General features: G+C 36.5%; 1 protein-coding gene across 1 annotated transcript; it reads right to left on the bottom strand.

The window, feature by feature from the left end:
* Positions 1 to 4,859: 4,859 nt before the first annotated feature.
* RTF1 (RTF1 homolog, Paf1/RNA polymerase II complex component) lies at positions 4,860 to 52,554 on the bottom strand. The gene is made up of 18 exons (XM_051977117.1): positions 52,354 to 52,554; positions 38,564 to 38,674; positions 27,971 to 28,118; positions 27,054 to 27,258; positions 23,738 to 23,852; positions 20,253 to 20,364; positions 19,679 to 19,814; positions 18,583 to 18,760; positions 17,366 to 17,448; positions 10,108 to 10,195; positions 9,886 to 9,993; positions 9,299 to 9,376; positions 8,311 to 8,432; positions 8,096 to 8,153; positions 7,804 to 7,881; positions 7,120 to 7,215; positions 6,428 to 6,539; positions 4,860 to 5,787 (listed from the first exon to the last, which is right to left on the bottom strand). The coding sequence occupies exons 1-18, from the start codon at positions 52,549 to 52,551 to the stop codon at positions 5,681 to 5,683; spliced, it is 2,133 nt and encodes a 710-aa protein (XP_051833077.1). The 5' UTR covers positions 52,552 to 52,554; the 3' UTR covers positions 4,860 to 5,680.
* Positions 52,555 to 60,948: the final 8,394 nt, after the last annotated feature.

The raw sequence follows: 60,948 nt of genomic DNA, 5'->3' as shown, positions 1-60,948 counted from the left end.
CAGGAGAGGGCAAAGGAGATTTTGGACCCGAGGGGGATGAAGATTTGGGAGGAGGGAGAACAGGAAGCCTTTCTCCCAGCTTAGATACACAAGTTGAAGACTTTGTACTCTGAGTCCTTCCCCATCCCTCTCTCCCAACTGTTTTTGCTCCAGGTGGAATAAAAAAATCGAAGTCACAGTTCTAGGTTCGGGTATCCTCAGGTTTTCAAGTTTGTAGAGCTTTCCGAGTCTCACCTGGAACGAAGTCAGAGTAGCCCCGGAAAGCTCTCAAGGGAAGAGCGGAGAAAGCTCACCAGCCGGTGAGTGGAAGGGACCGGGGCATCAGAAAGGAAGCTTGGCCTGGGAGTGCGGAGGAAGGGCCGGGCGGGGTCCGCGGACAGCCGCGCCCTCAGCCCCAAGCTCCCCCCTCCTCCCACGCGGGGTCTCTGCCAGCGCCCAGCAGGGACGCTGCTCTGCCCTCGAGCAAAATGCTCAGGCTTGCGGGTCCAAGCCGCCTGAGTGGGAACGGCCCCGTCTTTATTTCTAGCCTCCTAGAGCTTCCCCGCCCCCGCTCCCTCCCGGATAGAACTGCTCCAGCCGCTCCTTAGAGACTACCTGGCCTATTTCTTTAATAGAAGTAGCGAAAAGGGGTAGCCTGAGGTACTGGCGGAGGGAGACCTGCTTTCGACGCCCTCCTCTGCCACCGGGCTGCTCTGCCACTTCGGTTAATTTCTCGGCCTCCGTTCCCCTCGGGCGTGGGTTTGTTAGTTAGCCTGAAAGGTCTATTCCAGCTGCAAATCCGCGGGCCTGTAGCTCTGGGAGGTCGGGATTCTGCCCCCGTCACAGGGAGGGGCAGAAGTGGGGTGTGACCGCATGGCGCGTCTGAATCCAACTCCCGCGTTTTCCACTATCCTCGCGCCGGCCGGACGCCTTTGGATTCCCAGCACCCCCTGCCGGTGGGGATGTGGGAGTAAAAATGAAACCGCCCGAGGTGTAGAGGTTGTGACCAGCGATCTGTGACTGGGCAAGCCACTTCTCCAGAACTCAGTGTATATTTATTTTCAGATAAGTGTTAACAGCAAAAACAAAACAAAACAAAACCCAAACCTGGAAGGGGTGGACAAGTCCTTCCGACTCTTAGCCTATTCCGCGGTGTTCAGTCCAACATCTCCTCCTCCTCCCCCGACCACTTTTGGCTCCCTCCAGGTCCTCAGAATGTGTACTCGGCTGCTCCGCCAGAGGACTTTCCTCAGCTTTTGGTACCTTTCTGCCTGCCCATCTTTATCAGGGAATTTCCTTTTGTGGGAGTAGAGAATTTCTCATTTTTAACTTTGTTTTTGCTACTTCTTTCTTCCTTTCTCACTTAGCCATTCCTTAGGACCTTAAAACTTTGGTCCCTTGGATTTGACTGCTGGGTTACTTTCCCAGGGGGGACTGCAACAGAGGCTGTATCTTGTCTATCCAGAAGGCCCCATGGAGAACCAGTGTTAGCCCTTTTCATCCAGGTTGCATGTTGTTTATACCTGGTCCAAATCTTGGGGTCCTGCCTGGCTCCCCCATGATGCTAAGGAGCTTCCTCTTTACCCTCCTGCCCCCTACCCCCAACCCAGCCTCAGATCAGTCAGATCCGGTCCCACCTGACCTTGGGAACATCTAGATTCCCAGCTACAAACAATGCTTGGGAAAAGCATGCTGCTGTTCCCAGCTCTGCCAGCTTCCTCCCCCTCCAACGGGGCAGTGCTCGTTTCTGAGCCAAGCCCTTCCAGGAGAGGGATGGACCTAGATCTCCTTAACCCATTTGGGCTGAGAGAACGAAAATCAAGTGGGAAGAGGGTAGGGATGAACTAGTGCAAGGACCAACATATTCTTAAGCCTATTTGGGCTGTACTGGGGATGGATGTTAGCAAGCAGGAAGGGAGAGAGTCCTCCAAAGAGGGAGTTTCAGGACTTCAGAAAAATATTTTACCTCTTTTTGAAGCAAGGTGATAAAGAATAAGATAGGTCTCCTACTTAACATGTGTCAGGCCAGAATAAGGATTGCTCTCTGGAATTTTTTTTTTCTGCACAAAACCAGATACTAAGAAATGTAATCAATTAAACTTGTGTAGCTTAAGGCCATAGGAACAATACTAAGTAATATGATCCTACCTGCCACTGTGATCATAACCATCTCTTCTCATCAAATTTTCCTTTTCTCTTCTTCTCTGGATAAATTCTAAATGAATTCTGTAGAATTGTGCGATGATTATGAACCTATAACAATGGGGTTGGGCCTCAGAAGTACTGACAAGCCCTTCCCTCTAAGAGCTTTGGAACAAGTTAACAATCTACACACACCTCTCTCCTAATCCCACTGGGCCTTCTCTGTGCTTAGTTCAAATTAGAGGGCTGGTAGAGCTGGAGAGAGGAATGAAGTCAATTTACCAGTACAGAAGGCAGACAGTAAATTTTACTTGAGAGCAATCTGCTACAAGGCATCAACTTTCTGCACCATGAGAGGACTGGGGGGGAAGGGGTTATCATTTCCATTAAATATAAGTGGGAAAGAAAATAGCAATTTTATATTCTCTCCTATTATCCTGAGCAGAGCCTTGGAAGACTATCTGAGGTGGGATATTACCACTTTTAAAGTCAACTAGTTTTAGTGTCTTGAGGGTAACAAAGGGGTGTGGGAAATAGGTCTTGGGGAGCCAGGTTAAAGGTTAAAAAACAAAGTTTCTGAGTCCCTCATCTTTGGCTCAAGAGCAAAGTAATACAAGGTAATGGGAGAAAAGGGAGATGAATTCTTAGGCTTTTAGGACACAATTCCATGGCAGACTTTGCCACTTGGGATGCAATCATCGCATTAAATGTGATCCCCCTTTTTAAAACAGGGCATAAAGTTTATTTACAGATATCTGTACAGTTTGAGTGACAAGTCAGGACTCCACACAAACAAAAGCAAAATAAACCATCCCTTCTGAAGGGAAACGAGGCTTTACCCCACACCTGTCAGAAGAGGAAAAGCAAGACCGACAGACATTCAGATCTGTACATCATGAGCTCATCATATGGACAGAAGGGAAGGCGTTACCTTTCCTAGAAGAAACAGAAAATCTGTGTAAAGCAGCCCCTCAGCCAATGTTCTCATCATCTCGGAAGCACCACAGTACAAGGCGAGCTGAGCTCCTGCACATGGCCTTGGAGACCCGGCTTTGTGACAAGGCCAGTTTTTGGGGCCCAGCGTTACGCCTGCTTCGCGTGATCCTGGAGAATTAGCAGTCTTGGAGAGAGGCCAGACCACAGGTGGGCTATTCAGGTGATGAGTGAAGGTCACCCTTGAGTCTTCTTTGGTTGATTTTTTTCCTAACTACATTGCAGTCAGTCCAACTGAGAGCCCCTCTGTGCTTCAGGGTCTCAGGCTGAAGGTTTCATCTGTTGTATGTGGGGAGATGGTGGCAAACCAGCTATACTGTGATGCAAATAGCGACTATTTTTAAATACAAATTTTATTACACAGCTGTAACATCATCGGCGCGCTTCTCCAAATCCAAATGTTGCTAAATACAGATCTACATGGTGGATCAAAACGACTCCAGCAATTCTGGTTGATTCTGTAAATTCACTTTTAAAAATAAAAACAAAAAGTCCAAGTACATAGTTATATGCGAGGCCGTGATAGCCTCAGTGACTCAGGCACAGAGTCCAGAAAATGTTTAACAGTCTGTGATTCCATATTTACACAATAGTCCACAAAGGGTTTCAGTCAATGGACTATTCAAGTAAATAAGTTTTTTTTTTTTTTTAATATATGCCCATCAATTCTCCTTCACACAATGGAGCAGAGCTGTGGCTGCTGCAGCCCTGCTTTACATTGTATACAATCGCAATGGACTCTAAAATTATCCTCTGCTTATTTTTTTTAAAGGAAAAATGTAAACTAAGTTAAAACAACACTGAGGATCTGACAAACTCAGGAAAGCTATCCATTTCATTTCTGAGATTAAATACAACTTAACCCTGATCTTTTCTTCATCCTCCCCTCCTCAACTCCCTATTATCAGGGGCTAGAAAGGTGCAAAGCATAAGTCCATTTCCCCTTCCCTCCAATGAAATCATCAAGCCCTCAGCCATTCCTTTAGCTTAGTTCTTGGTTTAGTATATTTAGCTGTACCTTGTTCTGAAAAGATTTGTTAAATGCCATTTTTATTTACATTTGGAGCTTTACACCTGAGAATGATTATCAAGCAGTCAGCTTATCTCTTTTCAAACATTCCATAAAGACACACACACACACCTTTGTGCTGGCATCACATTAGCTGCACCAACTATATAAAGATTATATACACACACACACACGTGATATATATATATATCCCAGACACACATATATGTGCACATATATATGAATGTGTGTATATATATATATATAGTGTATATATATATATATATATATATATATACATACCCACACACATATAATGGTATATCTGATATACATCATTCATGTATATCTCTATATGCATACATACAACTGCACATGCTTGTAACATTTTCTTTTTGCCTTTTTGTGTCCTCTCTTTCCACTCATGTTAAACAATCTCTTTTCAAAAAGCTAACTTTAGAATTGCTCAAAAAGCAAAACAGTTTCTAGGAGCTTAGGATTACAGGGTGTAGAGAGAGCAGCCATGTGCATGGGGCTGAGGGCAGACATACACCACAGCAGGGAAACGTTCCTGCCTTCCATGGATCAGTGAGGAGTTAGGTCTCACTGCCTTCCCTTGAACCTGGCTCTGAACTGTGCCCCCCCAAACCCCTCCCATCCACTGGGTAGGGACTTTACTAGGGAGTTTTTCAGAGTTCATAGAGGTGACAGGGAATCAGGGAGGGAGTCACACAGCTATAGTAGCCAGGCCTGTTTAATAAGAATCACATTTAATAAGTTTCTTTCTTGTGGTTTCAGATGCTCAAATACAGCTGATAGAAATTTGAAACAGCCGTAGAGAACCATAACAGACTGATACAAAGAGTACTGCATCTTAAAAATGATAAAAAAAACACCTGGAAAAAAATCCACACACACACACACATACATACATACACACACATACATATGTACGCACACACACATACACAGACAGACACACACACACCTCCCTCTTAAAATGTACACTTTTTGGAAACTAAACCAGTTTTCAAAAACTCCCTTCTGCAGAGGTGGAGAAAGAGAAGAAAGATGGAGAGGAGAGCAGGAAGACTGCAGGTGACCAGTGCCCATCCCTGCCAACACAGGCCAGGTGCTGAAGCTGGAGGGCCATGCCCAAGGTGGTGCAGGGAGAAGCTTGCCCGGGGCTGCTGCCGCCCCCACAGGCTGTGGCAGGAAGCCTGACTCTGCCATAATACTAAACACAGGCAGAGTGGTCCAACCAACTGTGGTGATGACAAAATAAAAAAAAGCAAAATGCAAACTGAAATAGACATGGATAAAACCCAAGAGAGCTAGACTCCACACAGGTGTGGGGCAGCAGGAGGGGAGGGAGAGTGGGCGGATGAGGGAGATCTATACAGTAAATGGTTTTATGTTACAGATGACTGGCAGTTTAAAGAGTCTCTTCCCAGCACCCCTGCTGCTCCAGCCCAAAGAGGGCAAACCAAGGGAGAAGAGGAGAAGAGGAACATCATCGTGGTGCATGCAGGGTCCGAAGCAGCAGGCTGGGCTTGCTCAAATAAGTCCTCGTCGTTTCTTATAATCTTCTAAATTCAGAGACCTTCTTGGAGCACCATCCTTGGCTGGGGGAGCCTTTGAGGTGATGGCCAGTGTCTTTGATTCTGTGTGGAGAGAACACCATGGGAATGTTCAGTAACTGGAAAGTTTTCCTATTTATTAAATATTTCCCAATATTTAAATTTTGGCCAAATTTTTAAAATCTTTTTTTTTTTTTTTAATATTGTTGAGTTGCATATTTTCCCCTTCTCCCTCCCCCCCCTTCCCTCTTGTGAAAAGTCAAGCACTTTGATTTTGATTATATATGTGAGGTCATGTAAAACATCCATTTTGTAAAAGTACACACACACAAAGAACAAAATTTAAAGTTTTTAAAAATCGCTTCAATCTGGACTTAAAAATTCATCAGTTCCCACTCTGGAGGTGGATGGCATTTTTCACCATGGATCCTTTAGAACTGTGTTGAGCCACTGTCTTGATTAGAGTAGCTAAGTCTTTCCCAATTGGTTATTGCTAACCAATGTGTAGTATTCTCCGGGTTTTGCTCTCTTCACTTTGTATGAGATCATAAAAATCTTCCCACATTCAGAAACAGTTTTAAGATGAGAAAAGTATGGCAGGTCCATCCATCCAAAACATCTCATCCATTTGGGTCCTTTAGCATTGTCCCAGATCATTAGGCCATCAGGGACCCCTGCAGAGATTGTTCTAGAGACTGTCTCCAGGCCCATCCCCCTGGCCTACCTGAACTGGGAACTTGCAAGTCGATCTTCACATCAAAATCATGCACTTTGAACAGGTCCTCTGAGAGGTCACTGGCTGACTTAGAGTTGATGTCTTTGTCCTTTCCTTGACCCTGTAAGGCAGATAGAAGTATGAAGACTGAACCGGGCTAAAGAAACTAAGAGCCCCAGGCAACAGCTTCCGGTAACAGCTCTCCCCTCTAACTCAACTATTATAGAAAACTTGCTTCATCACATCTTCCCATATAGTTTCCCATTCTCAAAGGAGAGCTTATGGAATCAGGGACAAGAAAGTCACTTCTCTGAAGCCCAAAAGGAGTGGAATATAAGTGAACTCCAGACACAAGTGCTATAAGTATCTTCCTCTCAACATTCAGAGTTTCAGTTGTTCTAAGAGAGGACAGAGCCCTTCAGTGTGGATGACTACACCCAGAATGGGAGAGAAAGGAAGATTTTATGGACTCAAATCTTACTGGTGCTCAAGCAGAAAGGATGCTTCTAATTAGACAGTTTCTTCCCAATGAGGAGATATAAAGGTTACTTATTAACTTCATAACGATGGTGGTAGGGCAAATTGGAGTTTCAACAAGAGTGACTTCTCCTCCAGGTAGTGACTGAAATGGTGAATGGGAGGTAACATGTTTTCCTATAAGCTAGCTGCTTGGCCCAAAAAGGCTACTGGATAGTACTTGCCTTGTTCATCTCCTTTGGAGCATCTGGTAATGCCCCAGAGCCATATTTTGCATTCAGCTGAGCAAGGATGGCAGCTTGAACAGCAGGGTCTCTGGACTGAGAACAAAAATAAATCACATTGAAGACTCTTCAGCACTACACTGACTACGAGAAAGATTGTTCCCTTCTAACCCCTTTCCCCTGAACTTAAATGTTTTTTATATGATCTCAGGAATAGAGGTATGTAAATAGGTATACAAGTAAAAAAATTTACTGGTAATAAATCATAATTTCACAACTCCCACATTCAGTTCCAAGACCCCATATGGGTCATGACCCACAATTTAGGCAGCTGGGCCCTAAATGACTCACTACCAACACCCTAGAATCTTCATCAATGGAAAAAGGGAGTGGGAATGAATGGTTTTTGTCAAAGTCACATTTTGTAAGGTTTTAAATAATTGAATCTATAGGATTTCCAGAACTTAGGCTGTCATTTTAGTTCTGTGATGGGATGAATCCATACTAATTCCTATTGGAGTTATCCCTTTTGCTTTTATGACAGACTTTCAGAAGCCTTGCCTTAAAAGATATCAGAAAGTGTGCATCTTTACGCAAGCCAAATGCTAGCCATTTCTCCCTTAATCTCCAAGGTGTACTCAAGCCCTAAAGAAAACTTTCTTTTCCTCTGATTTGAACACTTACATTGGAGACAATAGTTGGTTTGCACTGCCGCCTAGTGAAGGGGTCCATCTGTTGATTTTTCATGTTGTGACTTTCAGCCTGAAAAGAGAGAACAATGAATTACAGAAACAGAATTCCTTGTTACCCACAATAAGTTCATTTAGGTTTGAGACAAGTCAGAAATATCAGTTATGTTCCCTAATGTCCAAAGGTTTCCATTTTCCTGAACTTCAGAATTCAGTTTAGTAACAGAGAGGTGACAAAAATAATCTGTATTGTAAAAAAGGAAATCCATCATCTTATCTTCACTCACCACAAGGGCTTTCTCAGACTCAACAATGTTCCATTCCCGATTTCGTTGGTTGATGTAACTGTGAAGAAAGTAGCATATGATGAGCAAGAAGCAAGTGTCAGATTCAAAAAAGGAACCAAAAAGTAGTAGTCCAGAGGGTATGCAGGAGGAGCACATCATTATCTCAGTGATTCTGTTCTGGGCTCAAAGACCAGAGGAACATGTCATTAACTTACCTGATGGCAGAAATATTCTTTGTTCGTTGCCGATCTAGGGCCTCTGCCCTTTCCTCCAACTCATTCAGTTGATCTTGGATTTGTTTAGCCTTGTCTTGGTCTCCCAAATCTTCTGCCATGGCCTGCAAACACAAAGTTATCTGTCTGACATTCTCATTTATTGTATTTATAAATTACATTCTCTGACTCTAAACAGAAGAGTCAAGACAATGATCCCTATTGGAAGATAGGTGTTTGCAAGACAAAATTCAGAAATGGGAGTACTCTGAAAAAGTCTGTTAAAAATGCAAGGCATTTCTTTTATTATAATATGATGAACCTCCCTACCCACTTGTTTGGCTCCTCAGGGCCACCTAGTGATTAAGACAGTTAATATCCCTATAGCTAATTCTTTTTTTTTTTTTTTTTAATTTAATTTTATTTAATAATAACTTGGTATTGACAGAATCCATGCCAGGATAATTTTTACACAGCATTATCCCTTGCAATCACTTATGTTTCGCTTTTCCCCCTCCCTCCCTCCTTCCCCCCCCCCCCCCCCCCCCCCCCCCCCCCGCAAGATGGCAAGCAGTCCCTATAGCTAATTCTTAAGGAGAATGAAATGTCACCAAGAAGACTAGAATGCTACCACTGGGAAATATGGGGAAAATACCATCTATCCCTGCTTGCCAACACCACTTATGTTGCCAGGTCCAATGATCAGTATTATTTCCTGCTGATTCAGGGATTGGCTTTATAGGCATAAAACTTGAGACTACAGAATTTCAAGAGACAGTAAAACAGAAGGAACACATAACATTTATAAAAAGAAAATTATCCTGATTAGTTTGTAGAAGTGAAAAGCGCTAAGTTGAACCTACATTTGCAGTCAATGCTAAATGCTTAGTGAAGGAGCCTTTCTCAGGTTCTTCACTCCACAAAACAATTTGTCTCCATATCATCTTAGCACATCATCACTAGGCCTCAGGCCCAGCCTAAGAACCCTTACCTTCTCCTTCAGAAGCTGCGTTTTTTTCATGGCATAGTTGGGGGGAGCTTTTCTGAATCTCTCTTTTTCTTTTACAATCTGTACCGGAGAGGAGGAGACATCAGGAATGAGGTAAGAGTCTTGTTATTTTAAAAATATCTTTGCAGATGAGATTAACAAAGTCCTTCCTGGAAGCAGCTTCTCTTCCTAGGGCTGAGTCAGGCCCCACAGAAAGAGTTCATTCCAAGGTATAGGCTGGTGCTGACTGAACTATGGAGAAGTTTCAGGGACAGTCTGAAAAAGGAGTATATACCAGTAAGCTCTGCAGCAGCCTGTGGGTCTAGGATTATAATGCTAGCTGCTGCCTAGGAGAAAACTATAGAATCTGAAGAATACAAAGAGAAGATCTGGAGAACTACAGAAAGCAGAAGATGGAGGATGAATTTCAGGCAAAATGCTTTAGAGAAGGAAAATCGATGAAGCACCAAGTCATGGCAGAATAGTCAGGCACTCAGACCCCTAACCCCTGGGCTTATTTCCTTCAACTTGACCCTCATTAGACATTGGTCCCTGATAAACTGACAGTCCCTGGGTTATCAGCTTCTCACCTCTTCAATATCCTGATCATTGAATTTATAATTCAAAGCTTCTTTAATGGATACTTCTTTCTTGTTGATTTCATCCAAGGTAGGTAGCTGCATGCCAGCAGAAAACATCTGAATATCCGCCCCACCCCAGGGGAAAAAAAAAAAAGATCAAATGTCAAGAAGAGCTCTAAATATGACTGTGTTATTTTCTTCAGTTGCTTAAACTAAAGTCCATCAACTTACCGCTTCTTTCCATTTCATAAATTCACTTTCTGTGAACTCTTGGTTTGAGACAAACTCCAAGCGGAATACTCGCTGGTCATTGCCATGCCTAAAACAAAAGAATTGAGCACTATTCAAACTACAAATGGTGACTGTGGAAAGCACCATACAGTTTTATCAGAGTTACATATTATTCTGATCAATGCTAATGTAATTTTCAATAAATTCCATCAATCAATTCAGAACAATCATTCCAAATACCTTTCTGCCTTCTAAATGGCATTAAACAATGGAGAGGACAGAGGTTTTATCTCCTGTGGATGCCCAGAAAACGAGGCAATTGGGGGCTTAAAACTTTTAAAAAAATGTTTAACATAAATGACAATCTCAACAAATAAAAATAGAAGTAAAAAAGCTCAATAGCAAACCCAAATAAGAACTACTTACATTAAAGAAATACCTTGAACAAGAACTTATTTACTCTGTATTTTCTTTCAATTTCTTATCTTTATACACAGTTTTGTTGTAATTTAGCCATTGTCATTATTCTAGTTCTGCTTTCTTTGCTTTGCATTATTTCAACATTTTATAAGGTCTTCGTATTTGTCAGTCTGAGAAAGGAAGGGCCAAAAAAAGGAGGTAGGCTGATCATGCAGTTATAATGAAGAATAACTTATGGATAGTTGATATACTCCACTGGCATTCATAATGTCAAGATATATAGAGGAAGTACCTCAGCACACTGGATGGATCCCTCCATTGGAAGATTTATAAAAGGACATGGATAAAGAGTTGTACAGGATAAAAAAATGTATGGATTGCGATTTGCATATATGAAGGGAGCACTTCTCTTGATGAAATCACAGATCTATCAAAAGTAATCAATTGTGTATTTTCAATTGTGTAGTAATGCTCTACTACATTAATGAGTTATAATTTATTTATTCATTCTAAAACCAATGTCAAATGATTATATATGTATATGTTTCTGAGTAGAGAGAGCGATATAGACAGAAACTTGGAAGTAGATAGAGGATAAAAAGACTAGGCTGTTATTGATAGTCTTTTTTCACTAAAGTCCTAACCCAATGCTTCATGCCGAGGAGATGATCCTGATTTCCTGAAGGCTACAGACTATGCCACTGGGGAAAGTTCTAGCAATCTGAAAAAGAAAGTATAAACCTGTGATGACCGCGTTAGCACCCAGACACCCCAGAATCAGCCGGAGTCAGGATAAGCAAAAGTCCTTAATCTTTATTCTCGGCCTATAGACGCAGGATTGAACAGGATGGAAGCAGAATCTCCGCTACCACCTTCTTCCTCCTCTACCGCAAAGAGTGACTCTGGCCATTCTTACTCCACCCCCTAGTCCCTCCTACAACCCTCTGTATGCACCAATCTTTGAGCCAGCACAGGATACTGGGAAGGACCATTTTCCAAGCATGTGCCCATAGATTATCGTCCAATCGGTAGTTAGCCTCAAGTGCTCGGCAGTCCTGACATCAGTGCATTGACTCAATAGTTTCAGCCCTCTACATAAAACAAGTGAATAAATGTGTTTTGTGTCCAAAGACCAAGTTAGCTAAGTATAAGGAGGCTTTATCATTAGACTGATGGCAAGATATTCCTAGACACAAAGACTCAAGATTATGGATGACTCAAAAGAAAATGGAGGCATATGGTTGATATAAGTAGGTTTCAGCATGTTACTAATGATAAACTTTTCTGTAATTCAAAGCTCTATAGCATCACTAGATTTATAGATGTTAAAAAGATGTATTTACAAAAGAAGAATCAAAATTATGGATGACTCAAAAGACAATGGCAAGACATGGTGTATATAAATAGGTTTCAGCATGTTACCAATAACTTTTGTATTTGACATATAGCAAAAAAATTTAGTGCTAGAAGGGTCACTCACTAGTGCTCTATTTTACTTTTTATTATCCCTCCTTTTTTGGATAAGGAAACTATGGACCAGAGATCGACTTGCCAACATGTGACAAGTTGTCAGTTACAAGATTACAAGCCAGGTTCTATGACTCCAATCCCAGGCCTGTTTCCGTTATATCAAACCAGAAGCAGCAGCATGCAATGTTAGTATGCCACAGAATGGAGAAGCCCTGCCTGCATAGGAATTACCAGGGCAGAATTCCAGACTAAAGGGAAACCTACATTTCTGCCACTATGAATCAACACAATCATTAAACCAATGGAACACCATAACCAAAAAAAAGTTTAGGCATTCTATTTCAAGAAGTCTTAAAAAAAAACTATATGGATTTCTTAGAACCAAAGGGAAAAGCAGAAATAGAAATAATCCCCTGGTTAGGTCCTGAAAAAAACCTTCAAATGAAAACTTCCAAGAACATCCTAACAAAAATCTGGAGCTTCCAGGTCAAAGGAAAAGTACTACAATCAATTAGAAAGAAAGAATTCAAGTACCACAGAGCTACAGTCAAGATCATACAGAGTAAGCAGTCACTGTTATAAAGGAATGGAGAACCTGACAATGATATTCCAGAAGGCAAAGAATACGGATTTATAGTCAAAAACTTACCCATCTGAGTTTAACACTATGTGGATAATAAAAATGCATCTTGGGGCAGCTAGGTGACATAGTGGATATATATAGAGCACCAGCCCTGATATCAGGAGGACCTGAGTTCAATTCTGACCTCAAACACTTAACACTTCCTAGTTGTGTGATCTTGGGCAACTCATTTAACTCCAACTGCCTCAGCAAAAAAAAAAAAAAAAAAAAAATCTTTAACAAAATAGAAGACTTCTAACATTTCTGATGAAAAGATCAGAGCAGCAAAGAAACTCTGAATTTCAAACACAAGAGCAAAAAGAAACAAAAGGATAAAGGTGAATGAACAATGATAAGAAACTAAACAAGGATTAACTGCTCATATTGAAATGTGGTTGTGTTATATCTTGATGATCCTAAAAATGGAAAAAGAGGATAAGAGGAATATACTGAAGGGGAAGGAAAGAAAGGTTAGAGAAAAAATATATAAATGAAGAGGAGATAGCAGCTGATGATATGTGAATTTAATTCTCATAAGAATTGGTCAAAAGAAAGCAATAATAAGGGGGGGGAGGGAGATCTTTCTACGTGCAGAAATACATTTTACTCAACAGGAGAATAAAAGAGAATGAGGGGAGCAGAGGATGGAATTAGGAGAGTAGAGGAAGGAAGGGATTAGTCCCTAAAGAAAACATGTTTTAAGGATGTACAAAAATATTTCAGAACTTTTTTTAAGATAGCCTCTGAGGGGCAGTCATAAGCTGGGGAATGGATATACAAGTTATCATAGATAATGCAATGCAATATTATTATGCTGAACTCTTAGCAATATAATGATCAGAGAACTAATGGTGAAACATCTACATACCTTTTGATAGAAAAGTGAAGAACTCAGTGTAAAGAATAATACAAATATTTTTTAGGAAAGGGTCAATGTAGAAATTTGTTTCAATTAGCTACAATGTTTGTGATATGTTTTGCTTATTCTTGAGTTCTCAATGAGGATTAAAGGGGAGAAAATTGGGAAGGAAAGAAAGCTGATATTTGTTTTTAAAGACCTTTAGCCAATCGAGTAGATCCCCTATTGGAGAATTATGTAAAGACAGGGACAAGAACTTCACAAAATAAAAAAATTAAGCATTTAATGTGTACTGATCGATGTTTGTTCTAAAAAATGATAATTAAAAATTGCCTCATAAGCATAAGTAGCATCTAAATCTTATGAAATATAGGGTTTATTCTTTGAATGTACAGAAAAATTTGTGAATCTGTATAATCTTGGTGACTTGTTACATGGGAGTTCAGTGATCACATTCCTAACCTAATCTCTGCTGTTTAAATTGGTCTATTCAGGTTATTCTGGTCTATTTAAATTATCTATATCCTAGTTTTGTACAAAAAATATTGCTAAGGAGAACTACCTATAATAGCAAAAAACTTAAAACAACTAAGTGCCCAATAATTGGGATTAAAACAATTGTGACTTGTGACTGTGAGAATATAAATGAATCATAAAAATCAATGAATATGAAGAATTCAGAAAATATAAAGTTTATGAAAAAAGCAGAACTACACTGACCAAAATAATATTTAAAAAAGCAACAATGCAATTAAGCAGGAAAAAAGTTCAAAAGGAATCACAGAAACAGACAGAATGACTTGGCTATCACTATGTTAATGTCAGTATATAAATCTTTTGGGGGGGAGGAGAGAAGAGATAGGATTGGGCTGAATGTCAACTGGTAAATAATCAAGAGTTTGTGGGCACATATAGTGCCCATCTGAATATAACTGAATGTACTGTATCTTCAATGCACAGAAATGGTGTATATCAGATAGTATAGGATAAGTATAGCATATCAGAGATATTTAAAACTGGATGATAATGTTGGCTGTTGAAATGAATAAACGGATACTTTGCTTTCTCCACTGATAGCTAAGTTATATCCCTAGACTCTCTTCCCTAGTAACCACTATCCCATTAAGTGTTATTTCAGTCTATTAGAATGTAAACTCCTTGAAGATAAAATAGGGTCTCTTTTTATCTATACCCAAGCCTTTACTTAGTATAGAATCTGGCACAAATTGAGTCCTTAATAAGTGCCTTTTATTTCATACATATATTCATTCATCCATCATGTGATATAGAAGTTCCCCTACTTGTTGTGTGCACCCTCCCAAATGGAAGATTTATGGTAAGACATATCCAAAAATCACAAAAGATGAAAAGTCATGGACTGTGATCTATATTTAGTGTGTGTGTTGGAAAGGGAGGCAGTCATCAGGGCACTCTCTCTACAGAAACAAAAACCTAGATTAATTCAAGTGTTGAAATACTACTTTGGATATATATTACAGAAGAAGAATACTAATTTTTCTGGTTTTTAAAAAATCTAATGCAATAGGAATAACATCCTAACACTGTACCCATTTCCATCCCTCATCCAAATTAGACCTTTCTGAGACCACCATGGAGTCTTGGCTGGCTTTAAGAATTAGAGATTCAGGCCAAGTGCTGATGGCTGAGTACAAAGAAGCTCCAGAAATTCTTTGATGGGCTATGTTCTGATGAACCAGCTGAGTTATCCTTAATACCACCTATCCATTCTGTTGTTAGGACCAAGTAGCCTTTCATTGTGTTGCAATGCTGAATCTAAAATACCCAGCAACTGGCTTAAGGATGGCCCAGCCTAGAATACCGAGTTACAAAATCCCTGGGTTAAATATGTAATATAAAATTCTTAAGCAAAACTGTATATACATTTTATATTATTGTTTACCCATTTATATTATGATGGTAAAACTTTAATCATTTCCTACTATAAATTTTAATATTTTTCTATTTCTATAACCAAATCAAACTTGATAAAAAATTAATTACTTTATTTGGTGCTCTCTTCAAAATTAAACCTGACTATTTTATCAAAAATAGGATTTACACCTGAGGATTACCAATTTACTATTTCCTTTTTTCCATCCTTTCTTCCTGCCCTTTCCCTTCATATGAAACATACTTCTAATTATATTCTCACATATTTCATTCCCTTTAGCTTTTCTGTAAATTTTTCTCCTTTCAAAGTCCAACTGTAATTTAGAAAACAAAATATTATTATTAATTTCCCCCCAAGGAAATACTTACATTTTGACTTTTAAATATGATTACTCAATATTAAGGACCAACAGTTCCAAGTACTTATTTCAAGTCTCTGAATCAGACCTTTCAGAGTAAGAATTTTGTTCATGAATTCTTTGTAGTCCTTTTGGGTTACCTGTATATCTTTTACCTTTAAAAAGGATAATCACTAAGTTTTCTTGGGAAGGTGATATCAGGACCACATCCCACAATTTTTGATTTTAAGAATGCTTCAGGGGCAGCTAGGTGATGCAGTGGATAGAGCACCAGCTCTGAAGTCAGGAGGACCTGAGTTCAAATCTAGCCTCAAGACACTTAACACTTCCAAGCTGTGTGACCCTGGGCAAATTAACCCCAATTGCTTCAGAGGAAAAAAAAAAGCTTCAATATTTTCTGCTTTTTGAGGAAAACTTTGATGAGATCTTGATGGAGCCTTTCTGATATGTAATACATATATTTTTTATTTCTGGCAGTCTCCATTTTCAAGTCTCAGGATAATACAATTTGAACAAGTTCAATTTAATTTCTCCTTTTGAGATTTGGAAAGTCTTTATATTTACCCAGCATAATTTGTTTTTAATAATTCTAAGGAACTTTTCCTAATATAACAATTACAACATTCATTTAAAAAAAATAATTCTGTAACACCAAGAATTCTGAGGTTCCCTTTTCTGGATTTGTCCATTTCTCAAAGATTAACTTCTTTCTGCATTGCTTCTAAATCTCTGCTACAATTGTTTTTGGAGTATGTTTTCTTCTTCCATTTCATAATTTCCTGTGCTTTTTAGTTTTATCAAATGAAAATGTTAATTCTCTCTTCCAAGATTCATAACTGGATCTATTTCTTTTAATTACTTTTAGCATTTACTTTGGCAAAGTTGGATTCTTCTTTTAATTCTTTCATTGAATTATCCATTTGAGCATTTCTCTCAGGATGTCCTTTCTGCTGAAACTATTCTGACACTGATAGGTGTTAACTTCTTTTGACAAATTTTTATACTCTCTTAAACAATAATTTAAAAATATCAAAGCTTCCTTTTGATTTGCTAAATATATTTTTGGTGAACTTTACTTTTCTTATAAAAATTTCTAACAATCATTTCTTTCTTTCTTTCTTTTCTTTTCTTTTTTTTTTTTCTTTTTTTTTTTTTTTAGCACTTCTGTTGTTGTTTTAAAAGGAGGACTGTGCATGAAGAGCTTGACTCTCGAGATAGATTAGTGCAACATTTTCCTTGAAGTCTCTATATTTCCTTCCCTCCTATCCCACATTAGGTTTTTTTTTTTTAAATGAAGACTGGGAAATAAGACAAGAATACACTGAGACTTTGAGATAAGCAACAGAAAAGTCATTTCTATTCTTTACTGACTTGCTATGCCATCATAGTTTTTCTCTAAGCTTCAGTTTCCCAACCTGTGAATAAGGGCCTTCTCATGTAAATCTAAAAATAGAAGTTGTCTATCACACTCATATATGAATATGTGTCTATATGAACATCATCCATTACCCTCTCTTAAATTCTAACCCCCAACATTAAACAAGAATAATATAATAAATGACAAAAGGTACTTACTACATGGTGGAGAAGAAAAATCCTTAAACCTATTTCTCTTACCTCAACTGCAATCCTTTATTTGTCCTAGTGCCACCCAACTGATAAACCTTGGCTGTTTCCACTACACCAGTGATTTCAGCAACCTAAATGAAAGAAATCAGTCAAAAACATATCCATAAAAGCCTAAATATCCCATTTGCCTAAAGTATACAAATGGATACTTGATTTCATTCTGACAGAAACACAACAGAGTCGGACCTCTTAATTATTATAAATAGAAAACAAACTTATGGGAAAGGCATCTAATTATGCCATGTATCAAATTCTAGAGACTTGAATATTTCAGATCTAATGTGATTGTTATATTACTGAAGATTCACCTGGGGCCTCAGATACCTAATCTATATCACATGGAAATTTTTCTTAACTTTTATTTTTTAATGGGGTCTAATTTATATTTTTATAGGAAGGTCCCTGTATAGAAACTTTTTCTAATGCAGATTAGCAATTCATTGAAATTTAGTCTTAAGAGGGACAACTTAGTGATAGGTCAGTACATGTTAAGGGTCAGACTTGAAGCCAGGTCTTGGTTCTAAAGTCAGACCTTTAGACATGGCATAATGCTCTCCCAGGTGTTTTTGTGTAAGGAAAAAAAACAAAACAAAACAATTTCTAGATGGCCAGTCCTCATTGCCCATTTCTGACACACCTCCTCCTTGCCTGAAGACAAAAAAGAAACACTTCTAAAGAAATTATCCCTGAGTTCTAAGAGTCATATATGGTTGTAGGCCAGCAGAAAAGTATTTCCTCAAGAACTGCATGGCTTAAGCAAGAAAGAGTCTTTAGGCAAATTTTCTTCTTATATTATTATAGTTTAAGGACAAATCTAAAGTCAATTTCTTCTTTTGTGGTCACATGTAAAGCCAAGCAATATAAGGAAATATAAGGCATTTCAGCCTAGGGCAACTCTGAAATCTACTTTATGATTACAATGACCTAACCCAATTAAGACACAAACACAGCACCAGATTCTGATTCAGTAGTTTTTGAGAACAAAAAAAAGCAGTCACTGGGATAATGCTGCACAGCTCTTCACTTTGGTCTATAAGGAAATAAAAGCCATTGTGTGATGTGGATGCCACTTGTTAGAAACCTACTCAAGCCAACATCTTAATCCACTGCACATATCCCAACTTTCTTCTGGAAAAAAAAAAAAAAATTATCCTTTTCCAAAGTCAAAAGATGCTTCTTGACCCCATGAAGCCAAGAATGCTTACCCGATAGACAGGTTTACTGTTGTGGTTCCCGATGCCAATTCGTACAAAACATCCTGTAACTGTCTTAGCAAAGAAAGGCATGTGACACCACCGTTCCAGCTTGTGCCGAGATAACCGCACTCGGTTCAACTCTTCAGGCAGAGAAACTGGCTGTGATTTTGGAGGAACCTCTTCCTTTCTGGGTTGGATAAAAGAGTATTAGATAAAAGCATTCATTATGATCACACATTTTAGGAAATGAGGTATACAAATTAAACAAAAAAGTGCCTATTATGTTTAAAGCACTGTTAATAATGATAGCTAGCCAGTATTGAGATAATTGATAACTTTAAGTTTTGAAATGTGCTTTACAAATATTATCTTATTTGATTCTTACAACACTATGAGGCAGGTTTTATTATTATCCTCGTTTTACAGATGAGGAAAATGAGGCAGGCACAGGTTAAGTGACTTGCACAGGGTCATGCAACTCATGAATATTTGAGAATGGAACTGAAATCAGGTTTTCCTGCCTCCAGGTCCAGTGCTCTATCCATTGAGTTATCCAGCTGGACACCAGAGATATCAAGACTGAACTAGGCAAAGTCCTTACCCTCAAAGAATTTATCTTTGAATAAGGGAGATAAGATAGTCCAAATATATACATTAAATTTACTAGAACATACACTCAAAACTGGCCTTATCATCCCTCCCACGCAAGGCCCAGCAATTCTTTACAAAAATGCAAATTTCAGTAAAAGGATCACTGGCTAGGAGATGTAAAGAAAATACAGATTGTCACACCTTGCACCAGTAAGGTGTCCCTCCTAAGAAAAAGCAAGTTGTTCTTAGATAGCTGATGATCTAATAGTCAGGAAAGTACAGAAATTTGTTGAAATGATTTAGAATCTCTTAATCTTATCTACTAGCAGTCAGATGGCAAAGTAGTTTTGGTGTTTCTGCCAGTACCAGAGGCAGACCTCAGCTCCGATGGACTAATATAAGGAAGCTCAAATAGGAGGTACACAGGTGAAACAGAAGGATTTTTCACAATAGTTTTCCTCATGATTGTACACACTTGACTAGAGCCCATCAAATTAAGATACTGCCCACTTACTCCTCCTCTTCATCAGATGATGTCGTCCTAGATGAACGATCTGTCTTCTCACTGGACTTATCGTCCTCCTCTTCCTCTTCATCGTCAGAGTAAACTTCACTTGTTTTTAATGGTTGTTTTTTGGCAAGCAGCTCAGCTGAAAAGAAAAGGAGAATCTCTGGCTTCATTCTCAATGACACTCGAGGCAAAATATCATTCAATTTTACAAGAAAATCATGTGGGGAAGGTAATGGAGATATGTGTTTTGGTAAGCATGTCACAATTAAAGTAAGAGAGAGACTTTCAAAACTGTCCTGATTCTGTTATCACAGGATATGATACATGAATACCAAGGTACTGTGCTAAGGACTATCTACCTTAATGACTGTCTAGAAAATAAGTCTCCATTGTACCATAGTTATCTCATACTGGTATATACTTTATTTATTGATTGAAAAATCTCATTTGGAATCTGAGGTCCGAAAGTATGGAAATTAACTAGACTCTTGGAAGTGATGACCTGATGGAATAGTCATAAAGATGCCATTTCCACACAGTCAAATCAGATTCAAAGTCATTACTAACTCTGTCTCACCTGTTCTATTCTTCCGTTTTTCTCTTTCTGCTTTCAGTTCTTCCATGGCCTGAGATTTTTTGTCTAGTTTTTCATCCCGCTTGGAACGCCGCTCCTTATTATGGGACATGACCTAAGAGAGTAATGTGATGAATATATGTAAAAATGTTTTTTGCTATTAAATTAGTAGTTCATTGCATAATTTCCACATATATAGTATCAATCCCATTCCTTAACTTTAAATTGAGTTTGTTATTATTTTTAAATTTAAGATTTATCTTAAGTACACCTCCAAGTAGGCAAACAGGGTATAAAAATTTCTGTTGTTTCACAAACTATTTTTGTGTTCTCAATTTCTAAATAGCTTCTAGAATGAAACAGAAACTTGAATCAGAAAGCTAGCTTAGTTGTGACTTGCCGAGTGCTGATAATGTTAAATACATACTTTTGTAATGAATGGGAAAATGCATTTATGTCATGGGTCAATGTATAAAGAGCCTGGGTAAATATTAAAGGCTTTGCAAGCCAAAATGCAAAACTGAATATCTCACACAGGTGCCTGTGTAGTGAGAGAAGACATTTCCAGAATTTTTATTAACAAAATTAAATAATAATAATTTTTATAATGAAAAATTTTTGTAATACAGGTATACTATTGAGAAGGAAAAAATTCTTTATTTGGGGATAACCTTTCACTTAACTGTGGTTCAAAGTTTGTGTTTCTTGTAATCAAAATTGATTGCAAAAGTTCATCTGCCAATGCTAATCTATAATAAGATTTTACATATTTCAATTTTGAAAAAAAAATTTTCAGAGGCAGACACTGCCCAATATTGATATCAACCCATAAGACATATGACTTTAACTGATCATATTGGGGTTTGAAAGGCATTTATAGAATGCTATTACATTATTTTCCTGAAATTTGCCTTTTATCAAATCATTACATTTCAGATTAATAACTTCCAACTGATTAGGTAAATGATCCTTAAGTACACAGTTAAAGGATTTTGAAATTCTTTTGAAAATTTCTTTGGCATTTGAACTGAGGTCCAAAAATTGCTGCTAGAACTGAAGTTGAGCTCAGAAAATATATTCGTTGAAAATTTGTGTGGGAATGGAGAGATTATTCTTATTTTAACTTTTGGTAGCAGGGGAAATAAAACAGTTTGACACTGCTTTTGATTCAAATATTAGTTCTCAATTGAACTGGTCCAATAGTCTTACTACTAGATCTGTATCCCAAAGATATGATAAAAGAGGGGAAAAGATCTACATGCGCAAACTTTTTTGTAGCAAAAATATTTATAGCAGCTCATTTCTAAGGGCAAAGAACTGGAAAATGAGGGAATGCCCAACATCAATTGAAGGAATGGCTCAATAAACTGTGGTATATGATTATGATGAAATACTATTGTTCTATAAGAAATGATGAGCAGGATGCTTTAGAAAAATTGGAGAGTCCTTTATGAACTCATGTAAGATGAAATGGACTGTGCATAAAAGAATAGCAATATTGTGGGATGATCAGCTGTGAATGACTTTGCTCTTCTCAGCAATACAGTGATCCAAGACAACTCTGAAGGATGCTATCCATATTCAGAAAAAGAACTGACTGGGTCTGATACCTTTTTAAACATTATTTTTCTTATGGATTGTTTTTTTTTTTTTATTTGAGGGGGATGTTTTGCATAACTTAATTTCACATGTACCTTATGAATGGGGAAGGAGGAAGAAAAAACATGTAAAAAAAGTTTTGCATGTAACTGGGGAAAATATTCAAAACCAAAAAAGCTTGTATATAGCAGTTTTTTTTTTTTTTTTTTGTGATGACAAGGAATTGGAAAATAAATAGATGCTCATTAATTGGGAAATGGCTGAATAAATTATGGTACATAAATATAATGGAATATTACTTTTCTAAAAGAAAATTAGACTGATTTCAGAAAAGTTTAGCAAGACTTTCATGAACTGATACCGAGTGAAGTAAGCAGGATTAGGAAAACATTGTATACAGTAACAAGACTATATGATTATCAACTATGATAGATTTAGCTCTTCTCAGCCATATAGTGATTCAAAACAATTCCAAGAGAACTGGGATGGAAAATGCCATCCACATCCAGAGGGAGAACTATAGAGACTGAAGGTGGATTGAGGCATAGTATTTTCACCTTTTTTGTTTATTTCCTTTTTCTTTTTCGTGGTTTTTCCCTTTTGTCCTGATTTTTCTTTAAAGTAATTGTACATGTATGACCTATATCAGACTGCTCTGCTGTCTTGGGGAATGGGGGAGAGGAGGGAGAGTAAAGGTAAAGGGGAATGGGGGAGAAGGGGGAGAGTAAAGGTAAAAGAATGAAAAAATGTGAAAACCAAAATCTTACAAAAACGAATGTTAAAATCTTTACAAGTAATTGGAAAAATAAAATACTACTGAGAAAAAAAAAGAGCACATTATCAAATATGAAGCAAAAACTAATTTCCAAAGCCAATCAGGACTCAAGAATAGTGAATGAAGGTGGTTCTTTTTTATATAAATTTCAATCTTGTTCCTATGCTTAAAAAAAACCCAAAACAACAACAACAACAACAACAACAACAACAACAACAACAACAACAAAAACACTTTTGGAGGCTTCTTTTCGTATTTTAATATAATAGATTAAAATAAAATGTTATGAAATGACAATCCTCATGATATAGAAACAGTTGAATTATAACTATATTGCTTGCAATTTTTAGTATACTAAAACAGAAGTATGATACAATGAAAGAATAATCTGTCACAACTACTCAATTCTGTCATTGTAGTGCAAAGGCAGCCATAGACAATAAACCAATGAATGAGTAAGGCTGTGTTCCAATAAAACCTTACTTTAAAATGTAAAAACGATTCTTAGTTCTCAGGCTATATTAAAACAGACAGTGAGGCTGTATTTGTCTCGCAAGCTATAGTTTGTTGACTCCTGATTTGTTGTTATTAAGCCAAAATAACAAAAATCTTTCAAGTTAAATAGGGAAAAATTTGAACCATTTTACTCTGAGGAAAGATCAAAATGAAAAGACAAAATTTTTCAAGCCCCAGATTTATCCTAGGAAATTCTGAGAGACAGTTCTTTTTTATTTTTTTCTTCTCAATAATATTTTATTTTTCCAAATACACAGAGATAGTTTTCAATACTTTGTGTCCCAAATTTTTCTCCCTTCCTTTCTTACCTGCCCCTCCCCAAGACAGCAAGGAATCTATTACAGATTAAACATGTACAATCTAAAGGACAGTTCTAAAGTTAAAACTAACACTGTATGAGTACGGAAAAAAATCCTCAAACATTTCCAGAGCTGAATGAAATTCAAGACAAAACTGGTGTAAAATATTTTAACAGATTCAAATGGAACATACCATAAACAGAACATTATACTTGCTTAATAAAAGTTTCTCACAGCTGTCTTTAAATGACAATACAGATACTTTTAGAAGACACATAAAGGGTGTATGAATTTCTTACCTGGGACTCTTGAATTTGTGTAAGTTTTTTCTTCTCTTGTTCTTCTTCTTGTTTTTTCTTTTTTTCTTTCTTTTCTTTCTTCTTGGCCGTTTTTAATTTCTTCTTAATTTCAAACCTGGTAAAATTTATTAAAGAATTTTTAATAATCTAAGAAATATAGGCTAATAACACATATTCATGAACTGAAATGCAAATTTTTATATGGGACAGAGATGATGATAAGTGATTTGGCCTTTGGAAATAGGACTTTAAATATCTGCACTCTACCCAAATTAATGGGAATTGTACTTAAAAAAAAAAAAAAAAAAAAATCACACCTTCAAGATAATTCCAAAAGACTTGAGATGGAAAATACTAGCCACATCCAGAGACAACTATGGAGACTGAATGTGGATCTAAGTATAGTATTTTCACCTTTTTGTTTGCTTTTTTCCCCCCTTTGATCTGATTTTTCTTGTACAACATGATAATTAAATGAATTTTTTCATAATAGCAAAAAAAATATTTAAAAGAATTGCACATATTTAACCCATATAAGATCGCTTGTTGTCTTTGGAAGGGGAGAGATAAGTGAGAGAGGAAGAAAAATTTGGAATATAAGGTCTTACAAAGATGAATGTTGAAAACTATCTTTACATGTAGTTAGAAAAATAAAATACTACTGATAATGAAAAAAAAATTGCTTAAGAACAAAGAGGAAAATCCCATAACAAAATTATCTGGAACTGGGAGCACTTGTCTTCAGATTTTTATCACACCCGGTTCTTTCCAGTTTCAACTCAATGTCACAAATAAGGATGTTACTAGAGAAGAAGTAATATTGAAAGTCCGAAGTCCCTTATCTCCTCTAAGCTTTGTCTATAAAATGAACTAAATGATCTGTAAACTCTTTTATTATTTATCTATGATCCCATTATTACTGAGACCAGACCTAACTCTAATCTTGCCTTAAAATACTGCTAGAATAGAAAAATATTTTCAAATTTAAAAATGGGGACATGGAATCAGCTAAGCATCTGCTAATCAATTTTCAATTAACATAAAAGACATTTCATTAAACTGAAAAGTGGGCCACTAGGGCAGTCAGCTATTCCATACATAAGCACCAGGGGAACTGCCAAATCTTAAACTCGAGTATCAAGACTAAATCTCTAAAATTGGGAAAGAATATATTTAAAAGTTAGAATGCAAATACTTCAAAAGTCAATTTATAAAACCAAAATGCTGTGAAAAAAGTTTTATTCATTCTAAAATAATTTCACAAAACCTCAAAAGTGGAAAAGATCTTTTTTTTTTTTTTAAAGTGGAAAAGATCTTACTGCCCATATAGTTCCTAAACACAAACTGTTTCCACAACAAACTTGACACCTTCATATAATCTTTGCTTGAAAACAACAAGAGGGAACATATTTCATGAGACAGCCATGGCCCTGCATCAACCTAGTACCCTTCCCTGAATATTTTCCAGTTTGTCAATATCCTTCCTAAAATGTAGTGCCCATAATGGAACACAACACAGTAGATAAGGTCTAACCTGGAGAAAGGGATCATTTCCTTAAGTCTTGGGCACTTTGCCTCTCTCAATATAGCTTAAGCACACATTAACTTTTTTTGGCTGCCATATAGAACTTGCAGTTCATTAAAAGCCTGTTCAGGTCATTTTTTTAAAAAAACCTTTTTATTTTCAAAATATATACATAGTCTTCAACATTTACTCTTGCAAAACCTTGTGTTCCAAATTTTTTTTTTCCTTCCTCCTTTCCTCCACCCCTCTCCCCCTTAGACCTGCCCAGGTTATTCTTGACTGAGCTGCTACTATCTAGCTAAGTTTCCTCTAGTTTGTACCTGAAGCTGATTTTTTAAAACCAAGTGAACAATTCTGCATCTATTCCTATCAAATCTTACACTGATAAATTCAGTCTAATGTTCTACTTTGCCAAAATCTTTTCAGATACCATTATCTATCATGTTAAGTATTGCTTTAAAGTAGGAGTTAATTACTTTTATTGTCCCCCAGACTTCTTTCAGGTGTCTAGTGAAACTTATGGACCCTTTCTAGAATAAGGCTTGTTGCATATATTCATAATTGAAGGAAATACTAAGTTCCAATCTGAAATGACTGAAACTAAAGATGTATTTCTTTTCTCCCATATAAGTTCATAAATCCCTTGAAATCTATCCATGGATCACTTGTGTAAAGGTAGAACAACTCTTGCTCAAAGTTTTGTGTTATCTGTAAATATGATAAGCATGCCATTTATATCTTCACTCAAACTTACATGAACTGATGCTGAGTGAAATGAGCAGAACCAGGAGATCATTATATACCTCAACAATGATACTGTTTGAGGATGTATTCTGATGGAAGTGGACCTCTGATAAAGAGAGCCTTAATTGATCAAAGATGGACAGAAGCAGCTACACCCAGAGAAGAACACTGGAAATGAATATAAACTGCTTGCATTTATGTTTTTCCTCCCAGGTTATTTATACCTTCTGAATTCAATTCTCCCTGTGCAACAAGAAAACTGTTTGGTTCTGCACACATATATTGTATCTAGGATATACTGCAACCCATTCAACATGTAAAGGACTCTTGCCATCTGGGGGGAAGGGGTGGAGGGAGGGAGGGGAAAAATCGGAACAGAAATGAATGCAAGGGATAATGCTGTAAAAAATTACCCTGGCATGCGTTCTATCAATAAAAAATTATTAAAAATTAAATAAATAAATAAATTAATTAATTTAAAAAAAATTCACTCAAAGTCTTTGATAAAATTGTTAAATATCACAAAGGCAAGAAGTTTCTCAAAATATATTAATATGTTTGTCTATATAGTTACCCCATAAGTTCTGGGTTTAATTTTTTTTTTTGATAACTGAAAAGTTATCTTATTATTTTCTCAAGATTTCCTTTAGCAAATCAAATACATCCACCAATTTCTGTTTAAAATAGAAGACTAATTTTTTGTATAAGAATCTTTATGAACATTATTTGTAATAGAGGAAAAAAAGAAAAGAAGGTAAGAAACAAAGCAATAATGCTGTAATATACTGTCTGACATGTAGGAAGGATGAAACTTTGCTTTTCCTCCCAGAGATATGGCTAGGAAAGTGAGACAAGGTTCCAGAACATATCTAACCAATGAGATATATAGGTAGATTCAAAGTATAGCTACAAAGTACACAGTCTTAATATTCTATAGCAACAGTCATATTTCCAAAGAAGAGTTTCTATTTGGAAATAGGGTTTGATGGGAGGAAGAGAAGGAGAGGAAAAAAAAGGGAATAAAGAACATTTGACTATAATTTTTACCTTCTCTTCAGCACCTCTCTCTTTTCTATCCTGTTAAACAGTTCCTGTTCCCTCTCCTTCTCTGTCATTTGTTCTAAACGGGCCCTATCTTCTTCATCTCCCATGAGGTCTTCTCCATATCCATCATGGAATTCCTCATCCTCAGAAGAAGAATCTGAATCTGAGCTGGAGGAGGAACTGTTACTGTCGGAGTCAGATACTTCACCTGAAATGAAATCCTAGATGTTAAGACGATAATGTACTTGAATGAAGCTGATGAAACCACACATATTGTATCTGATGTCCACTTGCTGTCCTTTAGCTCATTACTATCTAAAATAAAATGGTTCGGAGCTCTAGCAACACCTCTGGCTCACTGCACAAACAGAAAGGAACATTTTAAAACAGAACAACAAAATTGAGTTCTCAATGAAGCATGGTTAAAAGACACTAAAATAGAACAGGATGAGAAGAATGGCACAAAAATAGAAGAATTAAATTAACCAATATGTAGATATTTTAAAAGGCACAAATTAAATAGCAATTTATTGAGGTGACCTCTGTGTCTAAGTCAGTTATAAGTCACAAAATTATTTTGAAAAATTTTTTAAGGTTATTATTCTAGCTTAGCAATTTCATATTAAGATTTAATTATGGCAACTAATTCCTGGAATTGGCTTTGAAAGAATGAATTTCTAAAAGTTTGTGTTCACTTAGAGATGTTTCTTTTCTATCATGTCTTGAGAAATAGTAATTCAAAAAGGCACTGAGCTAACACACTTTCTCAATATCAGCAGATGACAAGATATGGCAACCCTACCAAACCACAAATAAAGTCTTATTCTATGACACAAACAGTCCAACTTTATCTTTTAACAACTGTAGGACTTTCAAATGAAAAGTGATTTACCAGCTAGGTCTGGAGAGTCCTGTCTTACCTTCTTCAGGGGCTGAACTCTCAGCTGAGCTGTCTTTGTCAGAGCTACCTGAGGAAGCAGCTTTGTTTGTCTGTTTTTTCATGGTTCCCTTCTTCTCTATCTTCCCAGTTTTTCCTTTTTTCTTATTTTTTGAGCCTCCAACTGTCCACTGTAAGAAGGGGAAAAAAACAAGAGAAGGGTTCAAATTTCCAAAGGAGGAAGAAAAATGTTGTATGGTTTATATAACAAGAGAATGAAACATGAATTAAATACTTCCACTGTGCTAAACTCTGAAAATGCAAGAGAAAGAAAGGAAACAATCCTGTTTCTCAAGAAGATGACATTGTTTTGGGAGAGACATGATATTTATAAATACGTGTAGTATATTTAAAATAGATACAAAGTAATTCTGAGAGGGAAACAGAGAAGGAGAAAGAGGGAGAGAGAAGAAGAGAGAGATACCAGTAAAGGGCTTGTGTGGAAGATGGTATTTGAGCTGAGCTTTGAAACAAACTAAAAGATTCTATCTAAAAACTGAAGGGAAAAAAAAATTAAAAAAAAAAACTGAAGGGAAACTAAGAAAATTCTAAGTGAAAACATTGATGTCGAGAAGGGAAGGCAATCTAGACATGAAGGAGAGCATATGTAAAAACAAAGAGACAAGAAATGGTAATGTCATGTGGGAGAAGTAACAAGGCTAGAATGTTTTTATCACAGAGTACTAAAGTAACATATGACAAAGGTCTGCTAACTTGAAGACACAAAATTTAACATCGGCCAAAGTAGAGAAGCTGGGGAATCTAGGATAAGGCTGAAGGGAAGCTCTTCTCATCCTGGAGGGGACATTAGGAAAAGTCACAGAAATCCTGAAATAAACTACTTCAGATGGCTTGTGCCCGTAACATGTTTCCTTTTATTGTTAATCTGAGAACATATAACCCAAATTAAGATATGTAAAACACCAAAGTGAGTAAAATGAGACATTTTTTAATTGGATTATGTGTAGCTGGTACTAAAATCTAAATAAAAGGGTATTACTGAAAAGGATCGCTCAGGATTAGTGAGAAACTATTTTCATTCCAACAAGCAACCTTAGTGTGTATACACATTAGCCAGTACCAAATATATCAAGATAAGATACAAATGTATACCAAGAACAATCATAAAACCTGCAAGTCAAGCAGCAAAGTGACTGCAAAGTTCTTAACTAGAAAACCAAAACAAGTTTGTTATATTAATATTAATATTCTGGGTATCCATTGATGAAGAGGGCCTCAAGGATAGCACTACTACTTTAATTTTACATTTGAGTAGTACTTTTATATGTATTACTTCATTTACTTCTCACAAGAAAAAGGAAAAGGCAAGGATACCTCAATTCTGCAAATAAAAAAACTTAGGGTCAGAGAGGTTTGGTGACAAAATTCATAGCTGGTATTGACAAAGCTATAATTAGAACCTGATTCTGGTTTCTAGTCCATTGCTTATTCTGCTATCTCAAAGTTGACTCAGAATTTAATTCTACAAATATTTACTAAGAGCTTAAGATGAGTCAGGTACCAAGAACGTGAAAACTAAAACCTAACAATCCTTGTACTCAAAGAATTTCTATTCTATTAGGGACACAATGTGTAAATAAATAATGGGATTTTAATTCTATCCTTTGACTTCAATGATCCAGGACAAAGCTTCTTAAACTAAGGTTGCAATTCCATGAATGTAGAGGTCATAAAAAATTTGGCAATAGTAAAAGATCTGCCAAGATTTAATTCTTTATATAAAAATTATGGGTATTCCAAAGAATTATTTTAATATCAATCTCCTTATGATTTATTATTAGTAAATATTTGATTGGTATACCTACTTTTTACACACACACACACACACACCACACCTCCACACACATCCCTATAAACCTGGGCTTGAGTAAAAATTTCTCAGATGAAAAAGGCTATGAGTATAAAAAGTTTAAGAAGTCTTGATCTAGGAAATCAGGCAAATGCCTTACAGTGTGAAGTCTTTGAGTTGCCTGGAGACAGTAAGGTCAACTGACCACTTAGTCCTCACCAGAGACAAGATTTAAACCCAATTCTCTTAATTCCAAAGTTGGTTCACTATTTACTCTATCATGATACCTCTTGAAGATAAATATAGCATATCTGAAAAAGCTTAGGATTTCAAGTCAGAGAAGCTGGGTTCACATCTGGGTTCTGCAACTTATTAGTTGCAGACTTTACCTCTCAGGGTCGGAGTTTCACTTATCTGTGAATGAGGGAGGAAATTAGACTAGATCATTAGAATTCTTTTTAACAACAACGAAAATGTAGTGAAAATTCCTAGGATAATGATGTACTATTCCTAACATTCTTTCAAATCTATCCATTAAGAGCTTACAATAACTACAATGATAAATTTTTCTTTAAAAAAAAAAGCACCAAATTAAACTTTACATTACATAATTATAAAATATTATACTTTGGTATAGTATACAGAAGACAAATAAGATTATACATGCACCTTACTTTCTAATGGAAATCAGTGTGAACTTAAATATCAAACCCTTGTGGCAGTTTGGAAACAACTTGATGACAGATTGAAAAACTACAAGAAAATATTACATTTAGCCAGAAATGATGACTTTGAATTCCAAAATCATTGTGCATATGATCATGACAGTTCTGAATTTTACAGAAACTAACTTATAATGCTTAAAAAACAAGCACATTCTTATTGTCACAGAGGAAAAATATTTTTGCCATTTATTTATTACTTAAGGTACCACTAAAAAAATTTTTTTTTAAGTATTAAATTCCTTGGATCATTGTCTCAGATTTGTCTGAGAACCATTAAATGTGAACCTCTGAGTAAGACAATATCTAAGGACTCAACCAAAAGAGTGATACACTGGGCCTGAAGTTAGGAAGACCTGAGTTCAAACTTACTAGCTGTGTGACACTGAACAAGTCACTTAATCCTGTTTGTCTTAAGCTATTGAAGAAGGAGATGGCAGAGCACTGAAGTATCTTAGCCAAGAAAACCCCATGGAGAGTACTGGTGTGCGATGGTCCATGGATTATGAAGAATCAGATATGACTGAAAAACAAGGGCCCATCTAGATCCTATGATTCCTACAAGGAAGGATCATGAAGGACTTTATGGGAGAACTTACTACTTAATCTTTGAAAAAGGATAAATATTCTGCGAAAGAGATATGCCAGCTACAATTATAATTATTATTATGATGATGATTTTTTTTCCTTAGCAAAGATGGTTGAGAAGGAATGGTCATACAAACAGAAGTAGAACCAGTAGAGAACAGTATCCTGTCCTAGAAACCTAGAAGAGGATAAAGTGGTCGAAAGTGTACCCCCCAAAAAAAGAGAGAGAGAGAGAGAGGAGGGAAGAAAAGATGATCATCTGGTTTGGCAGTTTTGGTGCAGTGGTTTTAGAAGGTAAATTGCAAGGGGTTTAAAAATAAGCAGAAATGAGGAATTGGGAACAGCTATTGTATGCTATTTGGGGGGGAGGGCACTGAGGCAATTGGGGTTAAGTGACTTGCCCAGGGTCACACAGCTAGCAAGTGTTAAATGTCTGAGGCCAAATTTGAACTCAGACCCTCCTGACTTCAGGGCTGTTGTTCTATCCACTACACCACCTAGATGCTCCTTATATGCTATTTTTTTTTTTTCAAAGACTGCCTATAATTAAAAGGCAGGAAAAAATGAAGCTATGATGGCTCAAATGTACTGCAGGATGAAGTAAAAGAACAGTAAAAAGACAGCAGTTTGGAGTAATTGTACACATACCATCAAGCTCTGTCCTTCCTTCTTTCTGACTTTTACTGTTTGTGTTTGGTATAATCCAAAAGCATAACTGGAATTGGGACTGAAACATTAAAATAGCTCCCTGAACTCTCATGAGATAGCCCTAAACAGATGTCTACTCATTGAGGTTATTGCCCTTTCTACTCCTGACTGAAAAGGCAAGCAAGTGGCTTAATACTGTTTTGAAGGTTTTGGTTGCCTAAGAGAGGAAATCTCTCCAGAAAGGAACTTGCCGTCATGGGTAAGAGGCATTGTGCTCTTCAGTATGAAGGACCTGGAAAGAAATAGAAATTGACCAACCTACTCAATAGTAGATTTTATTAGCAAAAGAAAAGAATAACTCAAACAAAACTGAAGGAAAAAGCCAATACTGAGTCTTTAAGACATGGCTCTTTTTGGGTTCAACTGTTTCTTTTTAATGTTTTTTTGCTGAGTTACTGTCTATGCCTATTAACTAGAGTCCCCTTTTCTTTTCTCTCTACCTACACTCCCAAATTGCTAGTGTACTTTCTCCCAGAAAACTGCCTTACATACATTTTGCATGGTTGATATGTATTCATGTGTATCTACTGTCTTTGTACTCCCAGTGCTTAGCATCGTACTTGGAACACATTTAGTAAATGCTAACTGACTAAAGTGTATGAAAGGTCATGGTTAATTATAATACCAAAAAGAACAATCCTCAAATAACTTTTCAAATCCCTTAATAAGATGTTATGGATTTATTTCATGAATGTATTCATCTCTCTCAACCCCATATCTGTATTTTCAAACTTTCTACCTTAGGATTCAATATATAATGGCAGTTCACGATTTGGATTAAAACTCCATTTTCAAGGTATATATGTTAGAACTGCAGAATTTATTTTTTAACACTATTTTATTTTTTCCAATTACATGTAAAAACAATCTTAACATTTCATTTTTAAATTTTGAGTTCTGAATGTTTTCCCTTCCTCCTTCATCTCTCCCTTTCCCTAAGATGATAAGCAATTTGATATAGACATCATGAAAAGTACAATCATGAAAAACATATTTCCAATTGAGTGGATGCCTATCAGTTGCAGAACCAAGAAAACATTGTATACAGCAACAAGAGTATGTAAATGATCAACTATGATGGACTTGGCTCTTTGCAACGATGAGGTGATTCAAGACAATTTCAATATCCTTGTGATAGAAAGTGCCATTAGCATTCAGAGAGAACTATGGACATTGAATGTGGATCAAAGTATAGTATTTTCACCTTTTTTTGTTGTGATAGTTGTTTGCTTGTTTTTTTTTTTTTTTCATTCTGGTGTTTTTTCTTCATTTTGATCTGATTTTTTTTATAGCATGATGAATATGGAAATATGTTTAGAAGAATCACCCGTATTTAACCTATATCAGATTACTTGCTCTCTTGCAAAGGGAAGGAGCAAGAGAGGGAGAAAAATTTGGAATACAAGATTTTGCAAAAGTGAATGTTGAAAACTATCTTTCCATGTATTTGGAAAAATAAAATACTACTTAAAAAAAGAAACATTTTCATATTAGTCATGTTGTGAATATGCAGAATTTCCTGAACAAAATGACATTCATTTCATTCATATATTTTGAGATTAATAACAACTCCAATTTATGTAGTGCTTTAAAAGCTTTGCAAAGTACTTTCCTTATCTTATAAGTGGGGTAACCAATCATTGCGATTCTGTCTTTTGAGATTACCAAAAAAAAAAAAAAAAAATCCTTAAAAAAATTCTATCTATAACTACCCCTTTAAGGGTTTATTCTTTCAAGTTCTGGATTTGTATGCTTATTATTGGTGCTTTAAAATTTATTCTTTCTATGAAATGGGTGGTCAATTAGAGAAGGGTCTAAAGAGTTAATAATTACTACTCTCAAGGAAAGTAGTGATTATCGCTGGTTGATTCTACTTTTAAGAATTTAATAATTGTTTTAATAACAGCTAGGAGGGATGGATCAAAAACCAAAAAGGGCAGAAGTAGCAGAAAAGTGTATGTAAGTAATGATACCTGCCCTTAAGAGACACCTATAATGTAATTGGAGAGAGGGGAGGGGAAGGAATAATATAAATGAAACCCAAGTGATAAAGGATCATATGCCATTAAAGGCTACACTGGATGGTATACTTTAAATATGCGAAGGCAGTTTAAAATTTGTTGTAACAAGAGTAACAGCATTAACTAATGTCTATGAAGCACCTCTATTTGCTATAAATAGGACTTTTCAGTATCTAGATACAGTAGCATCTCCCCTTATCTTGTAACCTTGACTATTCAGGACTAACCAACAAGTAAAAGTTTTATGGGGAGCCAAATAAGATTATCATTACTAAAAACTAATATATTTTACTCTTTCAGACCTCATTCAGAGGTTATTTATTCTTATATTAAAACAAGTTTTAACAAGCTTCATTATCTGTTCTTTAAGATTAAAAGCAGATTAGAAACAAATTTAAGGGGAGGAAGGCACACTGATAATAATAAATAGTAAAATGTATCAGTGGATGAGACAAGAACAGTTAAAAACACAAAAAGAATTCAAAAAACAACAATTCAAGGCTATTTCAGGATTGGGGCAAAAAGCTTTATAGTTGCAATACTTACTTTTGATACAATGGAAACAAAAATGTTTTGGTACTTAAAGAAGTATTACTTATTGAAAAAATGTATATGGTTTATCTCATTCATGGGAACTAAATAAATGAGATATTACTTTATAGCAAATACTTTAAAAAAAAAGCAAGCTGAATCAATAGAAAAATAGAAACTATTTAGAATTAAGTCTCTTATTTATATGAACTGATGCCAAGTGAAAGTGAGTAGAACCAAGAGAACATTATACAACAGCAACAAGAAGATTATATGATAATAAATTCTGATGGATCCAATTCTATTGGATCTTTTCAACAGTGAGATGATTCAGATCAATTCTTATAGACTTATAATGGAGAGAGCCATCTGCACCCAGAGAGAGGACTGTGGGCACTAAGTATTGATCATAACATAATATTTTCACTTTTTTGTTATTGTTATTGTTTATAATATACATAATGTAAATGTTTTGCTTTCTTTCTTTTTTTTTCCCCATTTTGATCTGAATTTTCTTGTCCAGCATGATAATTATAAAAATATAGAAGAATTGCACATGTTTAACCTATATTGTATTATTTGCTATCTAGGGGAGGAGGTTAGGGGAGAGGGAAAAAAATTGAAACACAAAGTTTTGCAAAGGTGAATGTTGAAAACTATGCATATGTTTTGAAAATAAAAAGCTTTAATTAAAAAAAAAAAAAAACCTGCAACCAACAGAAAGTCCCAGGGGGAGTTTAGACTTGGCTCTTTACTTATTTAGCTCACAAGGCAAAAAACAACAGCTTAACAGAAAGGCTGGAAGTCTGCAGTCCTGCTGTCATAAGAAGTCATTTTAATGCTAAGTAAATTTGGTTTCAACACACTACATGAACTGGATCCCACCAATCAGCAGGCTGCTCCTTAGCCTCTATAAAAAAAGGGGTTTGAGCCAAAAGATTTCAAGTTTTCTTCCAGCTGGAATAGTGGATAATCTTCCTGTACCTGTTCTTTTCCTCCTTATCACTTATGTTAAAATTTTTTTTTTTTACTGATATATTGTTGTGGCACAGTAATGACTCCCCCACAGAACCTTCTTATAAAAAAAATTAAAACAAACTGCTTAATAGAGTGATTGTGATACCAGGACCTCATTCTTACTTGTTACAATCAATGTTTCTACCAAATATACAAAACAAAGTGCCATAACCATTTCACTCTTTCATATATTTTTATAAGTTCAGGGATTTTTTAGAACTCCTATTTTATGTTTTTTGGTATGTTAAAAAAAAAAGACAATAATATCCCAATGAGCTTAGAGCGAGATATAAAACTATATCATTCTCTAATTACCCTCAAATTTTCGTCCTTGCAAATATCTACATGTGTTAATATATATGTATATATGTAGCAATATATACGTGCTAAAAACTCAGTAGTTTTAAAAGATATTCTTATTCCACTTTTATATAAACCTAATATGTGATGCCTTCTGCATATACTCATCCCCAAAGAGAAGAATTTTGAACAATTTTTGCTTATCCCCCCACTTTGCCTTTTCTAACCATTAGCTAGTAGTGACTTCTTATTCATAAAGTATCCATTAACCCTTTCACACCTAACTGTTCAAATAATTTGGCTTGAAGATAGGTTAAAATAAATGTGAGATATAAAGGAGAACTTTTCTATGCAACTATCTGTTTTTACATTTAGAAACCAGGTTTCTGCTGTATATAGACTGTTGTCCTTGCAATGGACCTTAGTAACTGTTCATCTAACCTAAACTGTTCATTTTATAGATAAGGAAGCTGAGGGCCAGAGAGTTGAAGTGACTCAACTGCTACCACATGGAAAGGCATGCCTCCTGATAGATGAAAAAGGAGAAAAGAACAAACAAGGTCCTGATTCAGGACCTTGATACTCTCTCAAGAAAGCAACCTCCCTTCCCAGAAAATCTCAAAGGACGTGAACAATTTCTGTTAAGAAGATGATTTAATATATTGCTGGCCATAAAGGTTTTTTTTTTTTTTAAACTAATTTGTGGGTAAATGGCACAAACCAAGGGTAAAAAAAAGTCAAAACATGACGAATTAGGGCTTTGGTAAAGCATACACACACACACACACACACACACACAGAGGATTCCTATTGCTTCCACCACTATTAATTATAGAACCCTTTGGCTTTTAAGGTCCTTAATAACCCAGCCCCTTCTTACTCTTCCAAGTGTTACATCTCCCTTTCTCATATTCTACAGTCTTGTGCCATGGGTCTTACTGGGATTCCTCCAACAAGTCACTCTGTTGCCCAGCTATGAATTTCCACTAGATGTCCCCCAATGCCTGGAATGCATTCCCTTCTCAGCTCTGCCTTCTGGCTTCCTTTAAGTCTTAGCTAAGATTTCATCTTCTGGAAGATACCTTTCCCCATCCCTTTAATACTAGTGCTTTCTCTTTGAGATTTCATCCCATTGTACTCTTATGTACCTTGGTTGTACATAATTATTTATATATTCTCTCTATTTTAAAATTTCTTGAAGGTAGAGCTGTTTTTGTCTTTATATTATCAGCATTTAGCACATTATCTAGCACAAAGTATGTACTTATAAATGGTTACTGACTTGACTACAAAAAGTTAAGATAGAGAACTTGCTTGAAATCTCAATTGGCATAAATGAAGATAATGGAGAAATAAGAGGATAAAAAAAGGTGTTCAGAAGATAACTGAGCCAAAATTGGTAATGGTGATAAGGGATCAGGACTTATTTTGAAAAAGGGCAAGATGTTGTTTGTCTGTCACATCGGTCAACATCTTTACTAGAAAACACAACCAGTAAAGTCAGGGGTCTTATATAGCTAAAGACTTTCTCAATGAGGGAAATTTCAGTCTCCCTGAGTTCTGTTTTTGTGGGGATCATAGCAGATTGCTTATCCTTTCTGGCTTACCTATAGCTTATAGAAATGATAAAACTCCACCACCCTACTGAAGAACAGTAGGACAATAAAGAGACTTAACACAGAAATAGAACACATAGGCATCACTGGTGTGGCAGTTATAAGGCTTGTAAAAGTAATATCTTTTGGGGGTAAAAAAACCACAAGAGATTAAGATCCTTTATCTTGCCCCCCTCACAGTTGCCATAGAGACCCTGCATAGGGATGTATACTTCTTTGGTAATATAGCTTGTTAAACTGTATTTTTAAAAATAACTTAAAAAAAAAAGACTTCACACATATCTCACAAAAGTATAAATAAAAAACACCACAGGATTAAAATGTAATGTGTCTGATTTCTTAAACCTTATTATCTACCTAATAGATAGGATTATTTTGTGAATTTAGGAGTATAATCTTATTTAAATTCAGGAAATACCCACTGCTATGAGAAGTAATTTTGTTTATTAAATGATTCAAAATTACTGGAACACTATACCTAATCAGAATACAGTTTTTATTGCATATACACATATGATTGTAAAAATTCCATTATAACAAACTCTATTAATAATTCTGAAAAACCTTGTTTTAATGGAATTTAAATTTTTTTAAAATAGCCTTTTAGTTTCAAAACAAATGTAAAGATAGTTTTCAACATTTACCCTCCAAAACCTTGTATTCCAAATTTTTCTCCCTTCTCCCCACCCTCCCTCTCCTATAGACAGCAAATAATCCAATATATGTTAAACATGTGTAATTCTTCTATACATATTAATGGTTTTTTTTAAATAAAAAAAAATACTATCTCAATCTGTGAGGCCTACAGATTAAAAAGAGATTCCAATGAATGAACTAAGAAAAAGAACTAAAGGAAAAGTGGGAGTGTCATTTAGGCAACTATCCTTTCTTTCCTCCAAAGTGATTTGGAAGGTTCAGTAAAAAATTTATTTAAATCCAGAGGAAGAGTTCCAGGATGGACAAGCTAAAGGAATTAAGAAATGTTTAAGCTAGAGAAAAGAACACTTAGGGGAGAGGAGACATCATAGTTATCTGCACTGGAAAAGACTGTTAGATTTGAAGCCAGAGGACCTAGCTTCAAATCCCTCCTTGCTTGCCTAATAGCTTACCAAGCAAATCATTTAATCTTTCTGTCAAAGTACTGCCCCACTTGGAAGACTGTGGTTCCCATTGTAGGAGCATAGAATACTCCAACAAATAAAAGAACCTCAGGCAATTAAGATTCTATTAAAATTAACAGGCACCACTGGCACCATAACCTACCTCATCATCACTGTCTGATGTTTCAGAGTCCGAAGAAGCTGCAGGCTGACTAACAGGTTGCTCCTTCTCCTCGGAGTCACTACGTTTCCGTTTGGCTAGGGACAAGAGCTCCTAGAGGGAAAATAAAGAATAATAAGCTTTGAACAACAAAGAAAAATATCTGTGGATGGCAAGATAAATGCATTATCTGAACTAGTCATATTTATGTATTTCTTTCTCTTTTTTTGCTGAGGCAATTAGGGTTAAATGGATATTTATATATTTTTAACCCAAGAATACTATCTAGAAGTTGCTACCTAATTATGTTGCCAGAGCTCCTGGGTTTTCAAATTATTGTTAAGAAATGTTCTCCATCAAAATTTTTAAAACTTGATGTATATATTATATGGTTACAAAAGAAAAAGCACTTGGGAAACCAAACTGTAAGTTGTTCCAAATATGTCACTATTTCTTCTGAGAACCACATAGTTAACAGTGTTAATCAACATTGTATTGAAGCAAATTTTGAAATAAAACTGCTTTTGTTAGTCTTAAGTAGCACAGGTACTATTACCTCCATGACTGTTAATCTTACAACCTGGAACTTTAGCAAACCACAACACAAAGATGAGCTTTGGTATAGATGAATTCTTGTTTTCTTGTGCTAGAAATATGGCATTTAGTAATCATATGTCAGTTCTATTTCAAATGGGTTATCTTTACTGACAAATCTAATAAAGTTTGAGGCTACTTTATTTTCCTAATAATCAGATCAGAGGCCTAGAACTCAGATCTTCAAGATTCACTTTTCCCCCCCAGTGTAACACATACTTAGGTGTTTAATAAACTGATGAATTTGTTAATGTACTAGTGTACATGATGTGTTCTTTTCTGAAGATAAAAGGGCAAGTAACAGAAAAAACATACAGCATAGCATGATCCTGTAAGAAAAGAGAGAGCTCAAACTCAGGACAAGCTGAGGACAGCAAAGGAAGATAAGGAGAAGGCATGTGAAGGAAAGAAGGTATGTTGAGGAAAAAAGAATCAAAGAAGGCAAAAGAGCATTTGATTCTTACTTTGCTTCTGCTTTCTCTGTCAAGGAGAATGACTTTTGACTACAAAGGATAGAACAAAATAGCCAAAGGGGAGTTGATACCCAAGATAAGTAAGGAGACAGTAGAACTTAGTTGCTCTTGATTAATTTGCATAAAGAAAATGAAAACTGCCACCAAAGCCAGTAAGCTTGACTTTTAATTCCAGGGAAAAGACTTTAGCAAAATATTTGATAAAATATCTCACATTATTGTGTAAAAGAGAGCTATAGGATGGATATTAATACAATTAGAATTTAGAAATCATTGAATGGTGGAATTCAAATACTACTCATGAATGAGTCAATGACAACTTGCAAGGTTTCTTTCCAGTGACGTTCCCCAGACATCTATGACGACTCTTGTTTAATATTTTTATCAATGATCTGGATAAAGGTACAGAAAGCATTCAACGAAATTTGCATATGGCATAAAGATGGGGGCTGGAGGTAAAAGAAGACCTATCATAATAAGTAACAATTAGGTTCCAAAAAATATTGACATGCTAGAAATCTAGGCTAATTATAAGATGATTAAATTCAATAGGAATATATATAACGAGCCTAGAATATATGTAAGCTCTGTTTTCAAAGTTATGAGAATATATCAACTTGTTTGGTAGAAGGAATTTCCTCACCAGGGAGGAGTTCCCTATACTAATGAAATCATAGGTCTATTCCTTTCCTTATATGAAAATTAAGAGTTCAAGAAATTGAATTTACAAGTACAAGATGAAGGAAACTTAACAGTTTAAGAAATACCCAGTTGTTTAGTGGGCTGTATGTCAAGAAAAGTAGGGTAGTCAAAAATAAAGCTAAACTCATCTTACTTTAGGAGATATACAGCTTTAAGGAATAAGGCAGTAATAGTGTCACTGTGTTCTGCCCTAGTCAGACTACATAAATAATCTTGTATTCAGTTCTGGGTGTCATATAATCAAAGATATTGGGCCCTAAATTCATGCCACTTGAGATCAATTGAAAGTTTAACTGGAAAAGAGAAGGAGAGGGGAAGTGGCTTGGTGGAATGGTGGTGATATGTGATATCTGTCTCAGAATATTTGAAAACCTTTTGGAAGAGGAATTTTACTGGTTCTGTTTGGTCAGAGGACAGAAAGAGAGATGGATAAAAGTTATAAAGAGACAAATTTAGGTTTGCTATAAGGAAAAACTTTGAAGCACTTAAGAATTATTCCCAAATGGACTGAGCTCTCTAGGCAAAGGCTAGACATTTATCAAAAGTGTTATAATGGGGAGTCTTTTCAAGTATGAGTTAGAGCCTAGAAATTATCTGCAAGGAAAAAAAAAACTAAATGTCTCCAGACCCAGAGATCCCACACAGAAGGGTCCCTTATATATCAAAATAGTCATAGTATACCTTTTTATGCACAGCACTAGGAACAAAGTAGGTGCCCATTAACTGGATGATGGTAAAACAGAAGGTGGTACATAATTTTAGTGGATTTTACTGAGTTAAAAACAACTATGAAGAGGCATCAGAAAATATATGAAGGGACATAAGGTGATATATTGTAAAATAATATATACTACAAAGGCCACAACAATGAAACTGGAAAGTACAAATACTTCAAGGCTGTGTAATTTTGAACAAACCTGGCCGGAAAAAGAATTATTCCCAAATGGACTGAGCTCTCTAGGCAAAGGCTAGACATTTATCAAAAGTGTTATAATGGGGAGTCTTTTCAAGTATGAGTTAGAGCCTAGAAATTATCTGCAAGGAAAAAAAAAACTAAATGTCTCCAGACCCAGAGATCCACACAGAAGGGTCCCTTATATATCAAAATAGTCATAGTATACCTTTTTATGCACAGCACTAGGAACAAAGTAGGTGCCCATTAACTGGATGATGGTAAAACAGAAGGTGGTACATAATTTTAGTGGATTTTACTGAGTTAAAAACAACTATGAAGAGGCATCAGAAAATATATGAAGGGACATAAGGTGATATATTGTAAAATAATATATACTACAAAGGCCACAACAATGAAACTGGAAAGTACAAATACTTCAAGGCTGTGTAATTTTGAACAAACCTGGCCGGAAAAAGGTAAAAAAATGCACCCTGCTCCTTTCTTTGCAGAGGTAGGGAACAATGGGTATGGAACACTAATTATAATGGGCTCAATCAATGTGCTGGTTAGTTTTGCTGAATTTTTTTTCTCTCTTCTTTTATAATTTTTGTTTCAATAGAAATGGCTTTCCCTATGAACAGAGGAAGAATTATTTTAAAATGAAGGTGATGTTAAAAACAAGTGTTGTTATTAAAGTTTTTAAAAGATGAATTAGGGGCTTCTGAAGTTTCTTTCATTTTAAAATTCTATGATTCTAACACTATTTTGCAGACCCAGATTGGTAATCTCAATATTCTTACCATATACCTGTTTTAATTCAGGTGACAAGAACATAGCTTAGTGGGGGAATGACACTTTCAGAATATCACCATCCATATAATTTCTACTCTTCCTTCTATTAAGCACCAACGAAGAAGCTACTGAAATTTATTTAAATATAAAACATAAAAATGAAAAATAATAAATTATGATAATATATTTCTTTCCCTCCTTCACAGTCTTTTCACTTTGAGGCCATTTCCTTTTGGCCAGGAAGGTCATAAAATGATCTTTGGTCACTACTACCTGCTCTCTCTTCCCTTTTCTACTAGCCTTGAAATGTTGCTTTCTATAATAACATAGAAAGTTAGCATACCAATTCCGTGTAAAGAAACAGGACCTAAGAACATTACACTATTTCATACTACAAAATCATTCTTTATATGCCCAAACTAAATCAGAGCAGTGTCTGGAAATGCTAATGACTTTTGCTATACCTGAAAGTTTTGGAATATTCTATACAAGGATACAGACTCTTCAAGAAAGCTACAAATAATCACTAGCTACCATCTATATAATACTTTTAGGTCTACAAAGGGCTTTACAAAGATCATTTCATTTTATAATAACAACCTGTGAGGTAGGGCCTATTGTCATTTTCATTTTACAGATAAGGAAAATGAGATAGACAGTGATTACATGACTTATTAAGCATCACAAAGTATCTGAGACTGAATTTGAACTCGGGATCTTCGTGACTCCAGGCTTAGCTCTCTTTCTCAGTCAATACTGTAATTTTTAATATTATTGACAAAAAAGCAACTAAATAACTCAAGCAACCTTGGAAACAAGTAGAAAAAGGCAACCAGTAAATAATTCTTTCCAGGATGGGTACAAAAACAGTAAAATTCTCTCATGATATAGGTGGATGTGATGAATTTAGATCACTTCCACCTTATCTAAACTTTTATTTTTCCCAGCTTCAAGTACAGAGCTTCACACACAATAGTTTCTTGAGAAACTCTTATTGGGGAGCAGCTAGATGTCATAATAAATAGCATATTGATCCCGAAGTAAGAAAGACCTGAATTCAAATCCAGCTTCAAACACTTAATACTTACTAGCTGTAGGACCCCAGGCAAGTCAAGTGCCTTGCCTCACCTCCTAACCTCCTTCCTACTCTTCCCCCAAAAAGAAAAGAAACTTGTTGAATTTTAAATGATTTGTGTATAGCAATCAAATCATTTCCCCCGAAATATAAAGAACCCAAAATTTTGTTACTGTCAACAATACAGAAATGTATCCCACCTCCATATTACAGAAAGGTTCCACTTAAATTTTAAAAACACAGTTATAAAAGGGTGTGGCCCCAGGCAAGTCATCCCTCCATGGTCTCCAAGCAACTCCCCTAGGACTTGTCTTTTAAGTCATAGACGGGTCATGGTCTCCTGGGCAGGTGGAGTTCCTATACTTGGGATTCACATTGACAATATCATTTAATATGCATCAGGGGTTCTCCTATTCAGTGCCTGTACTTCCCGGACCTTGGTTTACCTAACAACAATCAGACAACAATCATTATCTGCAAAGATATATATACAAGCTTTAAGAGACAGGCAATGTAGGAAGACAACATTCAGAAAAACTGAAGATCTTCAAAAAACATATTAGCTTCCAGCTCATATGTAGCTCAAAGACTAAAATGTGGTGAAGGAATCACAATGAGCTTCTTGAATAGCTTCTTTGGTATCAGTACGAATCATATTTATCATTAAATGGCAAGACTAGAAAACTACTATCAATGAAATCCTTGAACAAGTTTACTTTCATAGAAGTGATATTTCACCTAAGTTCATTTCATACTACCTTCTTCTTGATCTTCTCATGACCAGTAAAATTACATATTACTCTCAGAATTTTTGCATGCCACTTCCCATTTCTGTATCTTTGCAAGTCATTCCTCCATGTTTAGAATGTACTCCTTTCTCATCTTTACTTCCTAGAATCCTTAGCTTTATTCAAGTCTTAACATGTGAAGATAACAAATTAAGATTTTTACTTTACAAGGTCTAATCTTTATCTTTTGCATGTAAATTTGAAAACTAAACATTTAATATGAAAACAATCTCCTATACTTTAGCAGAGCTACTCATTTATCTTTTTCCAAAAAGAATTTCAAATTTCATCTTTTCAACTAAATTTTCCTTGAATCTATAAAAATGGAATGTGGATTCTGCTATTCCATCTAAACACAAATTACTTTTAATACTAAAGAAAATATAATTTTAAATTATATTCACAATGAATGTCTCTATGGAAACAAGGTCTCATAAGAATATTTAGCCATGACCTGACACCCCGCAAATTGTGAATTTTTAAATATTTACAATCTTATTGGTGAGTCAAAAGACACATATACATGTAGGTAACAATACAAGACAGTAAATAATTAAGGGTTAAATTATGTGATTTAGAATATAAGCATCAACAGGAACTTGGAGAAAAAAGAAGTCAGGCAAAAGGAGCTGATAAAGTAGGAGATAATATCGAACAAAGGAGAAATAAAGTAGGCACCCATCAACTGGGAAATAGCCAAATTGGGACACACAAATGTAAAAATTGATTAGTGATTTTTGATTAGTATATTTTGAGAAATAACGAATATGAACAACTCAGTGATAATCAAGAATACTTGAACAAATTCAGAAGAAAGTAAATAAAACCTGGAGAACAATTTATACAATAACCACAGTTCTAACAACTCTGAAAGACTTCAGAATTCTGCTCAAAGTTGTAGCAAAGACTTTAGAAATCAAGCCAAAAAGCATTTATTAAGTGCCTACTATGCTCCAGAAGACATTGATGGTAAAACATATCTGCTATTACTTGGCATAAGAGGTGAAAGAATAAGACATAAATTTTCAAACAGAGCCCATGTTTTGATTCATTTTGCCTAACTACATTTATTTGTTCCAAATGATAAGTCCATTTGGTCAAATAAAGGAGAGTAAGGATTCAGTCAGGATGAAGTGGCACATTTTTAAAAAATACAGAAAACAAAGTTTGGAAGGGGACACAGAATCAAAGAGGGAATTTTTTACTATTACTTTGTACAATTTAATATGTGCTTTTAAAAACACACTGTAGGTAAGAGAAGTTTGCTATTGTTTCTTGCACAATTCTTTTTTGGTCGTCTTTGTGTATTCACATTTACAATTTCATATTCAGTCTTTTTTTATTCTTTGTGTATTAGAAAATAAATTAATCAATGAACAAACACTTATTAAATAACAATTACTATGTGCCAGATCCTATGCTAAACCATGGGGATACAAAAAGAGGCAAAAAAATATTCCCTTCTTTCAAGGAACTTATAATTTAATGAGACAACAAGCAACCAACTATATACAAACCAAGTTATATGTAGAACAAATAGGAAGGAATTAACTGAGAGAATGTACTAAAATTAAGAGGGGTTACAGAAAGCTTCTAATAAAAGATGAGATTTTAAATGGGTCTTAAAGAAAACCAATGGAATAAATCAGTGTATATGAGGGAGAGTTCCAGGAATAGGTGGAAGGTGGTGAGTGGGAGCTGTATTTTGTTATGAGAGCAGCCAGGAAAAGATAGAAGGGAGCTAAGTTACAAAGAGCATTGAATGCCAAACAGCATTTTGTATTTGATCACAGAAGCAACAGGGAGCCACTGGAGTTTATGGAATGGGAGGGAGTGAGGGGACTGAGTTGTGGGGATGTGTATAACAAGACTGAATAAATGGAAGACAGATTAGAAATGGTGAGAGACTTGAGGTAGATAGGCTATTTCAATAATTATGGCATGAGGTAATGAGACTGCATTAGAGTGACAGCAACGTCAAAGGAAAGAAGGGGCATATTCCAGAGATGGTGCAAAAGTGAAATCAACAGACATTGGTAACAGATTAGATTGGGGGGGGGGGGGAGACAGGAGAGGGGTGTTAGGAGTGGGAGTAAGAATTAAGGATGCGATTTAGAGCGTGAGACTGAGGGCATGGAAAGATGTGGTGTCCCCTACAGTAAGAGGGAAGGGACGATGGCATCAGAGAAGATATCAGGGAATAAGCAGAACTAATCTAACCTCTCTTCTATGAGTAAACCCTTCAAATACTTGAAGACAACTATTCTGTTCCCCTTAAATCTTCTATTCTCTAGAATAAACACCGCCAATTCCTTCAACTAAATTTCTTTCAGCTCCATTACCATCCTGGTTGTTGTCTTACAAAAGCCTTCCAGCTTTTCAATGACTTTCCTGAAATGTGGAGCTCCAATTTGAAAATAATATTTCCAGATGTGTTCTGAACAGGGCAAACATGAAGGACTATCACTTCCTTATTGGGATCAAGAGAAACTACCCTGATCTGAAAGTATGATGGATGGTCCAGGTGATATCAGATTATGAAAGACTTTTTAGGATATAATTAAATAACTGCTGTTGGAATTTATAAATAATATGCATTTTAAGTTTGGAGGCTAACACCCTCCTCCAGCTACAATACAAATCTCCTATAAGAATCTGCCTAATAGAACTTATAGCTTCCTTCAAAGTAGAATTTCAGATACCACCTTGCTTTTTCTGATACTGCCCAGTTATTAGTGTTTTCTCTTTCTTAAATTAATTTGTATTTATTTATCTGGATATATGTTACATCCCAACAGGAAAAGGGCAGGGGCTTTTTTCATTTTTTGTCTTTGTATTCCTAGGATCTTGTTCAGCATCTTCAATATAATGGATGCATAATACAAGCATGCTTAGTCCAACTTACACAGAACCATTCTTTAGGAAGCTACAAGTTGAAAATAGAACTCCAAGAGAAAAACATAAAATAAGTGACTCAATTACCATTGTTTATTTTTTGGTTACCCTTCTTCAATAAAAAGCCTAATGAAAGAAGTATTTGTTTTGGACTCATTTACTAAAATAGGGTCTAAGTATGAATTTAAAACAAAGCTGTATATTCCCACATCTCTACTCCAAATTACCTTCAAACCAAGCTAGGTATTCATTCAGCCATGATAACATTCAAATACTTGTATGACAAAAAACAAACAGCCTTTTCTTTCTCCCTTTGCGTTGTTATTCAAGGAAAAAAAAAATCAAATGAAATTAGCAAATAGGCTCCACTAATGCAACATTATAACTAAAATGTAAAACTGTAACATGACACTTCTCATAAACCACAAGTTCATATTGCACTTCAAAATGTGACCCCCACATGTGAAAAATGACATTTAATAAGAAATATGATTTTTTACACATTCTGATTTTTTTTTTCTGGTCAGTTTATAGGTACAATAATTTTAACATAAAACTCCAAAAGACAGTTTCTTTAAAATACTTATGGACCTAGTTTCTTAAAGGAAATGTAATTAATGCTATTAGGAATTATAAGATCCTTAAGCACAAGGAGACTCTTTTATATCCAAGAAAATTTCCTAAAAATACTCATAAGGCTATTGAGAAGCAAATATAATTGAAGCCACATCAATCTCCTTGAGAAGGACTCTCTCTTTCTTTTTTTATCTGTATCCCTCATAATAGTACCTGGAATGTAAGAGAAACAAGGAATACAGAAAAACAGATTAATGGTAATAAAACCATAAAGAAAATAAGAAATTTATAAATAAAAGTACTCAAGATAGCTTCTTAGGGCTTCAGACTCCTGGAAGGGAGAGAGAAGGAAATATCACAGAATTATTGCAAGGGGTATAAGAATGTATATATTTAGAACTGTGAAATTTTAGTTAAAAAGTTAAAAAGATTGGGAAAGATTATATTAGCATATATACACCACCAAAACCTGCACCAAGCTCTAAAGTGTAAATAACTCAGACTTCTTTTCTTCTAGTTCTTCTGATGCTATTTATTTCATAATGACATGGAGCCAAAATGTCAAGCCAGAAAAAGAGGCATACCATTTTGGTATAGCTAGAAGCTAGAGGTAAAAGGCCAAGGGTTTTTGTCAGAAGTTTTTCAAAAGAATACAATTAAAGGGTTTACAGATTTGTCTAATTTTAAATGTTGATACAAAAGCAGTCTACTTGATTATTGCTTACTAATGTAGACTTTAATATTCCTGTACTTCCAATTTTTTCAAGATTTCTGAAAAAAAAAAAAAAAACATATCCTTCAGATCTTAAAATTTTCAACCTATCCTGGCTTAATCCTATATATAAGCTCTCTCCCCACTCACCCTTCTCAAATAGATATGAGAGAAATATACAATTACACTATGAACCTGAACTAAAACATGGTTCCTAAACAAAAACTCCTCTAATTTCAATTGGTCTTAAGAGATGTCACAGAAAGAACATTATTTACCAGGTTAAATCTGTGTTTACACTTTGAAGTCCCTGTGATCTTATAGCAAGTAAGCTAAGAAAGGAATTGAATGGGTTTCCTTCCAATCCAATTTGCTTACAAACACTTTCTAAAAATGATGAGCAGGCTCATTTCAGAAAAGCCTGGAAAGACTTACATGAACTGATATAAGCAGAACCAAAAGAACATTGTACAAAGTAACAACAAGATTATGTGATAATCAACTGTGATGGACTGAACTGTTTTCAACAATGAGATGATTCAAGGCAATTTCAATAGACTTGTGATGAAGATTCACACATGTTTAACCTATATCAGATTGCTTGTTTGTCTCAGGGATGAGGAGAAAAAGGAGAAAAATTTTGAAGACAAGATTTTGTAAGGTAAATGTTGAAAATTATATTTGAATGTATTTGGAAAAATAAAATAACATTACAACTTTTTTTTAAATAAAAGGGGAGGAGGGGCAGCTAGGTATAGGTGGCATAGTGAATAGAGCACAAGCCCTGAAGTCAAGAGGACCTCAGCTCAAATCTGGTCTCAGACACTTAACACTTCCTAGCTGTGTGATCCTGGGCAAGTCACTTAACCTCAATTGCCTCAGCAAAAGAAAAAAATTAATAATAATTAATTTTTTAAAAACCCACACCAAACACCATCTAAAATTAACTATTCAACTACCAGGTAAGAGTGAGCAAACAAAAAGACCCTACCTCAAAGAATTTAGGAAGCATCTACTTCACAGTCCTTTGGTAATAGTTAACAAGCATTTATTAAGCAGCTATTATGTTCCAGGTACCGTGCTTGGCACCAGGGTATACAAAGAAAGCAAAACACTGTCCCTGCTTTCAAGAAATCCATGGTCAAACAGGGAAAACAGTACACAAACAATTATATACAAAAAAAGATACTAACAAGAAAAATTGGAGATAATCTTAGAAATTGAGCCCTAGTATTATGCAGGACAGAGAAAGTGCAAGTAATGTGACAGGAGAAGTATTCATCTAAAGAAGCCATTCTTCATCTAGAGAACTAGCCGTACTCATGAAATACAGATTTCTGATCTTGACACTAAATACCTGATAATACTTCATGGCTCACTGCCTTTTCCACAGGGATAAGGGCACTAAACAACAGCCTTTCAAACTGTTCAGTTCATTAGGACACAAATTTAAACCGAATATTCCACTAGCAAATGAAATGTCCTAAATGCCTAAGATGAAAAGATAAGATAAAGCACCAATTGCTATAACTACTAGAAGTACAATTCTAAATTGCTCTGCAAAGAACTCCCCTAAGCTGAAATCCTTTCCTTCCTGAAAGCTATTTTTGATGAATACTTTTTGGAAAGTAAAGCACTCAATAAATGCTTATTGATTTATTACTCATTAGCACTTCTAATAGTGGATATATGTACCAAGGAACGGAATTTTGATTTTATTCTGATCTAAAAAACACTGATTTTTAAAGTGGTTAAAAGTGGTGCAAGTAAAAATGCTTGTGGCAGCCCTTTTTGTAGTGGCAAGAAACTGGAAACTGAATGGATGCCTATTAGTTGGAGAATGGCTGAATAAATTATGGTATATGAATGTTATGGAATATAATTGTTCTGTAAAAAATGACCAACAGGATGATTTCAGAGAGGCCTGGAGAGACTTACATGAACTGATGCTAAGTGAAATGAGCAGAACTAGGAGATCATTATACACAGCAACAAGAAGATTGTACAATGATCAATTCTGATGGACACGGCTCTCTTCAACAATGAGATGATTCAAACCAGTTCCAATTGTTCAGTGATGAAGAGAGCCATCTACACCCAGAGAAAGGACTGTGGGAACTGAGTGTGGTTCACAACATAGCATTTTCACTCTTTTTGTTGTTGTTTGCTTGCATTTTATTTTGCTTCTGTTTTTTTCTTGTGCGGTATGATGATTGTATAAATATTGAATTTCACATATATTTCTACCATGTTTAATATATATTGGATCGAGGGGAGGTAATGGGGGAAGGGGGAGAAAATTGGAACACAGGGTTTTGCAAGGGCTAATGTTGAAGAATTATCTTTGCTTATGTTTTGAAAAACAAAAAGCCTTAATAAAAAACAAATAAAGTGGTGCAAGTAGAGAAGACTGAATTAAATGGACAAAACATTTTACTTCTCTAGGTCTCAGTTCCCTCATATATAAAAAGAGGGGTTAGGGCTAGATTTTTATGGTCCCTTCCATTTCTAAATCCTATGACTTTTAAGTGTCAATGCTCATAGTGAAGATTTGTGATTCAGGAAACACTTCCCCCATCTTCTGGGTGGACAATTCTTACCTCTACTAGGACCACCACCACCTTTTTGATTCTTTCAGACAAATTTTCAAAACTTAGAGAGAGAGAGGTGAGATAGAACTGAACCTCCACATTACTGCTGTTCCCTCCTTATCTCCCACGTTCATTCACCAAAAAGACAGCTATCTAGCAGGTGTTAAGTGACTTGGATGTCTTAGAATCATCTTTTTTCATTTTTATGCCAATTTCCTGTAAAGTGTTAAAATTTTGTACAGAGACCCCATCAAATAGCCTTATTTTACAACTTCAGAATGTTAAGCTTTAATCTTCCTGATTCCCAGTTAAGGTTCTATCTACCAACATTTTCTAAACTTTTGCAGAACCTAAAATTTGGACTTTGCTATTAGTACATTTGAGATTTCCTTCCATTTATGTCTCCAAATAAAATTTTTTTTCTCATTCCTTCACCTTTGATTCCAAAACAGTCCTTGCTTCCCTCTCTTCAATAGTTACTGTATTCCTTAAGTTTCTTTCCTCTTCTAATATCTTAGTCCTGAGAGTTTGGGGCCTAAACAGATTGTTCATCCCCAAGCTTCTGCAGAATCCACTCTGGGAATACACTCGGAAAAGCACTAAAGAAACCTACTTTCCAACTTCCCTTTTTTCCCCTAGCATTTGTTTAATAAAACAGAAAATACTTTTCCCACTACAGCTTAGCTTCTGGCATCACTGCTGGCAAAGGAAGTGCCTAAAAAGCAACTGCTTGCTTCCTCCTTAGAGCATTTTCAAGAGGACAGAACCGGTCCAGGTAACTCCAAAGCCATTAGCTAAAATAAAAGTAGTTTTCTAATGTATCTTGCATAAACTTCAAATAGGAAAGGATTCTGGGATGCCTGAGTAAAAAGGTCCTCCCATCAGGCCTCTGCCACAGGCCCTCCATGCCACCTTACAAAACTATCCAGGGCTGCACACTGCATCTGACCTGCTTCCTTCTCTCGTTACTGTTAACTTTGTTTTGACATCCCACTCGGGGGCCTTCCCAATCACAAATGGCCCGGGTTTCCAAAACTCTCCAGAACCATAGCCAACTCCACCTCATCTTTTGGCTGGCACATGTAGAAGCATTCCCCCCCCACCTTCTGCCTAAACAGTCCTGAGCGTGCCCTCAGCGACCCAAGCCCCCGGCCTGCCAAACTCGATCCTCTGCACGCGCGCACACACACACACACACACATACACACACTCACTCACAGAAATCTCCCAGCCTCGGGGAGGCAGAGGCAGCTCTACTTCCTAAGTCTCTCCTCCGGACTGGAAGGGGAGAGCCCCCAGGGAGGGACCCAAGGGTCGGCCTCCCTTCTCGCCCGCTAGCCGTCCCCAGCCTTTCGATACCCCAGGCACAGACCTCCTCTCCCAGCTCTCCGGTACCTCGGGGCGCTTCGCTCTTGTCCCCGCCCCACCATCCCGCTTCACGGCGCCAAGTACTCGGGACTCCGGTTTCAAGGCCCGGGCCGGGTTCCTCCGGGCCCGGGAGCTCTGGGGAAGGGCTAAGGCGAGTAGGAGGAGCGGAAGCCGGCAGAAGGGAGGGAGGGCCGGGCGCTCGGAGGTGGAGGCCCCGCGGCCCGGTCCCGGCCCCGGCCCCGGTCCCGGCCCCAGCCCCGGCCCCGGCCCCGGCCCGGCCGCCCCCCGCTCAGCCCTTTCCTTCCCGCCCCCGCCGCGGCCTGCCCCTTTACCTGATCCAGGTTCTCGTCACTGCCGCTGTCCTCCGTGTCCGAGTCGATCACAACGCGGCCTTTCCGCTTCTTGACCATGGTGGCACCCCGGCTCCCGCGCCGGACGCCGCCGCCCGGACTCCCCTCTTGCCCGCCAGCCAGTGCGACCGCCACAGCCGCCGCCGCCGCCGCTCGACCCACACAAAGGCGACCGCGCATGCGCGCTCCTCTCCGCCGCCAGGCCCCGCCCCCTCCCCTCCGAGGCACGCCGTTCGCCCCGCCCCGCTGTCGCCGTGAGATCCACCCCCTTCACGGGACGGAACGCGGCGGGGGGGTGGGGAGAGTTAGAGAGAGGAGGTGCGGAGAGCGAGGGGCGGGACTGGAAGCGTGGGGAATCTGCTCTCCTGGCGTTCCCGCGTGCTGCTTCTTCCAGGGGATTTCTCTACAGGGAAAAGCTAGCTAGACCCGCTGCGAGTGGCTTTTATTCTTGGAAGACCCCTTAGAGTTCACACCTCGGAGAAAACAGGGAGGAAGATCTGAACACACGAGTCGGGGGTGGAAAGCTGACTCTGACTAAACGAGTTAGCACGTTGGGGCGGGGCGAGGCCGGAACTAGGTGGGCAATATGGGTATACCTCCCATCACCATCTCTATCTCCATCTCCCTGGCCTTCCTCCCCGTTCCACTTTTGAAGGTCTTCTCTCCAAGATTACTTTGCATTTACGCTGTATATGTTTTGTGTGTACGTAATTATTTGCAGCTTGTCTCCCCCATTAGAATATGTGTGGAAGTGTTTTTTGCTTTTTTTTTTTTTTTTTTTTTTGTATCACTCCCCTTGTTTAGCACGATACCTAGCCCATTGGAAATGCTTAATAAATGATGGTGACTTTATTTAACAATTGCATATATAAATAATAGATAAATGCATACTTAAGTATATTAAAGCTGTGTTGTCTGTATTTATCATTATCATCATCTTCGTCGTTATTAAGACATACTTCCAAATATGGGTTATTCAACAGCATCATTGGTCTGGTGTTCTCAGGGATTGTAAGTTTATTCCAAATTTAATAACGATGAAAAAATTGACATACATAAACAAGAAATACAATGGTTCTACGCGAAACTAGGAATTAACATCATTTACCTGTTGATGAAAGTTGTGTGTATCTAACAGAAGAGTAATAAAAAAGTTCCCGCTTGTAATTTTTTTCAGAAATTTGTTTCTGCTACTGATATTTTTACAAAGTATTTATGGTTTGATTCTGGTTTCTTCATTTTTATCACTTCCTAAGCCTTTTCAAATTTCATTTTCCTTTAGTTATTTCTTTTGGCATAGGAACATCCCATTGAATGCATATATAACAGTTTGCTATTTGCCAATAGTTAATTGATTGTTTCCAGTTTTTTCCTATTAAATATAATGCTGCAATAAATGTTTTGAAAGGAGATAATCTCCCTGAACAGTTCCTACTATTTTAGATCTGAAAGAGGGAAGAGGAAAAAGAAACAGATTAAAGTTCTTTTCCTGTTGACCTATTCATTCCCACCAACTTTGAACTGATAATAATAATAGCTCATGTTTATATAGCTCTAAAGAGCAACACTGTAAATCGCTATTTTACTTTATAGAAGAGGAAACTAAGGCTAAAAGGAGTTAATCAAATTTCCTAAAGCTAATAAGTACTTAAAGAAGGATTTCAACTCATGCCTTCTGACTAGAACTTCAATAGGCTATACACTATATCATTTTAACTATTCTCACCCATCAATTCAGGAACGATTGAACATTACTCATATTTCGGAACACTATTGTTATAAGAAATGGTGAGGGGCTGGCTACTCTTGGAAAAAGCTGGGAAGACATAGGAAATGATGCAAAGTGAAAAGAGTAGAACTAGAAGAACAGTTCATAAACACATGGTAACGGCAATATTGTAATGATGATCAAATGTGAATGATTTAGCGATTTTCAGCAATATGATAATCTAAGACAACTTTGAAGGTTTTATGAGGAAAAATGCTAAGCAGCCCCACAGAGAGAACTGATGAAGTTTGAATACAGATCAAAGCATACTTTTTTTAAAAAACTTTATTTGTTTTTGGGGGGGTTGTTAATTTTTTTGGGGGGAGGTGTTTTCTTTGGAATGTGACTAATGTGGAAATATATTGTGTGTGACTACATATGTATAACCTAAATAAATATTCTCCCATCCATCCTTACAATTCTGTTGCCTTTTACCTATTAACTCTAAAATTTCTCATGAGTATTTTGCACATACACTAGAAAAATGGCAGTACATCACAAATTTATATTCTTTTATTTGGTTCTATGGATATTATGAAAAGAAAACAGAATAGTTTCATCAAGAAGAGCTCATTCCATTTTATTATTTCCTTTCCTTTTTTTTTTTTTTTTTTTTGGCCAGTTGCCTGATACATAGATAAGGAAAATATCCTAAATATAGGCAAGTGGTTGGCATTGAAACAGCTGGGTAACTCAGTAGCTCAGTGCTGGACCAGGAGTCAGGAAGACCTGAGTTCAAATGTGGCCTCAGACACGCACTATTAGTGTGATCTTGGTTGTGTCACTTGACTTTTGTTTGCCTTAATCCACTAGTGAAGGAAATGACAAACCAGCATCTTGGTCAAGAAAACTCCTATGGGGTCACATAGAGTTGGACATGCCTGAAGGACAGAACAACAAGAAGTTGGCATAGTAGCTAGAATCCTGGCTTCCGGTTTAGAAAGACTTGATACAAATCCAGCCTGAGGCACTTACTAGCTTTGTGGTCCTGCACAAGCCATTTAATTTCTCATGTGTAAAATGGGGATAATAGTAGCTTTTATTTTGCAGGATTGTTGCATCAAATCAAATGAAGTAATATTTGTAAAAAACTTTAAAATGCTCAATAAATGCTAGCTGTTATTAGCAAAAATTTTGATGATATTGGCAAAATGGACAAATTTGATTTAGACCAAGTATAATTAAATGGATTTGGAAATGGACCTAAAAAAAAAGCTTCTAATGATTGTATATTCCAGAGTGAGGGAAGAGATAGCTTTGCTTTATTCTAACCTGATCACATCTAGAGTTGTATTTAGTTGTGAGATAGTCATTTGGTAAAGGATGATAAGATCATAGATTTAGAGTTTGTTAGAGGTCATCACAGGACATCAATAATGGGAGAAAAACAAAAGTTGTGCAACTAGAAGGTTCTCAAGATAATGGCATGTAAGGAAAAGTTGAAGGCTTCAGCCAGAAGAGAAGATTTTAAAGGAGTATGGTGTCTGACATTTGTTTTCAAGTGTTTGAAAGGCTGGTTTGGGGAACAGGGATCAGACTTGGCCTCAGATCCAATAGTTGGAGCAATGAGTTGAAGCTACCAACGAGGCAAGATTGAGGTTTGATGGGTGAGGGAAAGCTTCTTAACATTTAAAAAATGGAATAGGGAGCTTCAGGAGATAATGGATTCCCTCTCATTAGAGATCTTTAATCAAAGACTGACTGATCACTTATCAGGTATAATGTAAAAAAGATTCCCGTTCAGGTATGAATTCAATCTGTTTTGGGTTTGTGTATATGTGGTATAAGTGCTGTAATAGTTTGTCATATTATTGTATACATATTATTGCATTTAGTTCCAAAATCATGTTGAGCTTTGTTGTTCAAGGTACATGTTTTTATACAATAAATGTATTTGGCTGACTAGACAATAGTGTGGCTACTTAAGGGAAGGGATATTGCTTTTCATATAATCAGACATTTCTGCCAATAATAGTTATTTGTTGTACTCTGAGGTAGGGATATGCTCTTGTGTTCTCCCAGAGATGAACAAAGTGTTAACTCACTGGAATTGATAGAAACAATGCTTATGTACTTGAGTTTACACCTTTGAGAGTTTACATATTAGCTCACACATTAGAGTTCAGAAGTCCAGGAGATTCACAAGTCAAGAGCCCACAATCCCACTCTCTTGGAGGAGGAGTCAACCTTTGAGTTTACACCTCTAAAAGAGCATATAAAAGCTCTCAGAGACTCAGCGAGAAGTCAGTTGAGAAGATTCAAAACTGGAGATTCAGAGAGAGCTGGAGGCTGAAACTGGCAGAAGCAAAGGACAAGCTGCAAACACTCTTGGAACCAAGGAGGGAGATAGGCCTCTAAGAAAACTAACCGGGCTATTTTTAAAAATATTTTATTTTATTTAATAATTACTTTATATTGACAGAATCCATGCCAGGTAATTTTTTTTACAATATTATCCCTTGCACTCGTTTCTGTTCCGATTTTTCCCCTCCCTCCCTCCACCCCCTCCCCTAGATGGCAAGCAGTCCTATATATGTTAGATATGTTGCAGTATATCCTAGATACAATATATGTTTGCAGAACTGAACAGTTCTCTTGTTGCACAGGGAGAATTGGATTCAGAAGGTATAAATAACCCGGGAGGAAAAACAAAAATGCAGATAGTTCACATTCGTTTCCCAGTGTTCTTTCTTTGGGTGTAGCTGCTTCTGTCCATCATTTATCAATTGAAACTCAATTAGGTCTCTTTGTCAAAGAAATCCACTTCCAACAGAATACATCTTCATACGATATCATTGGCAAAGTGTATAATGATCTCCTGGTTCTGCTCATTTCACTTAGCATCAGTTCATGTAAGTCTCGCCAGTCCTCTCTGTATTCATCCTGCTGGTCATTTCTTACAGAACAATAATATTCCATAACATTCATATACCACAATTTACCCAGCCATTCTCCAATGGATGGGCATCCATTCATTTTCCAGTTTCTAGCCACTACAAACAGGGCTGCCACAAACATTTTGGCACATACAGATCCCTTTCCCTTCTTTAGTATTTCTTTGGGATATAAGCCCAGTAGAAACACTGCTGGATCAAAGGGTATGCACAATTTGGTAACTTTTTGGGCATAATTCCAGATTGCTCTCCAGAATGGTTGGATTCATTCACAACTCCACCAACAATGCATCAGTGTCCCAGTTTTCCCGCATCCCCTCCAACATTCATCATTATTTTTTCCTGTCATCTTAGCCAATCTGACAGGTGTGTAGTGGTATCTCAGAGTTGTCTTAATTTGCATTTCTCTGATCGATAATGATTTGGAACACTCTTTCATATGAGTGGTAATAGTTTCAATTTCATCATCTGAAAATCGTTCATATCCTTTGACCATTTATCAAATGGAGAATGGCTTGATTTCTTATAAATTTGAGTCAGTTCTCTATATATTTTGGAAATGAGGCCTTTATCAGAACCTTTAACTGTGAAGATGTTTTCCCAGTTTGTTGCTTCCCTTCTAATCTTGTTTGCATTCGTTTTGTTTGTATAAAGGCTTTTTAATTTGATGTAATCTAACCGGGCTATTTTGGAAGAGACAATAAAGGATCTGAACAGCTGGCTGCATTTGGAGTAATTAATGATCTGAACTGAAACTAAGGGGCTCCAGAAGCCCCCCAAGAAACCTGCTCGCAGAGAACTATCATATTTTAGAAAAGAAGAGAACACCACATGAACCCTAGACTTGGGGTTTATGAAAAGTCTGTTCCACAGAAAGGTGTTGAACTCAAGTTGCAGAATAAGGCCTATATTTGGGTGACCCTGAACAAATCACTTGCCAGCCTGGGAATGGACACAGTCAACTTGGGAATCTGTTTTGTTTGATAACACTTATTAGTTACAAGGATTTTATTTTTTTTCTGAAAAAAGGAAGAAGGGAAAAAGAGAAAATATAAAATTTTTTTACTTAAAAAAATTTTTTAAATAGCCAGGAATGGTGATGCATCCTCATTCCAAGAGGGTCCAAGATGATTAATTCAACTAACCTGGTCTATCTATTTAGGTGTGCCAGACAAATCTAGCAGCCATGGATAGAAATCAGGTATAGGGTATCCCATGACAATTAAGACATCCCAATTGGGCTCATGATAACAAAGAGGCTGCATAGCTAGCTTGTCTGGCCACTCTAGTCAGCTTCTCAAGTTCCTCAGAGCAGATATTTATAAAGTATGTAAAGTCAAAGTAGGGGAGTTTCCATTGACCCTTTGTATTAAGGTCAGCCTGGATGTGGTTCACCAGGAAAAAATCACCCTAGCCTGTAGATATCTGTTGCAAGGCCTTCCATCATTTACTACTGCTGCTTCTATCACAGGCTCTGCCCAGCTCAGCCCCAACCAGACCTGTCGCCTGCAGGCAGCCAGTCATTTGACAGATGAGGAACTAAGACTTAGGGGTCTTCTCGAGGTCATGTGGTAAATAGAGCTGGGGATCTGAACCTAAGTCTTTTGAAGATAAATCCAGTTCTCTTTCTACTGTATTATACCATCTCTCATACACATATAATCTATGTATATTAAATTCATGTTATAGTCTTGCGTTCAAAGATCACTGCAGATGGTGACTACAGCTGTGAAATTAAAAGATGTTTGCTCCTTAGAATGAAAACTATGGCAAATCTGAACTTATTAAAAAGCAGAGACACTCCCTTGCTGACAAAGATGAATCAAGGCTTTCTGAACCGTGACTTTTGAAAATCCTTTGGACAGCAAAGAGATCAAAATAGCATTTAAAGAAATTAATGCAAAATTATTCTTTGGCAGGACAAATACTGAAGCTGAAGTTTAAATACTTTGGCCCCATAATGAGAAGACACGACATCGGGAAAGCCCCCATTGGTGGGGAAGATTGAAAGCAAAAGGAGGAGATGGTAGAAGATGAGATGTATAGAGGGTGTCATGGAAAAAATGAACATGAGCTTGGACAGACTTTGGGAGATAGAAGAGCCTATGGTCCAGGAGGTCCATGAGCTCACAAAGACTCAGATCCACTAAACAGAAACAAAATATTTCCTTTGTAGTCATTGCTGTAGTCTTCTGAGAAAGTAATTAACTTTATAGGTAGGTCCCAAGTGTCTGGAAACATTGGAAAACTTGTCTTGGGTTACAAAGTTAACTTTGAATTATACTAAAGTGGTAAAGTATAAAAAATTTACCGGAGGCTAGTGATTGACTAATTTAGAGGACTAGCCACAGCAGCTGGGAGACCTTTTTCATAAATCTGTACCAAATCTTCTTGAACATGTGAAGGAAGAACATCCATATGTGGGGGAAGCACACCTACAGAGAGAAAAATCTCTAGGGTTTTGACCCAGATATCATCTCTTCCATGAAACCTTCCATGAATTCCCCACTGAATGTAAACCTTTTTTTCTTTTATAATTTTTTTATTTTCTCTGGTTACATGTAAAAAGAATAATTTTGGGGGGTTATACATGTACATTTAAAAAAATATTTGCTTTTGAATAATGTTGGGAAGGAAAAATCAGAACAAAAGGGGAAAACCACAATAGAAAAAAAAACAAGAAAAAAGAGAAAAAGTGAACATAACATGTTTTGATTTACATTCAGTCTCTATAGTTCTCTCTCTAGATGCAGATGGCATTTTCCATTCAAAGTTTTTTGGGATTGCCTTGGATCACTGAACCACTGAGAAGTCTATCAGTTGATCATTGCATAAACTTTGCTGTTGCTAAATGTTTTCCTGTAAACCCTTTTTTCTGTGAACTGTCATGTAACTTAGTTTGTACCTTTCAAATGTGCATATAAAAACCATTGTCACATTGTAATTTTTCAAGTATAGATTTTTTTCTGGATAAGATTAGTACTGTAGCTAGGTGGGGTTGGATCCTAATCAAAGACACAAATAGTGGTTAGGATAGAGATGGTGGCACAGAGTTTTGGAGATAATAATGGAAGCAGGTGTTCTTGGAGATTCAGGAAAGTTGGTGGTAGTTCTCTAATACTTCTCCACTCTTCTCTCTCCTTTCCCTTTTCTTTCTCTCACAAGTCTTATTTAAAAAATGATAAATAGGAACTCCCAATTGTGTTTTGGGGTCCTTCTACCTTCAACTATTTCTGCCTTGCAGCCTAAAATTCTAAAAGTAAGGATTAATCCTACAACTATTATCCTACAGGATCAGCAAGTTAACAGTATAAATGAATATAGTCTTGTAGGAGAGGAATAAAAGTGTAGGAGTCACATTTCACATAATAGTGTGAAATAAATTAATCAAATAGAAATTTTTTTAATGCTAGAGCCATAAGAGGTCTTAGGTCTAATCCTCTAGTTTTACAGAGGAGGAAACTGAGGCCCAATGAAATGAAGTGATGCTTGCTCAAAGGTTATATAATTAACTAGCAGCCAAGACATGATTGGAACTGAGTTTTATGTTTTTAGTCCAATGCTCTTTCCACTATAAAAGTAGGATTTTGTAAGAATCCTTACAAAGTATTAACTCACTGGAACTGATAGAAACAATGCTTAAGTACTGGAGTTTACACCTTTGAGAGTTCACACATTAGCTCACACATTAGAGTTCACAAGTCAGGAACCCACAATCCCAGTCTCTCAGAGGAGGAGTCAACCTTTGGGTTCACACCTTTAAGAGATCCTATATAAAGAAGCTCTTGGAGCCTCAAAGAAGAGTCAGAAGTAAGTCGGTTTGGGAGATTGACAGAGCCATAATTCAGTCGGGAAAAGATTCAGAACTGGAGATTCAGAGGGAGCTGAAGCCTGAAGCTGAAGCTGGAAGAGACA

Source organism: Antechinus flavipes, chromosome 2 (assembly GCF_016432865.1).
Source record: "Antechinus flavipes isolate AdamAnt ecotype Samford, QLD, Australia chromosome 2, AdamAnt_v2, whole genome shotgun sequence".
In the NCBI taxonomy this organism is placed as follows: Eukaryota; Metazoa; Chordata; class Mammalia; order Dasyuromorphia; family Dasyuridae; genus Antechinus; species Antechinus flavipes.
Note: the sequence above shows the minus strand (reverse complement) of the source record. Positions and strands in the feature narration are given on the sequence as shown.

Bases quoted from the DNA above. Each gene is read 5' to 3' on its own strand.
- RTF1 (XM_051977117.1), bottom strand. From the start codon at position 52,551: ATGCGCGGTCGCCTTTGTGTGGGTCGAGCGGCGGCGGCGGCGGCTGTG. The intron at 8,154-8,310 runs GTAAGTTAATGA...CTTTCTTCACAG, and splicing joins AAGAATATTTCTGCCATCAG to TTACATCAACCAACGAAATC. The intron at 6,540-7,119 runs GCAAGTACTATC...TCTGCCTTACAG, and splicing joins CTCCAAAGGAGATGAACAAG to GGTCAAGGAAAGGACAAAGA.